This window comes from Rutidosis leptorrhynchoides, chromosome 2, assembly GCF_046630445.1.
Source record: "Rutidosis leptorrhynchoides isolate AG116_Rl617_1_P2 chromosome 2, CSIRO_AGI_Rlap_v1, whole genome shotgun sequence".
NCBI lineage: Eukaryota > Viridiplantae > Streptophyta > Magnoliopsida > Asterales > Asteraceae > Rutidosis > Rutidosis leptorrhynchoides.
Window position 1 is genome coordinate 697,822,735 of NC_092334.1, and position 72,089 is coordinate 697,894,823.

At 31.4% G+C, this 72,089-nt stretch overlaps 4 protein-coding genes across 7 annotated transcripts; 1 reads left to right on the forward strand and 3 right to left on the reverse strand.

Annotated features, from left to right (window-relative positions):
* Nucleotides 1-7,301: 7,301 nt before the first annotated feature.
* Nucleotides 7,302-15,427, reverse strand: LOC139894106 (serine/threonine-protein kinase BLUS1-like). 4 transcript variants are annotated; one of them, XM_071877311.1, is made up of 20 exons: nt 15,238-15,427; nt 14,734-15,049; nt 13,966-14,220; nt 13,714-13,838; nt 13,272-13,316; nt 13,098-13,179; nt 12,939-13,007; nt 12,684-12,854; nt 12,477-12,542; nt 11,811-11,879; nt 11,562-11,660; nt 11,437-11,480; nt 10,514-10,648; nt 9,891-10,000; nt 9,696-9,790; nt 9,576-9,617; nt 8,701-8,769; nt 8,233-8,294; nt 8,100-8,151; nt 7,302-7,672 (listed from the first exon to the last, which is right to left on the reverse strand). In XM_071877311.1, the coding sequence occupies exons 2-20, from the start codon at nt 14,890-14,892 to the stop codon at nt 7,667-7,669; spliced, it is 1,755 nt and encodes a 584-aa protein (XP_071733412.1). In that variant the 5' UTR covers nt 14,893-15,049; nt 15,238-15,427; the 3' UTR covers nt 7,302-7,666. The 4 variants fall into 4 exon arrangements, with proteins under 4 accessions (XP_071733412.1, XP_071733410.1, XP_071733409.1 ...); XM_071877309.1 differs by having other exon boundaries at nt 7,304-7,672; nt 9,891-10,006; nt 14,734-15,035; XM_071877308.1 differs by having other exon boundaries at nt 7,304-7,672; nt 9,891-10,006.
* A 4,688-nt stretch (nt 15,428-20,115) lies between these two features.
* LOC139894107 (pentatricopeptide repeat-containing protein At4g16390, chloroplastic-like) lies at nt 20,116-22,322 on the forward strand. The gene has a single exon (XM_071877312.1). The coding sequence runs from the start codon at nt 20,137-20,139 to the stop codon at nt 22,144-22,146; it is 2,010 nt and encodes a 669-aa protein (XP_071733413.1). The 5' UTR covers nt 20,116-20,136; the 3' UTR covers nt 22,147-22,322.
* An 819-nt stretch (nt 22,323-23,141) lies between these two features.
* On the reverse strand, nt 23,142-26,499 carry LOC139894108 (uncharacterized). Its single transcript, XM_071877313.1, has 6 exons — nt 26,270-26,499; nt 25,546-25,785; nt 25,199-25,310; nt 24,575-24,749; nt 23,711-23,951; nt 23,142-23,603 (listed from the first exon to the last, which is right to left on the reverse strand). Exons 1-6 carry the CDS (start codon nt 26,451-26,453, stop codon nt 23,314-23,316), a joined length of 1,242 nt encoding a protein of 413 aa, XP_071733414.1. The 5' UTR covers nt 26,454-26,499; the 3' UTR covers nt 23,142-23,313.
* A 2,177-nt stretch (nt 26,500-28,676) lies between these two features.
* LOC139894109 (uncharacterized) lies at nt 28,677-31,016 on the reverse strand. Its single transcript, XM_071877314.1, has 2 exons — nt 30,960-31,016; nt 28,677-29,178 (listed from the first exon to the last, which is right to left on the reverse strand). The coding sequence occupies exon 2, from the start codon at nt 29,127-29,129 to the stop codon at nt 28,824-28,826; it is 306 nt and encodes a 101-aa protein (XP_071733415.1). The 5' UTR covers nt 29,130-29,178; nt 30,960-31,016; the 3' UTR covers nt 28,677-28,823.
* Nucleotides 31,017-72,089: the final 41,073 nt, after the last annotated feature.

The following is a 72,089-nucleotide window of genomic DNA, read 5'->3' on the forward strand; positions in this document are numbered from 1 at the left end:
ACAGTGCTCTCGAGAGCCTCGAACTTAGCATTAACTTCTCGATCACGCTTACGGTTCGCATCCTCAACCCTATGCTTGAAAGTGATAAAGTTACCCATGTCGGCACGGATCTCGTCCATAACTTCATTATGTGGCAAGGTGCGCAAACAATCACTAAGGGCGTTAATACGTGTCACCTCATTATAAGCCCGGTTCATATGAGTAATGGTAGAAAAATAGTAATGAACGGGATCATCGATCTCTGGTTGATTAGCACAGCGTCTAGCAGGAGACGGTGGAGCAGGAGCAGCAACAGAGTTATCGCTCGAAGTCGACATCTGCAAACAGCAAAACCACAAACCACATACCAAAAAGATATAAAAGCTAATAATATAACTTATACGAAATGAAATGCATATTAATGCTATAGCAAAAAGGTCGGGCTGTAGACTAGACTCTAATGCACCCTAAAAACCACGGGTTGACCACATTAAGACAGCCTAGTTCCCTACAACCAGAGCTCTGATACCACATGTGACGACCCCGTCAAAATACTTAACGGATCCATCAGTTGGTCCCACAGCTTGATCGGACTTAAATGCATTAAATAAACAAAGTTGCATTCTTTTATTTCAAAAGTTTTCCCAAAAAGGAAACAAACCAAAATATGTAGTTTAAAACAACCCAACATATTAATAATCCAAAAGTTGACACAAAACCTTGCCAACAAACCCACAATTTAAATTATCCAAAATAGAATGCCAACTTAAGTTTCATAATTGTTTCAATAAAAATCTGCCCAAATGCATGCAGACTCTTCTAAAGACAGCGGAAGCATCATATAACTCAAGTACCTGTGAAAACATGCAAGTAAACTGTCAACACAAAGGTTGAGTGAATTATAGGTTTAAATAAATAAGTAAACTTTAGACCACAAGATTTAAAAATGTTAGAAAACATTAAACATTATTCCATTATCAATGAGCCACCTGGTAACCACTTAACCCTTTATTTACCCTTGCCAAACACAATAAAAATATACACTTGGACAATGTATCTACAACAAATTACGAAGTACTAAACATTCCGATTATAAATTGCTAGCGCGACTAGCTCGAAATGGGGTTGTCAAACCCGATAGATCTATCCGTAGGATTCGCGTTCACCGGTAGAAACCAATGATTACAGTTACCAGACTAGGGAATATTTTTGTCCAACTCACAATGAATAATTAAATTTAACTGTTACTTGTGTCTAACCGTAAATAAAAATATGCATGTAATCACATCCCAAAAAGTATACTTTGAAAAGTATGTAAAAACGGGACTATAACTCACCTTAAATAGCAACTGAAAAAATCTCACAAACAAGCGAACAGCAAGTAAAGTAAAGTGATCAAGAAAGATCACAACGCCGACCTATAAATAAAGCAGGTCGAAATAAATAACTAACTTAGGTCAAGTCTTAGTATGATAGCTATTGTACATGTTGCAAGTAGACATAGAACATTACTCAGCAAGCATCGGTTTGATTGGAACAGCATAAGGACACACGCTTTCTATTTTTGGAAAGTTTCTATTTTTGGAAAGTTTCTATTTTTGGAAAGTTTCTATTTTTGGAAAGTTTCTATTTTTGGAAAGTTTCCAAATTTAGAAAGTTCTATTTTTAGAAAGTTTTGAAGTTAGGAAAGTTTCCTTATTTAGAAAGTCAACAGAAGTCAACTGAAAGTCAAAGTCAACCGAAAGTCAACTCAAAAGTCAACCTTGGCCAAACATAGTCAACATTAATTTTAAAAGTGTAAGTTATAATAATAACATAGGTTATAATGTTATTTAAAGTCAAAAGTGTATAATAATGTCTTAACATAAGTTTAATTAAATAAAATGAATTATTAAAGTTAATATAAGTTGAAATGTTATAATTAGTACGACATAAGTATTTAAATAAATTAATTAAATACTAATCATAATATAAGTATTATTAATAATAATAATTTTTAAATTATATCATAAGTATTTTTAATTAATAATGAATTATTAATTATATCATAAGTTTCTAATTAAAATTATTAAATCATAAGTATTTAATAATTAAATCATAATTAAATAATAATTAAGTCTTATAATAATTAAATAATTATTTAATCCTTATTATAAGTCTTTTAATAATTTCTCAAAAACAAATTTAATACTTATCATAAGTATTTTCCTTTAATAATAAAAGTATTATTAATCATAAGTTTAATTAAAATGTTAATTAAATCATAATTAATAATTAAATGATATAATAAATATTTATATCATAAGTTTTAAATAATAATAATTACTTCTTTTATCATAAGTAATTAATTAATAATGAAATCCATTAATTTTAATATAAGTTTAATCATTAACCATAAGTTTTAAGTTTAAAAGTTCATCGGGTCGTATCTTGAGCCCCGGGTGTCGGTTTCGGGCGAGCCACATATGCATTTCCGCCTACTCAAACCACCCAACACAATTATGAACTCAAGAACACTCCAAGAACAGTCCCTAGGTCGTGGATATCAGCCATGACCACACTTGGGAAAATCAATTTACTCAAAATAGTAATTTAGGCACAACGGGTGAACCGTGGCTCGGATTTAGGTGACCCGAACATGAAAATTCGTCCCACCATCAGTCCTAACCAAATGACACACCCTAAAGACACCAAGGATGGTCACAAAGTCGGACCCAACCTTGTTCATGCCAAGAACACCTTTCAATCTTTAACAAAAACCAAATTAAGCATATCTAGGGCTCCGAGAATCGAAACGACATGAATTCGGAGTCTAAAATTAATGTCTTGATGAGAGGAACTCATTTATATACTTTATTTTAACATTTATATCAGTTACAAAGTCAGAAAACACGAATCAAACTGCTGTCCAAATTTTACAAACCGAAAACATATGCAAACGAGTAATTCTACGCATCCAAACAACATTACAACAACTAATATACATCATACTAATAATATAAACTCAAAATACAGAAATATGAATAAAAATTAAAATTTCTAGGGTTAGGGTTTATACCCAAATCGAGAATCAAAGTATATAATCGCGTAGAGAACGAAGAGAGGAACACGTTTATGCTAGTTATCTCTTGATCCAAGCTTGAAAATTAATGAAGATGATGATAATGGTGGTGGTAGGCGACGGCTAGGAGGCAAGGGAGAAGAGAGAGCACAAAAGAAATATTAGGTTTTGATATTTTGAGATAAAAATGTGTAAATGAGGAATAATGCAAAAAGAGAAAGGGATTTACCCCCTCCCCCTTGGCTTCGGCCGATTTTGTGAAGGGGTGGGCCCCATGGTGGGCCAAACTTGTGAATTGATAAATCCTTGTGGCCCGAAAGCCCGAACGAAACCCGAAACGCGAAAACACGCTTACGCGATTAAAAATCCGGAAAAATAACAAACGCGCGACGAAAAATAAATATAAATACACCTATTAATAATATGATCATAAAATATCATATTTAAAATATTTAGGATTTAAAAATCCCGAAAGCTCGACCGTTGGTTTAAAAACCGAAAAGATTCGCCGGATGGAAATCCGCGAGACGTAGAAACGTATAAATTAAAATATGAATACATATATTCATATAACACATAATAATTATTATATATATATTATTACAAAAATAATAATATAGGTCATAGAAATGACGTGGCACACTAACAGTTAACGGTCGTTAAATAATTAACGGAAAAAGATAACGGAAAAAGTAGGGTCGTGACAGCAGCTGCCTATAGTCAAATCACATTCTAACTATTATAATTGAGAATGATTATAGTGATATACGTATATTGTATATTTATAGATTATATGTTTATATATTCAAGCGTCATATATTTAAGCATTTCGGGTGAATTCGTGTTCATCCATGGATTACAAATTGTCATCCATATCCGATCTAATAAACATTCATATCCATATTCAATATTAATCCATTTACATCATCCATATTAGCTTTAAGTGAATCAGATCGAATGAATATTCATCGAATTAAATGTTAATTTATTAACGACCGTGTTCACGTAAAATTTTCCAACTACAAGGACCGTTCTAGTAAAAAGTTGGAGATTGGAATAATAATCTAGGACAAACGATACAACTATCCGCGTAATTTTGTCTTATGGAATTAACTAGTTGTTGAACCCTCGCTATGCGCTGGGGGTTCAGTTTTTAATGTATTTTATTGCGTTAAGTTTGTAAAATTATTTCGTGACTAAAGAATGATGTCGTTGAAACACAACTCGAGTCGAACTAAAATGTATAACCCGTGAAAGATTTAAATATTATTTTAAATTAACAATATATGTCCATCTCCGCGTTTAGCTATGTAATTATCTACTTTTAAAAAATTTAACGCAAAATAAACGTGTATGAAAAGTACCCCAAATATTTAGCGTTTTTTTAAAAAGCGTCCGTTTTGCGTATAGTTAGTGACGTTGTGTTCCTAACATTATTTCGAGTTTAACGATAGTGTCGGAAAAATTTAACTCGTTGCGAGGGAGAAGATATGACCCGTTGAATATTTGGGTGAAGTTTATTTAATTTTTTTTTATGAAAATGGTTATTTGACACTTTACTCCCCTGTTTGGGGGGCGATTTGAATATTTGAAAAAAGTGGGAGGGGTGTCTTTGTTGATGTAGTGAAATTTAATTATAATTATAAAAAAAAAGTGAAAGGACGAAAATGCCCCTAGTTATAAGATGGAGAACATGCGGATAAGAGGAGGTAGGGAGTAGACTAATTACAGGAACCATAGATATACAGGTGGAGAACATGCGAAGAGTTTAGGAGAAGGAATGGTCCGTAAAAGGATTAGTAGGCAAAAAGACTGGGATAGTTGGGGAACGAATGGGAGAAAAGGTAAAAAAAAAAAAGGGGCAGCCAATCAGATGCTTTTATCAACTCTTGTTATTAGCTTTTTGGGTAATGACCATTGCAAATATAATGACCATATTGCAAGACTAACAAATGGAATTAATGGAAGGTGTAAAGCTTCTTCGTTAAGTTTTGCAAGTTGATATGCAAGAGTGAAGCTATTAAGTCAAAAAGGTAAAGCATTGCACTAATTGCTTGTTCTCTCCAACTTTATTCGGTGATAACCAAACAGGACTTATTGGGGTTAAAATGATGAAGCTAGGCGCATTAATAGGGGCAGAAAGTTATAGATTTCTATATATGTGGGTACTTACTACTTAGACATGTTCTTCGTCTCCTTCCTTCTACCTTTAATAGTTTGCAAACTTTTTAGTACACATTATTACTTAGCAATATGTCTCGATAATTTAGTACTTATTAATTTCAATTAATTATAGTATTATTGGTGACACGGTATAATAGTAAACTTTAATTCATTTCTATAACTTGTTTCACTCACTTTTTGGATAGTCTGAAAGTTTTAAAATCCAACTCGTTTACTCTTTTACCTTTTTGGATTTTTGTCATTGGACAATAATCCGAAAACTCTCGCATAGTAAGTCAAAAAATTGAGTAAATCACACCCCCCCCCCCCCCCCCCCCCCCCCCAAAAAAAATTGTTCTAAAATCCCGTGAGTAATAATTTTTTTTAGGGCCTATAGTTTTTTCTTAAAATCTTCTTGTTTATAAAAATACGATGAAGAGATCTCTTCTTGAGAGTAACTAGAAAAAGTACAATTCGAACAATGATAGAATTCACTACGACGCTCAACATGACTGTAGTCCAAACCAAGAACCAAGTAAACCTTTGAGTTATTAACTGTACTTTTTTGTGTTCCATGTTTTACAATAAAAACATAAGCCTGCCTATGTGGCACTCATATTATGGTGAGTAGTCACAGAGACAGGGGTATACACGACAACCGAATCTTCAAAAATTCTCATATATTAGTGTGGTTGAGAAGAGTAGTTAAAATGGAGATTGAGACGTCAAGACAGAAGATGGTAACCCGTTGAGAATGTAAGTTGTTGAGCTGAACGCGTCAATATAGAGGGATACAGAAGCATGAGCAATAAAAATCGTGGCTAACCTCATTTCGGTAAATGTCAATGCTTGCGTCAGGGCCGGTCCAGAGAATTTGGATGCCCAGTGCGAACATCTCAAATATATGCCCCCTTGGCTCCCCTCAAAGGTCGTGAGAATCGTTATTGTGAGGATTGCTCACGTATCCACTTAAAAAAATATGTAACTATACTGCCTCTGTCCCATATCTATTGTTCTAAGACAAAAAATACTCGATTTAAAAAAAGGTGGCTGTCACATGACAGTCTTACCCCTTGCCTCTTAATTAAATTCCATTTTAAGCCCTAAGTCCAGCAAAATATGTTTTAATAACTAAAAAGGTTCTCGAATATTAAGATTCTTTCCATCCATATTAGAAAAAAAAGTTTCCCTATATTTAAGCCATATCAGTCTCATATTGAACGATGATATAGTTAATTCGCATTATCAAACACTCCCTGACGTCTCAAAAAAACTGTCTTAATTTAAATTTTGAGGTTTTTTTATCAACTCCACTTTAAATATTTTTATTTGTATGATATAATATTTGATTAAAATTATATAGATGAATTGATTATAAATGTATTTTTTTTATTGGTATAACGTTATGAATAATACAAACAAAACAACTCAAAGTCAAAGAAGAAAAATTTTGAAAGTTAAATGAGGATTTTTTTGAGACGGAGAAAGTAGTACATTAATTGACATGTTTAATTTAACAAAAATACATAAACATAAAACATCCTTTTCAAGTTTAAAAAAAAAGGGAAAATCACCAAGTTTCAACTCAATATAGTCCCAATTGATTTAATGAAACAAACTAGAACCAAGAGTATTGCATAAAACTTTAGTCAGCTACTAATCCTTCTTTGACTCAAAAGTCAAAAGCGTCCATCTAAATAGCCACAATACTAGTATACTACTACATGACACCACTTCTGAAAATGTAGTTTAACTACTGAATACTGATTTATGTACGCATATTTACTACGGAGTAATACTACATACCAAATGCAATGCCCTACAAGTAATACTGTCATTCATGTTTCTGATTTAACTCAGTTTGAAAGTATACCCAGCCTATACCTTCAACAAGAACCCGCAAACCGTGATGCTTTTCCAACTTTGTTGTAAATTTAACCATAAAGAACGTCCACTTTTAACTTAATACAAACTAATACAGGACCACAGTGTCAGTAGCAATATACTAAATGCATATTGTGACACCATAATAATATATCTAATAAGAGAAACTCAATAGCCACATATGCGAAATTGATCCAACAATTATATGATAAAATGGTAAATTATAATGTAATATCAACATTGTGGTCTGTCTAACCTACAAGGTTCAAAGTACAAACATTGTGCTATAAACATGATAAATTGAAAGCTAAACATCACTTTAATTAATTATAAAAGGAGATGAGAGCATTTGCTTCCATTTAAATAGGATGCAAATGCATAAAAAAAGGTAAATACCAAACCACATGAAGAAAAAAAAAAAAAAAAACTACTCCGTATGACACAAGACTCAAAAACAGCTAATAACCAAAACTATGTATATGTGTATGAACAAATTTGAACCTTTTCACAATGTCATTAATCTCGGATGAAAAACGTTCCATTCGATTAGGTGGCGGATGATGTAATGCAACTCGTGTTTCATGCCTGAAAAGTTCACACTAATTAGCACACTGAGAGAGACTTATACATTAAGTAGAGATGGCTACTGGCAAAATGCTAGATTAGGTAACACGGCAAATGGACTCCGACTTGAGACAGAACAACTTCTGTCCCTATTTGATCTCTGGTTTTTCGTAGTTGACACATTAAAAAAGACAATAGAAACTAAATAATTAATTTATTACATATTAGTGATCATTATAGGCAGGTTGTAATAATGAGAATACGCTTTGAACAACTTCCAAACCACTTGTCTCATTTGATTCATGTTACCTATTTCCTGTTTAGCTAAACTTAATGATATTACTCATGTAATTACGACAGCCCAAATCGACCCACTCATATGTAAATGGGTAAAAGTGACACCTCTATAGGTAAAGAATAGAACTTTAATGGGACACATAATTCTGACCTGGCCATTTCCAGCTTTGTATTTCTTGAGCTCCTCTTGTGCAAATATAAGCCTACACACATAACATAGGACGTTATAACAGAACCATGTTAATTAGCACCTACAGAAAGATGTATATGAAACGGTGGTTGACCTCCGCTGTAAATCGGTTATCTCATTAAGTAATTCCTTTTCTCTATCATCGATTGCCTCTAACTGCAAAAATAAGTAATTAATTAACATCCATTTATTTTATGCTCAATTAGCACCTTCAATAAAAGCAAAGCATGTGAACATCAGAATATAAGGAATTTGGGTAATAAGTTATACTGTCCAAGGTCAAACAGATCCAAGTTTAAACGTTGGATGCATCTGAAGTTGGAAGTTTAGTCAAACGAGTCCGGACTCACTCCAGGAGTATTCAGATCCTTACAACCTCCGAAATTGTTTCGTTAAAGAAACATATGCATTGGTATGTTATGGATGTAATCATGTAAGTATTGCAATCAGATGCAGTATGATAGTTTACGGAAAAAAGTGTAGGTGAGGAACCTAACCATTCTGAACATTATATATCGGTCTAGCCAATAAATTTATCATATTGACTGGACCGGATACATACCTTTGATGATTTTTCAAGGCTAGTGCTGTTGTTGGCTGAAGTATGAGGAATAGGATGTTCCATCATTACCTACACATATGAAACAATCATCAGGTACACATCAATCCAGTACTTCAACTTCTATCTAATTGCATGCAGGTCTTTCAGATTAACATGAAAAGGATATATCATATTGCAATATTCTTGAATCTTAAAGTAATGTTAAAGAAAAATATTCATTCCAAAAATGGGCTACAAACTATACGGATCCTCAAATATATGAGAGAGCAATATAATTTGAGTCTACCAATGCTATTTTCTTCTGCTTTTGAGCTTCAACGGTGTTTTCCTTCATAGTTTAAGACTTAATAGGTGGTAAAAATGGATGGGTTGGTTAATGGTGAAAGATGCCTTTAAGATCAGTTGAGAACGGTCAGGTAACCACATTGGGCTGATCGGCTGACCCAAAAGACTTGTTCTCCATAATTTCAAGTATTCTTAAATATAATTAGTGTAGCAAATATGATTACAAATTTTCTACAATTCACTGAGATATAATGGGATAATATTCCTGCTTTCTGATAGGCTATAAAAAAACATGTTGATACCAATCACCCCTTTGGATTTTAAAAACTTAAAAGTTACAAATCGGAAAATGAAAACCAGGTAGCAGCCTTTCTAATGGTTTAGCTGAATATGTTCATCTCAATATAGCAAGCATTTAGGGTGTGGTCTCCGTGATTTATTTGGATTTGTTGACAACAAATAACGAATAAAATGATATGCTAAAGGCAAATAAACACAAATTTGTCCATTTAAAAAAACTTTTATACAGCAGACGTTCAACATACAGCTACCAAAATACCATAACAGTATTAAGTAGTGTATACTCATACCCGCATGCTCGGACTCTTTAGCAGTACTGGAGATGAAGTTCCCTGAAAGAAACTAGTGGCTGGTATTAACAATCTAAACGTATATGGAAAAAATTAAAATAAAAAAATAGAAACGTTTACCTTGTCAGGTTCAGCAGTTTCAGATGAAACTTTAAAACGCCCTTTCTGTTGAAATTTATTGGACCTTGCTTTCTCATCTTGTTCATCACTAGTTACTGTTACACGAATACTGTTAACAGAAGAAACTACGCTTTCCTTTAATACAGTATAAAAATAATAATAATGAAGCGGTTAAAGATCAAACTATAAATTTACATGTTGTTTTGGAAGCAGCTTTAGGTATGGAATCGGATGTAACCGCATTTATCGTCTGAACTGACTGAGATCCATTAGAGTTAGGGACTACAGGAATCTGGCCTTGCAACCTGCAACTGAAATAAATTTGTAAGAGAATAAGACGGATGTTGTAGTGAACTACACATTCATCAGTGTTATCAAAATAAACCATAATGTTTGTGTACTGATGGGTCGCTTTAGGTTACCATTTTTTCTTTAACAAGTCAACTGGGTTACGCCATCAAATTTAACAGAAAGAAAATGGGTCAGTCAAGCAAGCAGAAAGTCATTCAAATGCACGAAAAATCTCCTAATTACATTATGAAATCAAGTGATTTCTTAAAAATATAGTCTTTATGATTCTTAAAACCTCAATGGACCGATAAATAAGTGTGTGTGCAGCACAACCCAACCTAACCAGTTTTAACCTGATGTTACAATCTACCCACTTTGTACATTACCAGCCCTCCCGTTTAGCCATCCTAATACAAGAAACCTTACTTATTCCACATGTGTAGAGAATACATATATATATATACATATTATAAGTATTGTAAGAACATAAACAACTACATATATCATCTAAGCGAGAGATGTCATACTCATTCACTGCAATGCTTCTAGGTGAAGATTCCCCACTGTGGGGATTAGATGCAACGCCACTAATGGATTCTTCGTCATATGAAATAGAATTCTGCGGACTAACGGTTCCATTGGTGGAACTCTCATATCCGCCTCTGAACGTTTATATATAACAAATTGAAACCCACACATCATAAGGAATCAAAATCATAAGATAGTATATAACTAAATTACTAAAAGATGCGGGTCAATATAATAGATATCGCTTATACCTGGAAAACGGGTCAGGTTGAGTCGGTTTGGGTAACGGGTCAAAACAGTTTTGGGTTGAAATGGGTCATGGGACAAACGGGTAAAAAATTTGGACGAGTCCAAACGGGTCAGGTTGGGTCGGTTTGAGTAACAGTTTGAAACGGGTAAAGGGTCAAATGGGTCAAATGGGTCCAAACGGGTCATATACTTTTACATATGATTGTTTACATTTATTATATTGTTTGTTATTTTTATTTTTTATTAATCTTTATTAGATATATAAGAAAATATTTAATAATACAAAATAATTGATATAACCATTAATGCTTTTATAATTGATTGACAGATGAAACTTGTTATGCTCGACCCATTTGACCCATTCACAAAACTCATTAGACATGTCTATATTTATTGAACTTTAGGATTTGATACCCATTTGACCCGATCTTTCATATTTTGTATAAGACCCAATAGGACGGAGAAAAACTCATTGGACCTATATTTAAGTTTTGGTTTACATTTCCAGGCCTAATTTTTTTCAAGGCCCAATTGACCCAAAAGCTTGACCCAATTGACCCAAATTTGAGAGTATGGGTCTCAATTTCCAGGTATAATATCGCTATAAGAGCAGTATGAAGAAACCTATAATTGTATTTTAAGAAATGGTGTAGATAAACATAAGTTGACATACACAAATGATGAAGCGGTAGAGTTGACAATTGAAGCAGATCCCACCTAAAACACGTTGAACTATTAATTTTAGAGCGAAAACATAATGCAAGAAAATATGCACAAATTAAAAAAATAATGGCATACATCTCTAGATCTAGAAGGCTCGCCCATATATGGATGTGCAAGTCCTTTTTCAACAGTACCAGTCCCAGTCCCATTACTGTCAGATATTGAGTCTTCATCCTGGACGTGTTTACAAAAAAAATTAGATTATTAACATAATAGATCATTACAATGATAATTAGTTTGATTTATTTACAAAATGCGAAAGAGCTTATAACGGCTATAAATTGTAAGAACCTATTAGTAAAGGAAAAATATCAATGATCATACCAATATAGCCCGAGCTTTCAGATCTACAAGGTCGAAGTTCCAGCCGCTAATTCCTCTATTATATTCATGCTGAAAACAAGTTGCAAAATCACAATTAGAGACCAGAAATTAACAAAGATGCGCAGCACACACAAAGAAACAGTCCAAACATCATGTGGGATAATATGAGAGTGAATAGGTCATAACAATAAGAAGAGCTTTACGAACTACAGTCACATTATACAAAATGGAAAAACAGGTGGGCCAGGTAGGTTTAGTAAGGTTAGAAATAGGTACCTGTAGTACTCATCATCACCGACATAAATTTTTGTTCATTTTTTATTGTTTCCAAAAAGGTTCAGCACAAAGAATATGGTTACAAAATTTATGTAATTACAGTAACAGTCTAAATTTCTTATTGAAGTGATTTAAAACTAATACAGCGCATTTTCATTAAGAATACACATGGTGCAACTTTTGATCCATTTTAACACATTCGAATTGTTCCAATTTTTGCTCTCTTTGGTTTTACTTTATTAAATTGTCGAAGATAAAAGCGCACCAATTGAACAATTAATTTATAAATAGTCTAAGATCAGCCACATCTAGCAGAAACAAAAATAAATACCTACATTCAGTAATTTTCTTTATATGATTTGATACGTTTCCTATAAAATTAAACCGTACCTGTGACATTTCCTCCTTCTGTCCATCTGGTATTTTCTTTTGCACAACCATCTCTTCTTCTTTTTTCTATCATTCAAATACATAACTTAAATGACATGCTGATTACAGTAACATAATATATGTGATTTTTTTTTCCGTTCAAAAAAATTAAATGAATAACATATATGTTTTTGACAAAGGCAGAGTAATCACAAATAAAAATAATACCTTCAATGCCTGGAGCCGTTCACCAAGAGCTGGCAGTCCTTCCAAAAGCTTACGTGCTATAAACTCATTAGATTTTGCTTGTTTGAAAAAAGAATGCTTAAGCAGCCTTTTTGCAGAAGGACGTTTTAAAGGATCTTTAACCAAGCAACTTGCAATCATCTGCTTAAAAGACTTTCAACCGAGAACATACCACACAAAAATTAGGCAATGTGATCAAACAGTGAATTACGAAGGAAATAAAACAGATCATATTACCTTAGAAAACTTCTTGTCCCTTTCGTAATCAAGCCCAGGAGGTGCATTTTGCAATGTCATGAGCAAAACCTGTAATTTTAGAAGTATTTTAAGTTGTGAAGACCTGAGTTTTATATATAACCACATAAAAGAAGGTATGAACAAATAAGATAGATGCACCTTCATTGGAGGATATTTTGAGAAAGGAGCATGCCCGTGGGCAAGCTCCAGCGCTGTTATGCCGAAAGACCAGATATCAGCCCTGTAGATATTACCAGACTATTATTAATATTCCACTTCTAATTTTTACCGGACAATATAAATATTGAAGAAAACTAAATAAAGAATACTGACTTGAAGTCATAGCCATGCAATTGTTCCATAACCTCAGGTGCCATCCTGGGAGAATGTAAATAACAGAAAGTATAAATTCACATGAATTCACTACATACCACAACAAAGACCAAGGATGCACAAATTGCTATTCGGGGAGTACTCGGTCGGGTTTTCATAGGGAGTACTCCGGGAGTACTCGTATGTTGACCATGTTTGACTTTGACTGATTTTGACTGATTTTGAAAGTAATCCCAAGGTTTTCCAAATTTTCTCTGATTTTTCAAGTAATTCTGAGTTTGGGCCAAGTTTGACCGAGTAATTCCTAGTTCTTCAACACTGACAAAGACCCTAGCTTCCATACTTATTTGAAAACGTAAGCATGTCGGTCCCTAAAATAACAAGACAATTTGACACACACAAAAAAAGTCTGCAGTAGTTATGCAAGTATAGATAATGATACCAGCATGGTGTCCCAACAAATGTATTGCGCATGCGTTGTCTATCGCCGGAATCGAATAGACAAGCAGAAACACCGAGATCTCCCAGCTTGATGCCACCACGCTCGCAAATGAGAATGTTACCAGCCTATTAAAACAGCAAAAAGAATAGCACCCAAAAACTCAATTTAGACGTCTCCACACATAAAAAGCTTACTTAACATAGTGATGTACAAATTCAGAGATTATAAGATTTAAATGAGGATAGAATTCACCTTGACATCTCGATGGATGAGGCCATGATCGTGAAGATACTCCAATGCCTTTAATACCTCACGCAGTATAGTTGCAATAACAACTTCCTCAAAACCGTCAGGATGAGAAGATTTCAGTATATGGAGGCAAGAACCACCAGGCATAAAAGGCATGACAACCCATAGGCTATGGTCGTTTACAAACGAACAGTGCGATTTAAGAACATTTGGATGATCAACTAGGATCATCGTCTGAGCTTCACGTGATATATTGTTCTGATAGCATATTACCAAGTGAGCAATAAAACAGAATTAGTTAAATGTTCATTAGTCAAACATAGATAGGAGCTCTAAATCCATTAATCTCCTAATCTCTCGATTGATGTGCAGTTTGATTTGACTTATTACAATGTCAAAAAATATCAGTTTAGATCATCAAACTGAGTTTACATATACTGTGCAAACTAATACAGTAATAAATAACAAATAAACGAATCAATACCGTTCTATCAAGCATAACCACAGTTAAACTCATTACAGTAACAATACTAACGAATTATCAAAAGCAAATCGAATCAAAACAGTGCAGATAACTATCATATCATGCAAAAGGAATACGATAAACAATCGACAAACCACCATCCTATCAGGTATAGCCACAGTTCTGAACTAAATTTATGAACAAATCATCAAAAAAATAATAGAAAATCAGTCTACATCATAATTCATATTAGTATATATACATATATCATGCTATAACATTAACAGTAACAGGAAAACAGGAATTACCAGATCACTGTTAGCGCGCTCAAGATCGAGAACTTTAATTGCAACAATCTGGTTATTAGGAATACACATAGCTCTAAAAACGGAAGCACTAACACCTTGTCCTACCTCCTCATACAGCACATAGTTTTCAGCACCAACTGGATACTTTTTCTTCTCCATTTGTTAATGTTATTATTTCAATTTCAAATAATTCTAACTTTAATACTTACTTATTATTACTATTTTGTGTGAACACAATTGAAGTCTATTGAATATCGAACAATACGCAGATTCGGCTTTCAGGTGATCTTCGAATCCGTAATCTACAATAATTCCTCTTTAGCGAGAAAAAAAAGCCGCATATATATCATTAATGTAACAACTATTAATTAATTAATTAATTAATATTATTATATTACGGAGTACTTAATATAATTATAATAAAAATAAAAAAAAATTATAATAATAACGTAAATTAAATGAGAATCGAGGTATAAATTTACGTAATAGAAAGGAAAAGCTCACAGGAATTGAGTTTAGATCCGTTTGATTATATTAAAAGCTGCCAAATCAACGATCAGAGTTTGCGATGTATGTATATATTTTTCTATATGAATGTGTACGGTGACGGAGCTGGTGACGGTGAGGGTGAGATTTGGAGAGAAAAAGAGGAGCTAATGTAACGGCGCACGAACAGGTGACGAGAGCATGCTATATTTTGAATTGGAATTGGAAAGCAGAAACAATGTGTTAGTGATATGTGCTGATAGCTCGACACGTGTTATTTGATTAGTGACGATTACCACTATTTATTTATGTTTGACTGGGATTTGGATTTGCTTCAGGGACGAATGTAGGCCCTATTGGTTTTCGTCCATGATATTTTAACAAATTGATTTTGTTAAATTAAATATAGAAAAATGGTGGGCAGTTACGCTGAAAATACCAAAGCTATTTGTTTTTCTGATTTTACCGTGACATCCGGCCTTGTTTTCGCCCTATAACTTTTAACACTTGTAAACTACTTTATTTAATTAATTTGGTGGATCATCTCCTAGTGATGAAGTATGTCATCATTGTTAGTGTTCGTTCGAAAAAGGAAATGAGAAGAATACGTTGATGTGGCGTTGATGTTGTGGTATGTGCAGTAGTGATTCTGAAATTTCTACAGGGTCCTATAAAATTTAAGTGGTAATTTGTAAAAAAAATTCTAAAAAATGAGCGTTGAAATGCTTAAGTTGATTGTAGATTTAATTAACTATCATCAAAAAGTTGATGTTAATAGGGGAGCTGTCATTAGAAAAATTCTAGCAATAAGTATCCACATATTTATTTAGTATGTTCTTTTTTTTTTTTTTTTTTTTGAAAGAAATACACAATGTCTCGTTCATCTAGCGGTAGCGTTAAGGTAATTTTTTTAATTTTGAGGTTATAGGTTTAGATTTAGGAATGGACATTAATGTTTATTTGTTGAAAAAGTTTATGTTGAAATATGTAAGATGTTTTAAAAAAATCTTAATGTCATTGGAGAACTCAAAGGTCACACCAATTACATAGTGGAAATCAATATTCATACAATGTGTGAGACGAAAGGTTATAGTGACGATATTTTAATTATATACTCCGTAATATTTTTTATTTTTTATGTATTTATTGTAAGAGGTCTCATGTTCAATTCTTGGAGTGGCCAGGGAAGGGTTGGAAATAGCCTGAGAGTATTTCTGATGGACTGCGTACACTAGAGTATGGGGTCGGATTACTCGCTCTTCCCGGGTAACCCGAACAGGGAAAACCTTACAACTTTACTTTATTGTAAGAATACGTTTGGAAAAATGAGATAATTAACACACAAGATGTTATATTTTTGGTACCTTATAAGTCATAACTATATGTCGGCTGCACTTGTTCCTTTACAGGTAAAATGGAGTGCCACCAGAATGGAAAGAGAATGAATGCTGTGAATGCGTGTTTGTTGTGCAAATGATAACAAGGTCATGAGTACAATTATAACCTCACCAGCTAGCTTTGCACAATGTGTGTGCCTTTTTCCAGGATTTATATGCATATAACGTGCCATTTGTATAACCAAATACTCCATATCATATATCATGAATGCGTATATTGACAATTGTATGTCACCCACTCCACGTGCCAACCTTTTTTTCTTCTTGACTTAGATACATAAGTATCCTTTTAGACTAGGCTCTAAAGTTGTAGATAATGACGATTGAATTTAACGAAGTTGTGTAATATACCACATCTGTTTGGTAATCGATGGGGAAGTTATAAAGAGGGGTTTAGTTATTGTTCGTGGGCCAGACGAGACTTTGGTTGGATATTCCACACTGGGAATGGCTAGTCAGGTTACAACTCACAGACTTGGCCTGGTAGTTGGTGAGGTTGGGATAATCGATTTTGAATTTTGAATTTAATTAGTATTTATATTATTTGTTCGTTTTAGATAATTAGTATTTTACAGTAGTTTTTTTTTTTTAATTAGCAAGGAAATCTTAACAAACACGTTGGCTCTCATTTAGATGGTAAATTTCGGGTAATCAAGCCCTCCGAGTGGAAGACCTGGTACCAGGTGAATTGTGCATTACACGCACTCTTTAGTCACACTCCTTTTCTGAACGATATGGCATGGTCAGGAATCAAACCCGAGTGGTGTGTTTCATTGCACAACTCGATAGCCACTCAAGCATTCATGCGTGCTTAATTAGTTTGTTAGTATAATAGGGAGTTTTTGATTTGCAAGGAAATAATTTCTATATATACTAAAAGGCACCCACCCCTTTTTTTTTATCGTTTGGGGCGTCTTCAACATATCAAACGACAAAACCACCACCCCACCTCAAAACTTACACTTTCACCCTCTCTTTCAGAGTCCAGTTCGTAACTATTTTAGGGGTATAAAACGTAAGTTCATGAGTATAAAATGTGAAATCAGTATTTAATTAAACAAACATAACCAAACATCACTTAAATTTTAAACGGGTCATATCTTTCTGCTCGCCGCGAGTTAAATTTTTTCGTCATCATCGTTCAACTCAAAATAAATTTACAAACGAAACGCAACTAAGAACATTTGAAATGACATCCACACCAATTAATTGGTAAATCGAAATGAAAAGGGTTGATGTTGCATGGCATGTCCAGAGTTAAGAAAGGAACACAGAAGCGGCTTGTAAATCGGTTGATTAACTCACTTTATTTCGGAGGGAACATATTCCTCCATCGAAGGGCAACAAACTTAAAAATAATGGTATATAGAATGGTAGTATGACATCCCTGAAGTTTGGCTTGGGTAGTATGAGGGTGAGATTCAACTTGGGAAAAACTGTCAACTCATGTTCGATTTTTCACTCTAAGCAGGGAATTTTAAACTTTTGATGATAGTGTCAACATCAATGCGATTTGAGAAGGTCTCTGTGAGTTTTCACAACCTTCTATGGCACTGCCAACATTGTCGCGAATTGAGTTTTCTCCTAACAAACAAATAATAACATTCGATGTCAATATCGCTGTTAGAAGAAATGGTAGTATGATTTTAATAACCTTGTCTGAAAATAAAATCATTTTAAAGAATTTTTGTTTTATGTTAGTTGTGTGTGATTTATGGTTACCAATATACGAGCCCAAAACTTTTCACTTAGGGTGCGTTTTTTTGCCTCTTAATGGAATGGTTCAGTGCTGAATGCTGAACCATTCAGCATTCAGTGCGTTTGTTTCTGACCTCTGAATGATATATGGTGCTGAATGATTAAGAATTCAGTGCTGAACCATTCAGAGATGAAACACTCTCTTAATCATTAAGAGCCAAAATTTTCTGTTATTTTCTCCTCAAATCTTATCCTTAACACTTGACTAACAAGTATACTGAATATTTTATTCATGTTAATTTAATTTTACTCAGTTTATATCGTTCATTCTAAATGATTATCAAACAGCTTATTTTCAGTCAGAACGAACTTTATTCAGAGGCTTTGAATCATTCAGATTCTGAACCATTCAGCGCTAAATCATTGAGTTTTATTAAACGCACACTTAGTCAACGATCGATTAGAACAAATCGTTGCTGGAATCGGACGGTCAGAATTTAACTTCAAACTAGTGTACGAACCCTCGCTTCGCGCCGGGGGTTCGGTTTTCAATGTATTTTGTTGCATTTAGTTTGTAAAATTATTTCGTGGCTAACGATGATGTCGTTGAAGCGCAACTCGAGTCGAACTAAAAGGTATAACCCGTGAAAGATTTAAATGTTATTTTAAGTTAACAATATAAGTGCATCTCCGCGTTTCGCTATGGAATTGCCGACTTTTAAAAATTTAACGAAAAATCAACGTATATGAAACGTACCCCAAATATTTAGCGTTTTTTAAAATGCGTCCGTTTTGCGTATAGCTAGTGACATTGTGTTCCTAAAATTATTTCTAGTTTAACGATGGCGTCAGAAAAATTTGACTCGTTCGAGCGAGAAGATATGGCCCGTTGAATATTTGGGTGGAGTTTATTTAAGATTTTTTATGAAAATGGTAATTTGACACTTTTATCCCCTTGTATGAGGGGCCGATTTGATTTTTCAAAGAAAGTGTGGGGTTTTTTTTGTGCAAATAAAATTTAGTTAAGTTAAAAAAAATATGAAAAGTCAAAAATGCCCTTGAGCACTATTCATTACCCCTCTCTCTTTTAGATATAGCTAGTGTTCGAACCCTCGCTTCGCGCCGGGTGTTCGATATTCAATGTATTTTATTGCGTTTAGTTTAGTTTGTAAAATTATTTCGTGGCTAACTATGATGTCGTTGAAGCGCAACTCGAGTCGAACTAAAAGGTATAACCCGTGAAAGATTTAAATGTTATTTTAAATTAACAATATGTGTGCATCTCTGCGTTTCGCTATGGAATTGTCGATTTTTAAAAATTTAACGCAAAATAAACGTGTATGAAAAGTACCCCAAATATTTATCGTTTTTTAAAAAGCGTCCGTTTTGCGTATAGCTAGTGACATTGTGTTCCTAAAATTATTTCGGGTTTAACGATGGTGTCGGAAAAATTTGACTCGATGCGAGCGAGAAGATATGACCCGTTGAATATTTGGGTGGAGTTTATTTAAGATTTTTTTATGAAAATAATAATTTGACACTAGGGGGCGTTTTGTTATTTTTTTTAGATAAAGTGTAGGGGGCTTTGTTGTGCAATTGAAAATTAGTTAAGTGTTTAAAAAATAAAAAAAAATTGGGAAAGTCGAAAATACTTTTACTATTCATTTGGACGCTCTCTTTTAGATATAGTTATAGTTATAATATAATATAATTATAATTATAATTATAATTATAATATAATATAATTATAATTATAATAATATAATATAATGTACTCACGATAAGAGGAGAATAACCCGAACAAATTATCTTGAGAAGAAAAATGGCTTGCTACCCATACGGCTTCTGCTCTTCAGTTTCATTTACTCGAACTCCAAAAACCTTTAACTCCCCAATTGTTTTTCAATCTCAACAGCTTAGAATCACTCAAATATCCGTACAAGAATCAGTTTCTGAAGTAACCCACGACAATAACAAGAAAAATTACATCTGGGTCAACCCTAAAAGTCCTAAAGCTTCAAACTTTAGGAAAAAATCATATGATTCAAGGTACACCATTCTCACCCAAGTAGCAGAATCTTTAAATTCATGTTCTCCTGTTGAAAAAGATGTTTGTCACGTTCTAGATACTAGTTTAAGTGGTAAATTAGTAGAACAAGATGGTGTTATTATTCTTAATAACTTGTCCAATACCCGAACTGCACGTATGGTGCTCAAATACTTTCAAGATAGATGTAAATTGAGTAGGGAGGTTGTTCTTTACAATGTGACTTTGAAAGTATTTAGAAAGTCAAAAGATTTAAGTGGTGCAGAGAAACTGTTCGATGAAATGCTTCAGAGAGGTGTTAAGCCTGATAATGTCACGTTTTCGACTATTATTGGATGTTCTCGGTTGAAATCGTTGCCTGGTAAGGCTGTAGAGTGGTTTGAAAAGATGTCAGGTTTCGGGATCCAACCGGATGATGTCACGTATTCAGTCATGATTGATTGCTACGGGAGAGTAGGAAACGTTGACATGGCGTTGAGATTATATGATCGTTCAAGGACCGAGAAATGGAGACTTGACGCCGTAACGTTCACTACGATTATCAAGATTTATGGGACTAGTGGGAATTTCGATGGGTGTTTGACCGTGTTTGAAGAAATGAAGGCGCTTGGTGTTAAGCCTAATTTAGTTTGTTATAATACATTGTTGGATGCTATGGGTAGAGCTAAAAGACCATGGCAGGTTAAGTCTATTTATCAGCAGATATTAAGTAACGGGTTAACGCCTGGTTGGGCAACTTATGCTGCTCTTATTCGTGCGTATGGTAAAGCTCGATACTGTGATGATGCGATGAACGTGTATAAAGAAATGAAGGCGAAAGGGATGAATTTGAGTAATGTTCTTTACAACATCCTTTTGTCTATGTGTGCTGATGTAGGTTTTGTCGATGAAGCTGTCGGGATATACGAGGACATGAAAACATGTTCCGATTGTCAACCTGATAGTTGGACTTATTCCGCGTTGATTACGATATTCTCGTGTTGCGGAAAAGTATCCGAAGCCGAGGCTACCGTACAGGAAATGACCGAAGCGGGTTTTGAACCGAATATATATGTTTTAACCTCTTTGATTCAATGTTATGGGAAATCGAATCGTACGGATGACGTTTTGAAGACGTTTGATCGAATTATAGAACTCGGTATAACTCCCGATGAGCGAACGTGTGGGTGTCTTCTTAATGTGATGACGCAAACTCCTAATGAAGAACTCGGTAAGCTTGCTACATGCATCGAAAAGGCTAATTCGAGACTTGGTCGTGTAGTGAAGCTTTTAATAGAGTCCGATATTGAAAATGGAAGTTTCAAGAATGATGCTAGTGAAGTACTAGTTAACGCGGGGTCCGATGTACGAAAAGCGTACTGCAATTGCTTAATTGATCTATGTATTAATCTTGATCAGCTTGAAAAGGCTTGTGATTTGTTAGAATTAGGGATTAATCTTGGGATATATAGTGACTTACAGACGAAATCTGCGAGTAACTGGTATTTACATTTGAAGAGTCTTTCGTTAGGGGCGGGTTTAACAGCGTTGCATATTTGGATTAATGATTTGACCAAGTGTTTGGAAGAGGGAGATGAGCTTCCACCGTTGCTTGGAATCAATACGGGTCATGGGAAACATAAGTATTCGGATAAAGGGTTGGCGGGTGGGGTTGAATCGCATCTTAAGGAACTGAATGCGCCTTTTTATGAGGCTCCTGAAAAGGCGGGATGGTTTTTAACGACAAAAGTTGCCGCCAAGTCTTGGTTGGAAGCTCGGTGTGCAGATGTCACGGTCGCTGCGTGAATGGTTTAGTGGAGGGAGTTAAAAATTTTGTTACTGCTGAGTTTTTGCATCTATTTGATGTTCACTAAAATTCGGGTTAGCGGTCGGTTATAAGTCATTCCAGATATCGGCTAAATTTTATAAAGCACATTGTTCTAATATCATAAAAAGTATTTTGTATGCTGCAGATGAACCATTCAGCCATATAAACATTCACTGAAAGGTCACTTAAAAGGGGTTCTACTTTGCCTTGTGGTTGACTTTTGTATTAAACTAGTTAGGTTTGGCCTTTGGGCAAAAAAAACCCCAAAAATGACGATGACATCAGCAACCGAAAAAAAAAAAAAGAAAAAACAAAACTCCCACAGTAGTTTGGTATATGCGAGTAATATATTACTACCTTCGATTTTCAAACAATAGAAAAATAGAAACCAGAGGTCAACGGTCAACCTGTAATTTAATCTTTAACCGAAACTCTGCTTTCGAGTCTTGATTTGCGTTTGGCCTGATTGTATTTTTATTCGTCTTTTTTCATCGACTGATGAAAAGACATTGTTTTATGTTATCGTTATTTTAGCAACAACAAAAAAAGATACGGTAATATCTAAGCATTGATGAGGTGCTAAGAGCACTCAGTATCGGAGTAAAATTCCCACCGTCTTCCAATTTCATGACCGACGCCGGCAACTTGGAGACCAGCACGCCGTCAGTTTCCGTCGATATCGGCGTCGATTCTTCACCATCGGGGAACTGCGTGGGTGATACTTGATTTTATATATTTTTTTTGTTATTCTATTTTCTTATCGGTCCACTTCATTTTTTCTCTCACCAAAATTTTGAACCAAGGACGCCCCGAACGACGCCCCACTTTAATCAATTTCAATGTCCATTTTCGACCTTGAAATGGACACCGGAAATAAACATGGACACTGACACCTCGTGCTCTAACACCCTTAGTCATGATGCTTTATATGTTATTAGAAGTGCAGTTGCATTGCATCTGCTTAAAACTAGTGAACAATATAAACAGTTCCCATTACATTTCAAAGATACTGTATTGTATTTATTCACACGCAATATTAGAAAAAACGTACTTCAACACGATCCATACAGCAACAGTCGAAAAGGCAATCAAATACATACATATTACCAACAACCTCCAACAGTGTTATTCTTTACTAATTTGGCTTAAAATTCCCTATCAGGAAATAGGTGAGGGGCGACCATTGACCAGATGAACAAACCTGCAGTGGCCCACGAAGTTATGATACGGACCCACACTGACGGCCACCCAACATCAACCAACCTGCCACTCTCCCCAACCGAAGTTGACCACCCTGTAAGAAGCATTGCAGAGTACATGCTGGCAAGGGAGAAGATAATGTGGAAGAAAGAATACGAATACGAAACAGGCTTATTGTTTTCCTTCTCTTCATGCTCGTCTCTTTTGTCCAATGGTAGCAATGGTTTTTCACCACCTGAAATACACAAACACAAGTTTAACTTAACTTCTTGTAATAATCATAATAATTAATACAGTAACTAATTATGGATACATGGATTGATCATGGGTTATGATCTTAACCTGCACGAGGTGAGTCTGGAGGGGAAAGCAAAGTTGTAGAAGATCCCGCTCGAACAGCAGAGTAAACAACTGAAAGGACAGTTGTGAGTAACCCGACAGTAAGTGTGCCAGTGTTAACGGCTTTCGAATGTTTGTGGAGCCCATTGCAAGCGTAATCACGTGGTTCACTTGCAAGTCCACTATAGCAAAGATACATGCAGTACAAAGAAATAACAGATGCTGGCAAAATGCTCCCGCTTACCTAATGCAAATCAATAGATTTTAAAAGTGAAAATTACTAAATTCAAATGGAAGAGTACAAATTAGCCATGTGGGGTGTCTACAAATAGGTGGTGGCAAATGGGCTAAAATTATGGGTCAAAATAGGTTCAGTCAAAACGAGTAATTTATAGATAGGCCATAACCCAAATCAACCTACATCAACCTTTACTCTGACTTTTTAAGAAGATAGGTTCAGGCTGACCCGATAAACCTCTTGTCTGACTTTTTAAACTATTAAACAAAACAAATAGTATAAGTTGACTTGGAAGATAGTAGTGTCGGCTTTAAAGATGCTCTTAGGGGACTTTCGAAATGTTTTAGCCATTTTATTTTATTCAAATTAAGAATATTGACCACTTATAGTTAGAGCATAATCCAAATCAACCTACAACATAACTCAAATCACCTTTTATGTAAGGTAATGTGTCCATATTGACACGTCTAGAATCTAGCCATAATGTTCAAAAGTAATAAAGAATTTATCATAGCACTATAACTTTCTAACCTAGCGTTTTTTAAAAGTTGTACTCGTAGTAATTAGTGACTAGTACGTGAACGGAAACTCGATTTTGACAAGAGATAAAAAGGGATTTAGAAACTTACTGTAGGATGCAGTGTGATAATAGCAAACACGAACACAAGAATGAGAGTCATTACAATAAAGAATGTATTGAGGCCACAGTCCTGTCCAGATGGATTAAACAAATAGAACAAAAGTCCAGAGAACGAGAACGTTGCCACATAACACACAAGTGACACGACCAGCAAGGCTGCATACCTGCATCATATTTAGAATATATTATACAAATAAAACAGATCGACTCGAGTGAACAACATAACTTGTTTAATTTTCTTCATAAGATTTATATTATATATATTGATATAGACATATACATTATTTCAAAAAAATTATCAAGAAATGTTATGATTGCAAAAAATAAACAAAATTTTAGATACAAAATGATGGGGCATCATTACAATATAGTGAGAGAAAGAAGAGTGAGAAGAAGTAAACCAAATGATGATGACAAATCATTTAAAGAAGAAATTATTTAGAGCCATTCGGCCCATTTCCTTTTAAACTGCTTACTTTTCTTACAGTTTGACCCGTTAGAGGTAAGACATAACATGAATAAACCCGTTTATAAGTAATTGGATCAAAATTGCCACCCCCACATGATAGGTTTGGAAATGTGTATCCTTAATAAGGAAATGGATAGAACTTACCAAAACTGCTCATCATAGGCAACCCATTTATCATTCCAACTATGGACAAAGTCCAACAAGAGCACAACTTGGACAAGGAGAAATAACCCAGAGCCAATTTTCGAAGTCGACTCTGCATTCACAAATGGCATATGGTTGAGTTATTCAAATGTAATGCGTCATACATATTGAGTGCAAACAAGGATTATGCCGTACTAAGAGCACGTCGAATTTCATATCACCAAGATATACATAAAGAAAACAGCATTAAGATTATACTGTAAATATTCAGATGAAATTGCCATATGGATAGCAGAAAAGAGAAAAACGAATGTCACAAAAAAAATCTAGATAAGAGAAAGGCTTACCATAAAAGCTGATGATCCCATTTGGGACGAAAAACATAAGGATAACCAGAAGACACCAGCAAATGACTTTCATCATCCATCCACCATGGTGCAAACTATCACGTGGGTCTTTTTGGTTTTTCACCCCAACCATTAAAAGAGAAAGAATCGAGAAAAACAAGAAGTTCCCTAAACTAACTCGCAACACAGCATCAGTCTCAAACCACTCCCTATCAGGTGTTTCATAAAAGTGATTAATCCCTGCATCAATAGCGAAAAACAAATATATCAGCTTGCCATATATAGCATACGATTATCTTTTGACGAATATTTTCATAAGAGAATGCAACAATGATTCAACACATGTGTAACTTCTTACGGTTTATGCATACTAGTAAGAGACCTAGAGGTGGCAACTTCAACCCCTTTATAAGTAAACGGGCCATATAAAAGTACTAATAATAGAAAAGAAAAAGAAAAAAAAAACCCTGAAAGTAATCCATACGTTTAACGCACACAACCTCCTACTAGCCCAAAGTGTATTTTTAATGAATACTAACCGTTATCCAACCTGTCCATTTTCCCACCTCCAATACTTGTGTACAAGTTCCATAACCATTATTAGTTGTAATAGATGGTATACATTTCTTTTGGCATAATGCAAGTACAAATAGTACCTTGGCCAAAGTCCAAACATTAACAAAGAAGAGATCTTTTGATATCGATTAAGGGAAAAGGCTCTTACATGGGATTTTTTCCATGAGTGGTGCAGCAACTTCTCTAAGAATCCAAGCAACAATCAGAGAAAGAGCAAAGAGACCACAGTATGCAATACGAGCAGAGCGACGACTAATCCCCGACACCACCGTTTGGCATGCACTGCATGCGCATGATGCGCAGCAAGAAGCCAGGCAACCAGCTGCCCACATCTTTCTCTATCTGCTTTACCAGTTACTAATATGCACTACAACCTGAAATTCAGCACCAAATACCATAACAATTGGTCCGCATAACTAACCTAAACAACAATCAAATGTTGATTCATAATTGAAAGGACCTCAACGATGCACAAATATATCTCATACATGAGTCAAAGCAACAAAAAAAAACTATCTTATTATCAGAAATTGGTATCCACCGAAACAAAAACTCAACATCAAGCATGAATAATGCTAATCATCACAAAAAATATACACCAAACGATACACATCCACTAAGCAATAAAAAGGCTCTTTTGTATAAAATTTAAACTCAATTTTCAATTGAATTTACTGTTTGGAAATACAAACCTATAGACATATAAACTACTAATTAATTGTAGCTTTATTGTTTGACCACAATTATGTGGCCCTAAACTTTTAAGCAGCAACCGTTAACATATTATTATAACTATAAAGCATATGTACACAAAAAATCGTACATATAACGAGAATTTTATCTACTGATACCATGATTACGATATGCCCTAAATAACAAAAAGTCAAAACCCTAAAAAACTAACAATTTTAATCAGAACGTGCAAAATAGAATAGATACATATATATGATTTGGTGTTGAAGATTAAAGTGATACCAATTGCGATCGAATGAAGAACAGCGATGAATGTAAACTTGTGATGATGATCGGAAGAGAATACGATATAGCTTTGACAAGGGCTTTTGGGGGTGTTTGGGATGGCTTAATTTGTTAGAAAGATCATATATGAAAGGACAAAAAGTAAAAGGGGTGAAACTGCAGTTTTGAAACATTTGAAGGGTCTTTTTATAATTAAGATTTTCCGCGTAATACGCATTATCAGTTTTTTTTTTTTTTTTTCTTATAATAATTCACAAATCAAATTATCAAGTGTATCGAAAAGGTTTACTTTTTTAGTTGTTTGGTCTCTTGCGCTACTCAATTCTAAGTTTCTAACAAATTATAATTTGAATGGAATTTATCGTAAAGTTTATAGTTACGGAGTACGAAGTATTATTTAAGTTATGGGTCAATATTTTGTTTACTTAGGTGCTTATTTTAATTTTGAAATTGAATGAATATTGATAGAAGAATATTCATTTGAGTCCATAAATTAATTTGAGATTCAAGGGATCAATGAGAGTGCGACATGTGTCGCGAAAATCACATGTGATTGGAAAAAAAAATAAAAAAAATTTCAAAAAAAATATTTTTTACTTTTTTTTCGAAAATTTTGTTTAATTTTTTTTTTTTATTTTACAATCACATGTGATTTACTTGCAGAATCACATATGATTAAATTGTACAATCACATGTGATTGAATTTACCATGCATAATCACATGTGATTGAGTTTACAATCACATGTGATTGACATGCATAATCACATATGATTTTAAAAAAAAAAAAAAATTCGAAAAAAAAATTTCAAAAAAAAATATTTCGATTTTTTTTTTTCCAATCACATGTGATTTTCGCGTCACATGTCGCGTTCTTATTGGTCCCTTTGTTTTCAAGCAAATTTATGGATACAATTAATTACAACTCTATTGATAGAATATAATTTAACACTTTTCTAAAACATAACTTTTAAAAATGTCATTTTACAAATATAAATTAGCTGATAAATTCACATATCAATTATATTTTGTAAACTTTCAAAAATATTTATGTTAATTTATTATAGCAAAATGATATTCTAATCATATATTTGGCTCAATTTTATTGTTCTGATATACATATACATGATCTAATCGGATTGCCCTCTAATAAACAAGGCCTAACTGCATCACCCATAACCGTTTTGAACATTTTCATTAGCCATCACAAGATGCACCTACACGAAGAGGACAAACATGCCGATCTTCCGGAAACCTGTCTCGCTGGTTTGAAAACAACTTTTAGCGTACACTTTTTTTCATATATATAAGTGATAAGTGGTGATACATAACACTTGGATCAGATTCTAGGTTTATCGTGCAAAAATAATCGATGAATTAACATCTCAAACCTCATAACAATAAACAATGGCAGTACAGAACATATATAACAATACACAAATCTCAAAATAACATTACATGGCTTATGAAAACTAATTCCCTCAGAGCAGTTATGAATTACTATAATCAATCAACACTGTACCCTCAACTATATTACGTTCACAATATAACCAATAAATAAATAAAAAGAAAGCAAGGCTAGATGTAACAGAGAATACACTGTAATTTCACACATTTTTCTACTACAAATTACTAAATTGGTTTAACCAAATTTCTTGTATTTTGGTAAAACTATAAAGTTCTCCAGTCACTAACTTGGTTAGGGAACTGTAGAGTTGTTCAATCACTAAAGAATCTTCATTTTTCCTTTTGAGACTGATTGTTTTACATGTTGGGCATGACACAACGCCTTTTGGGTCCCAGACAAACCAGAACAGGTGTCATCTTCACCCAGAGTTACTGCAAAGTAAAGATAAACGGTGCACAAAAAAGCGAGAAGTGCAAGTGCCGTTAGCAGAAAACGGTGGCGCTTAACTACTGTAGAGAAGTTGCCCAATTCATCGCTTTTTGAGTATTGCTTTTTGAATGACGATGATGAAAATGCCGTCTGTGGCCTTCTGTGGGGTGAATTTATAATGCCGTCTATAACCATGGCGTAAAGCAACTGGGAATTTGATAGCAACGACACCTAGAATTGATCCCTAGTTTAAACAAGTTGACAAGTATGAAGGTTATTAAGTTGAAGTTTAAATGATTATGGTAGAGATGGGTTTTAACCCATTTAGTTATAGGTACGAGTGTATGACTGGGAATTTTTAGCTTTAAATGGTTAAACATAAATTTAGCTAGAAAGCAAACAGGGCAAAGGGGCTGCAACAAGACCTAAATCGGGTTTTTAATCAGATTATTATAGTACCATAACCTCTTGTAATCTTATTCGACTCACTAACATTGTATACACAACAATATTTTTGGTCAAACATATTTGTTAGAAAGCAAACGGGTATAATTTGTCAAAATTTGCTAAACTGTAATACAGCAACAATACCCAATACCGTCAAGTAAGCCTTTGCCAAATTGTCATATTAATGCACAAAATGTGAAAATAATATAATAAAAAATAAAAACAGATAATTGTAACACGATAGCTACTTGTAATCATGATCGAACTACCGAAAGACTGAGATATACAAAATAAATTTTAAGCATATGTTTTAGGCCAACCCGAAGTTTAGAACCGTTACCAAAATTTTAAATTTGTGTAAACTGCCAATACTGCCACATATAAAGTAGGAACTAAATTTGGTTTGATTTCAACCCAATAACTTCAATTAAGGTCATCTTGATACTTCAACCAAATAAAAATCTTTAATAAGTTGCAATCAAGTATAAGGCACCTAGAATGCAACTAGACGATAGTCATCTTTAAAAATATAAAACATAACTTAAAACATAGAATGTATATGAAAATCGAGAAAGTAAACGCATTACATGGCTAGAAAGTAGATCAACAAAGGTGTGCAGCACGAAATAATGATAATGAAGCTACTACAGTAGTCCAGTTAGGTATACTCCAAGCTAAGCTAACGTTTTAGTATCATTTTCGTTACATGTTTCGCTTTTAAAATTACCGAAGTATCCCTGATTTTAATGAAAATGATCATTTAATTCTGATTCTTGAAGCTACTTGAGTCACATATCTAGATACAACAAAGTACTTGACTCCTGCTCAACTCTTACTATACACATATAGACACACTTTGATCCTACAAATTATATAACTTTGACCACAAGCAAACAACAATATGCTATAATCAACAAGGCACAAGGGTAATTTCATCAAACATGGTTAAATTGTGACATGTAGGTGCACCATCATATGTATACATACCAATGATCCAAATAGCTAACTTCATAAATTGTGACATGTATGTAAATGTTAATTTACATACATTAATAATAGTATATAAAAGTTTTTTTTTTAACAGGAAAACAAAAATATAATTAAAAGCCAAATCGGCAAACCAAAACAACAATGTGCAGCCCAACAGGCCCACCAGACAACAAATACACGACCAAAAAAGGCAAAACCTAGCCTAAACAAACTAGGCTAACTTTAAGACACCATTCTCCCATTTAATATACTCCTATCAAAGGACCAAGATCTCATTTTAGTTTTTTTTTTTTTTTTTTTTTTTTTTATAATCCAAAACAAAGAGTAGTTTGCAAATAAAACTAGCTCCATAAGCATTTATAAGCACAAATCAAACCAATAATTACAAATCAAAATCATTGCAGCAGTGAAAATCATGTACTCTTTATTGAACATCAAATTGATTTCAACCAGATCCATGAAAAAATAGATCTACAAAAATACTCGAATACCACAATGCAAATCACACAAGATGTGAGTATGATTTTTTTTATTATCAAAAATTGAAAATAAAATAGAATAAAGGGAGAAAAAAAGAAAAGAACGTACCAGAATTGAGAGAAAAATGGCTCCTAAGACAACAGATGGCGATAATTTATTTAAGAAGTTAAAAATAAATAAATAGGAATAGAAATAGTAAATGAGGAAGCGCGTAATTGCAGGCAGAATAAATGAGCAGAGAAACACCGAAAGAGAGCCCCCCTGTCAAGTGGGTTTGGACCAGGGTTTGTTTTTTTTTTTTTTGAAAAGCAAGTTAATATTATAAATCAACACAGGAGTATTACAATAGTTTGGGCCCTATTTCAGCCCACTTGAGTACAGATACACACGAAGTTAAGCAGTTTGTGAGTAAGCAAACATGCAGACTATACAAAACAGAAATACACGATTAAGATAAATTGAGGTACACGCTCGGATTGCATAGCCAAGAGTGCCAATCAATCTTCTTCTTTTTAATTCTCTTTGAAATCCATTCGAAAGACTTGTTTTGAATTTCATTTAGAGAAGCCGGAACGGTACACGATTTATCGCGAAAGACTTTGTTGTTCCGATTTTTCCAAATGAAATACGCACACACCCATTCGACCGCTTGCCATATTTTTTTCCCGAGTGATGACATGGAGACCGAAGCATTGCCTTTGAGGATTTCGTTGGAACTAAAGTTTGAGAAATTACCGAAACCCCACCATTCGAATACACGTTTCCAAACCGCCATTGAATGTTTACAAAAGATTAGTGAATGATCAACCGTCTCTAAATCGTCGTCGCATAACGGGCACCGAACGCTGTGTAAGTCAATGCCCCTTTTGTCGAGCTCGATTCTAACCGGTAGTCGTTTTTTGTTAACCCGCCACACGAAGATCTCTAATTTTTTTGGAATCAAATTGTTCCGTAAAGTCTCTTGCGGATTGGAGTTCCTAGCAGATCCTTGCTCCTCGATGATAGCTGCAAGATGTTTAACCGTGAATAGTCCCGAAGATGACAGTGACCACGACCAACAATCTGTTTTACCCTTGTCGAATTTGCATGTTGAGATAATCTGTTCAAGGTCTTCTAATTCTGATCTCGTACGACCCGATGGCTCCCTGACCCAGTCGAACTTTGCTAAGCAGCTTGTTACATCAACCTCTACGCGATCCTTTATTCGAGCATCCTTGCACCTTTCTAACCTGTACAATCTAGGAAAACGCTGACTTAACTTGACCCCTTCGAACCAGACATCATCCCAAAATAGCGTTGAAGACCCATCATTCACAATCTTGATAAAAGAAGCTCTAAAAGGAATGTCCATCGACTCCAAAGTATTTCCTACCACAATAATGTTATGCCACGTACCAGAAGATTGGGATCGGAAGGAATTTCCCCCCAAACCCGAACCCCCGTCCGGGCCATGAATACTACGGATAATTTTGGACCAAAGGGAATTGGTTTCGGTTATAAACCTCCACCACCATTTTCCCAACAAAGCAAGATTTTTACCATTAAGAGAACCCAAGTTTAACCCCCCATTCCCATAAGGAGAAATAACATCGTCCCATTTTACCCAAGCCAATTTAGACCCCGAATCGGACCCGCCCCAAAAAAACGCACGCCTCACTTTCTCAAGTAAATTTAACACACATTGGGGAGCACGAAAAAGCGAGAAGAAATACAAGGGAAGACTATTTAGAACCGATTTGATAAGTGTAACCCGTCCTCCAAAAGACAACGTCCGCATTCTCCAATCCGACAATCTAGCTTTTATCTTATCAATCACCACTTCCCATTCTTTTCCTTTGTTCATCCTTGCACCAATGGGGATCCCGAGATAAGTGAAGGGGAATTTCCCGACTTGACAATCAATACGTTTAGCAACATGGTTCAAATCATTAAGCCCGACACCAACACCATAAAGGAAGCTTTTATGAAAATTGACTTTCAAGCCGGATGCCAATTCAAAGCATTTAAGTAATTTTTGTAGATTGTACACATTCTGATTACTCCATTCCCCAATAAAGATAGTGTCATCGGCGTATTGTAGATGTGAGATCAACACTTTATCCTTACCTATCTCGACCCCCTTGAAACCACCCTTTTCAATTGCGGACTTTGTCATGATATTCAATCCCTCGGCCGCAAGAATAAAAAGAAAAGGGGACAGTGGATCGCCTTGACGTATCCCCCTTCCTAGCGAGAACTCCTTTGTAGGAGAACCGTTTACGAGGATTGAGATAGATGCCGATTTCATGCAAGCTAAAATCCATTCCCTCCATTTGTTACGAAATCCCATGCTTTTCATAACTTCCATCAGAAAATCCCAATTTATGCAATCGAACGCTTTCTCGAAGTCCACCTTGAAGACAAAACTTTTCTGTTTCGTAGACTTTAAATAATCAATGGATTCGTTAACGATTAGCGCACCGTCTAAAATGAATCTGCCTTTTAGGAAGGCACTCTGCTCGGGCCCCACTAGGCGAGGGACAACTTTTCGAAGCCTATTCGAGAGCATTTTGGCAATTATTTTATAATAACTGCCGATTAAACTGATCGGACGGAAGTCTCTTAGTCCCGTTGGTGAGATCTTTTTTGGAATTAGCGTTACAAAAGATGCATTACACCCCTTCGAAAATTCAGCGTTTCCCCAGAACCATTCAATAGCTTCTATAAGCTCAACTTTAATTATATCCCAAAACTTTTTGAAAAAACGCATGTTAAAACCGTCCGGCCCCGGCGCCTTGGTGCTACCGCATTCTAAAATAGCCTCCTGGATTTCTTTCGCACTAAAAGGTAGTTCGAGGGATTCTGCTTCTACATCCGAAAGGGTAGGGTAATTGAGCTCATCGAGGCACGGTCTGTCCAGGTTTGTACTCGCAAACACACGCTTGAAGTGTTCCAAAATCTCTGTTTTGATGTCCCCCGGATTGACATTCCAAGTACCGTTTATATGCAGCCCTCTTATGTTACTCTGATTATTCTTCCTTTTTATTGTCGAATGAAAGTACTTGGAATTTTCGTCGCCTTCTAGTATCCATCTCACTCGTGCTTTTTGTTGTAACATACTTACCTTAATTGCTTCTTTTTCCAGCCATAACTTACGGGTGTCTGACCACAACTTTTTTTCGCTCTCACTTAACAGCCCACCTTCGGCCTTTATTTCCAGGTTGTTTGCTGTGCATTTTAGTACTTCAATCTCACCATCTATATTTCCAGGTTGGACCAGGGTTTGTTTGAGGTGCCAGCCACTCAACAAGATCTTTCGTCGCGGCTTTGACTTCCCAATTAAATAAAATAATAAAAATAAATAAATTTATATTTATGGAGTGGTTGGAATTTGGATTAAGCCTTTTATTTTCCTAATTTTCTAAACGTTCAAGTATAGGGGTGTGTTTTGAGAAGTAGGAGTCGGAGCTGAAAACTTATAGCTAGATTTAAAACTGCAGTTTATTTTTTTAACGAGAAGTTTTTTTTTTTTTTTTTTTTTTTTTTTTTTTTTTTTTTTTGTAAGTGTTTGATAAGGTAGTTGAAGCTAGAACTTATAATTGTGAATTGACTTAGAGCACATGGAGTCTACAACGTCGGTGCTAGTCAATCTCACCGACACTGACAGTATGGACACCACCCCACCATCGATTAAAGTCGATCTCGCCGTTAGTACTCAAAAGTCGTGAGGTCGATGCTGAAACTTGATTTTATGTATATATATTTTTAAATTATTCTATTTTCTTATTGTTCCACGTCATATTCGACATCAAAATGGACATCGAACGACACCCAACTTTAATCAATTTTAAGGTCCATTTTCGACTTTGAAATGGACACCGAAAAATAGACACGGACACATCGTGCTCTGAAAAAGATTCAATTATAAAATGTAAAATAAATAATAAAGGGTATTTTAGGTAATTCTCTTATCATGCGACGTAGTAGGATAAAATTGGATTTTTAACTAGTGAGACCAATGAATAGTGTTGGGTGACACCGTTAAAATAAATCATCTAGTAGAATTTTTTTTGAATTTTTAACCAGTAACACCAGTAATTACAATTCTTAAATGCGCCACTGATCATAAGCTCTACTTTTTGTAGAAGCTAGTTTTAAGAGCTTAAAATTCTACAGTTTATTTTTTCTACAATCTCTAATTTTCATTATCTAACGAATACAACTTATGACTTGTAATTTAATAAAATTATAAATTCAAACTTTCATAAGCTTCTAAAAATTAGTCATCAAACGCACCTTAAATAATGATTAATAATTATTAAGTGTAGATTTCTCCCTTCGTCCCAAATCTATTGTTCTCAGACAAAAAACATATAGTTTAAGAAAAAGTACCTGACACATGTACTTTTCTGTTAACTTTTCAGTTTTACCCTTTACTTTTTACCTATCTTTTTGTCTTACATGTATAAATTAGGGACACAAAAAAAAATTTATCACATTATTTTTTTTCATTTATGAAAATAAACAATTAATTTGAAATATCTAAAAAAAGGAATACTTGACATTAGATTTGAAACGAAGGGAATATCCCTTCCCTTCCCTTCCCACTTCTTATTATTAAAAGAGGAGCTAAAATAAGTAATAAATTTTTGTAATCAAACTTCATGACCATTAGATCTAAAACAAATTATCATTAGAGCCGTTGATCTACTTTGTGAAATTAATATTACGTAATTTTTTTCCAACAAGAATGACAAGGACATTACTACCCCTAAACTCTTTTTACCTTTTGACCTGGTTAACGAAAATTACATATTATTTCTTTTTTTTACGTAATTTAAATCACGTTAACAGTTTATAATCAACGACATTTTAGTGATGAATTTCTATTTCTAATGAATACATTTTTTATTGCATTTATTTAGGAATATTGATTACTAATCATTTTGGATTATAGAAAAAATCCTAATTTATATTTGGAAAACATTAATCAAATCAACATATATCTCCAATCTTCATTTTCAACTGACTCCTTCAATCTCGCAGAAAATCTCTAACATAATTACTTATCATAAATTGCAACACATTCAATCAATTCATTGAAAATCGAACCCTCCATAACTATATGCTTTGGATTAAGGATTTGATTAGGAATCATTTCAAGTTGAACAAATACCCCGTCTCTAACTACAAAGATGAAAAAATCGTAAAGAATGAAATCTTTGGTGACGAGGATGAAGAAGAGAATGAAGACTACGAAGGATCTCATTGACGAAATATTTGGTCGATACTTGAACATTTTGAGGTATTTGAAACGTATAATTACATAATATAATAATTTTACAATAATGTTTCAGCATTATAGGCGACATGATTTTGAGTTATGTTACCTGTGTGTGGTAAATGGATTGGGATTCTACCCATTTTTTTATTGATGTACCAATTATGAGTTCGAAATTTTCTTATATTATCAGTCAAATTACATGACTCTTATGTTTATCTTCCTTGAAGACGAATTTCAAGGTTTATCCACTATGTATCGTGTTTATGATATGCAAGGTTATGACTATTTGTTAAGCACTTGAAAGTATTTCTTTTTCATGAACAATTATGATTTTCCTTCTCTTTCTGAATGTATTCATTGTAGCTAAATTGCTCACTCAATCCAGTTTGGGCCCTTCAGTTAGCAGCAAAGTAAGTTCCAACGCTTAAGCTTTTATGTCGTTATTTTTTCCTTAATATGATATCATCTTAATAGGATTATTGTAGTTAGTTTTCTAGATAATAACTATATATGTGTGGGTGTTTATTCTTGGTTAATAATCGGCTTGAAATTCTACATGATTCCTGTTTGCGATGATGAAAAAATGACGGACAGTAATAGAGTATTTTGGGCAGAATTGATGATAATTGCAGATTCGTGAATACATGGTATGAAGTTATGTTGTTAGGTTGAACAAGTCCTAAACTCGAAATGAATTATATTGTTTGGATCTATTGTAGGGATTGATATGCGTATTGCAGCATTTAAAGCTCAATTCGTTATGGCCTTTTCAATATCAATTGTAGGTTCATATCGATATAATTTTGATGATAATTTATAATAGATATATATCAATTTATTAAGGATTTTATAATTCCCAAAACTTTGTGGGTATCCGAATCAGTTAGATCATCTCAAGCTTTGTATTATCTTTTGATCTTTGAAACTAATGAGGTCATTTGTTTAATGACCTGTCCTAATCCATCAGGACGAATACATTACATTTGGTTACATCGCGAGGTACTTAACCTCTATATGATACATTTTACAAACATTGCATTCGTTTTTAAAAGACAAACTTTCATTTCATCGAAAGTTGACGGCATGCATACCATTCCATAATATATCCAACTATAATTGACTTAATAATAATCTTGATGAACTCAACGACTCGAATGCAACGTCTTTTGAAATATGTCATGAATGACTCCAAGTAATATCTCTAAAATGAGCAAATGCACAGCGAAAGATTTCTTTCATACCTGAGAATAAATATGCTTTCAAGTGTCAACCAAAAGGTTGGTGAATTCATTAGTTTATCATAAATAATCATTTTTCAATAATATAATAGACCACAAGATACTCATAATTAGAAAACAATCTGTGCAGGTCTATTCCTGCTGTAAAATCATTCATATGAAGAATACCGGAACCTTTCAAACAACTCACCAACGGTAGCTAATGCGTAGTGCAATGACAAAATCATCTCACCGTGGTAGTTAATACAATATAATTCTTACAACAGGGGCTAATGCGTACGCAATGCAAAATCATCCCTCCGAGGGTAGCTGAAACGGGGGCTAATGCGTACGCAATGCAAAATCATCCCTTCGTTACCAACTACAAAGTCGACTATAATACAATACAATACAATACATCGGTAGCTAACGCGTAGTGCAATGACGAAATCATCTCACCGATGGTAGTTAAAACGGTAGCTAACGCGTAGTGCAATGACGAAATCATCTCACCTTTACTAACTACTAAATCGAACCATATCGGTAGCTAACGCGTAGTGCAATGACGAAATCATCTTACCGATGGTCGATAATACAATCTTTATAAAAATCGAACCTCTGAATCCAAATAATTCTATCATAGAATGTAGTTTTGAATATTTGTGTCTATTTCGTCAAACGTTTTGAAATGCCCCGTCCTAATCCATCTGGACGAAGTCTTCAATAGTTGGTCCCATTGCGAGGTTCTGACCTCTATATGCCATGAATAACTCCATGTAATATGAGCAAATGCACAGCGAAAGATTTCTTTCATACCTGAGAATAAACATGCTTTAAAGTGTCAACCAAAAGGTTGGTGAGTTCATAAGTTTATCATAAACAATAAAAATTCATCATTTTGATAGACCACAAGATTTAAATGCTGCATGGTACAAATGGACCCGAATCCTATACCCACCTGTAATGTACATGCGATATCTTTTAAATACAGTACACCTTTCTTGTGTACGAAACTATTTTTCATAAATCTTAGTAACCGTACACATATCTCGTGCACAAAATAACATACACATAACCTGTGTATAAAATCATTCTCTCGATACATAACATTCATATCAATTGGTGGCAATTATCATGTCCACATAATTCAATGGTGGCAATTATCATGTCCACATAATTCAATGGTGGCAATTATCATGTCCACATAATTCAACAATAATCCGCAGAACTTCTGTCTGCATAATAATTCATTCGAGGAATGTTTTGCTTGTGTCTATCTCGTCAAACATTTATAAAAGCATTTCATGTATTCGCAGTTCAAAACATATTTCAAGAGCATTTAATAAAGCAGTTGTAAAAACAGCGCATGTATTCTCAGTCCCAAAAAATGTAAAGAGTAAAAGGGAATCAAATGAACTCACACATATAAATATTGTAAAACAGTTAATAAAGCATTTGCATGTATTCTCAGCCCAAAAATGTAAAGAGTAAAAGGGAGCAAATGAAACTCACCATACTGTATTTTGTAGTAAAAATACATATGACGACATTGAACAAAAGTAGGGTTGGTCTCGGATTCACGAACCTATATCATTTGTATATATATTAACACACATAATTGTAGTCAACCGAATTTATATATTATATCTTAAATTATATATCTTATATATTTAATTTGTATATTTATTTAAAATAATTAATATTTAGATAGTTTTATATATATATATATGTGATTAGTATTATGTTGAAAATTATTAATTTATTATATGTAAATATTTATATAATTAGTGTTAATACGTTTATTCTATAATTTTATGTAATACTAATATATTATGTATCAAATATATTTTATGTATCTACTATTTCTTAGATAAATAATGTTAATAATAATAATAATAATAATAATAACGATAATAATAATAATAATAAGTAAATGAATAAATAAATAACTACCTCACAGGAGTAGTCCTTAAAAATGCCCAACTCCGGTAAAAATGCCCAACTCCGGGTTTGAACCCGCGACGTCCCGCTAACCCGATAACAACCTAAACCATTGCTTCATTTGTTTCGTTCTTGAATTACTTAGCACGCTTAATCATTTAACCCATATTAATTGTCTATCATCTTCCTAGTAATAATCTAATCACCATATATCACGACATCATTATCATCATTTAACATCGCCATAGCGTATCATAATCATATTATCGTTAAACATATGCATCATCATTCGATCAAGATAACCCAATCCTATCCCTCGTCATAACCTCATCATCATCGTCGCTTAATTAATATATGTGTTTTGATCGAATAAGAAAACAGAAGAATTGATGGGTTTGCAAATGTGAACCATGTATGATTCGGCCCAACAGACCTGGCAGTCCATTAGTGATCTGTACGCCCATAAAATCGATATTCTAATTCTATTATGGAAGTTCACCGGCTGCTATTTTTTATGGATATCTTAACAAAATTCGGTACACACAAAAGAACAAACACCACAAGTGGCTATTGTCTCCTCATGCATCAAATGCTTCTCGAAAAATAAAAAAAAAATTAATCGTATGTCACCCATTTGATCGACTGGCCCTTCAATTTAACAATTGCCCCACTAGGCTAAAGTGAATACAATATGTCATTATCCTATCATCATCATGCGTTCGTCTGGATTATATCTAATATATGAGAATCAGACACCCAATATATAAAATATGTTTATATATATCGGAAATGTATAATGCCACTTGGTTGGCCACAATAAAGATATGAAACAAACATATGTTGCCAACAAAAGAATCCTATGTGCATCGACTAACTCCATTACGTGGCCCCAAAAATACTAATTTGGTTTCCTATTCTTTCCATTAAACAATAAGTGGAGTTATCCACATGAAGATGTCGGCCAGCTTATATATATAAAAATAAAACGCGTGCCATTCAAGAACATAAATACGAGAGTGGTTGAGTGTTGAGGTATGTCTCATTGAAACAGAAAAAAAATATATTGGAAGGAAGAGAAACAAAATAGAAGAGTAATGGGTGATTGTTTGTGGTGTTGAAGATGGTGGTTAATAGTGGTACTGGTGCCGTGTGGATTATGGTGGTGGTTCTAGAAAACAAAAGCAAGCAAGATAAGTTAATTGTTTGGTGATTGTAACAGCAGAAGATCGAGCCAAAATTAGTTGTATGTCTATGGGTGCTGTTGAGCAAGAGAAGAGAAGTTGTTGGTTTCTCTTCGATTAAAATGGCTGTAAAGAAAACGGTTATATGGGTGTCGGTTATGGTGATGGAATTTAAGTGATGGAGAGTGGTTTGGTGAGGATTTGAAACGGAAACAAGCAGTGGCAACAATAAGGGTAGCAGCTGCAATCACTGATTTTTTTGGTTGGTGGTTTTGTGTTGACAAGAAGACAATGAAGAAGAGAAAATAACTCAAGAACAGAGGTCATAGGAGTTTTCTTTACTTTTCTGTTTTCAATTTGATAAGATAAAAGCTGTAAAGGGTTCTTGGGGTTGATAAGTGATATTGTAAGGTCAATTGATATAACTTACAGCTGGAATCGATTTGGTTTTGTAACATAATTGAATCGACAAACAATGTTCACTCAAGCAGGAATAAATGGTTTTGATTTGTACTGATTTTTGTTTGTTCATGACTAAATGGATTATTGTACTAATTTCAGACATCAAAACAAATTGAGATACTGTTTGATAGATATGTGTAACAGAATTGAATCCAAAAGAAGATCGTGCAAGTAGTTTATACAATTATTATTAATAATTAATAATTATAATTATATTAATAATAATCTAAATACAATTAATAATAATAATACTAATCATAAAAATGATGATAACAATTAAATTATGTTATTTTCTAATAATCACAATTACAATAATGATAATAATAATGTCATATATATATATATATATATATATATATATATATATATATATATATATATATATATATATATATATATATATATATATATATATATATATATTAATAACAACTTAATTATTTCTTCCTTATTTTACATATTTAATTTTAATGTTTAAATTATATTTTACTACTTCAAATTATTATATATATTATATATATATATATATATATATATATATATATATATATATATATATATATATATATTTATTTATTTATTTATTTAAAAACAATTGTTCGTGAATCGTCGGGAATAGTCAAAGGTCAGATGATTTCATAAAATAGTTCAAGCATTTTGAAATTCAGTTAAATAGACTTTGCTTATTGTGTCGGAATCATAATAAGATCAAGTTTAAATTTAGTCGAAAATTTCCGGGTCGTCACACGTTTATAGAAGCAGTTCATGTATTCTCAGTTCAAAAATATATCTCAAAAGCATTTAGGAAACAGTTATAAAAACAGCGCATGTATTCTCAGTCCCAAAAATGTAAAGAGTAAAAGAGAATCAAATGAAACTCACCTATTGTATTTTATAGTAAAAATACATATGACGAAACTGAACAATGCAGGGTTGGCCTCCGATTCACTAACCTATATCATTTGTATTTATATTAAAACAAATAATCATAATCAAACAAGTGTATATCTATTATTTTATGTATTAAGATTAATGTTCTTATATATATAATTTTATTAATACTTACTTTACATTATGATACTTATTTCATATTTAATTTATGTTACTAGTTAAAACGAAATCTTATGTAGTATTAGTATACTTTATTTAGTAAATATATCTGTATTTTTATATATATATATATCTATATATATATATATCATTTGTTTTGTAAAATTATCAATTGTAGTAATACTAGTTTAAGGATAATAATAATACTGATAATAGTAATTTTAGTAAAAATGGTAATTCTATTAATAATGATAAAGTAAAAATAATAGTTTTAGCAAAAATAGCATAAAAATAATAGTTTTAGCAAAAATAGCATTTTCAATAGTAATGGTAAGTTTAATAATAATTATCGTTTTAAATAGAAATTTTTAGTGTTCATAATTAATAATACTAAAATTAATGTTAAAGGGTACTCCTAATATACTAATATTAATGATAATGATACTTAAATTAATAATAATAATAATCATAATAACTACTAAATAATACCAATAATAATCCTAATCATGTTAAAAATAATAATGCATACATTAACAATAATAATTATAATTACAATCATAATAATAATAAAACTAATAATAATAATAATAATAATAATAATAATAATAATAATAATAATAAATTGATAATGGAACTACCTTTAAAGTCTCAAAAAAATAACAAACCGCCCAAGCCGGGACTCGAACCCGAGACCACTCGCTTGAACATTCAACACCCTAACCAACCCATCTGCTTTGTTTTTCTGATTCTATCTCAGTTTAAATATATATAACTGTATAGTTAACTTGTTTTTCTTCATCTTCATAACCACATCGACCCAGTATCAAACGAACATGAAAATCAATTATCTAATTGTTTTTAGGACTTTCCACCAAAGTATAATCGAACCATAACAGTTCTTGAATTAATTGAAAACAAAAATAACAAATTTAAAACAGTTTCCTGCTGTTCGCGATGTAAAAAAAAAACTCAATAATTGATTTTGAAATCTAGCATGTTTTGGGTTGTAATTACAACACGAATTATACTCTAAATCTTCATTAGAAACTTTCTGAATACTTAGTTGATCCTAAAACATCATGTTGAAGTCGAATTTTGCGATGAACACATATTTTGACATTTTCAAATTAAACTTAACTTCAAAAATTAGAAGCCGATAGGAAGAGTGGAGTTTTGAAACTTTTCAGATAGTTGGAATGAAAGATTTCTAACGATACTGCATCAACACATTTTGAAATACATTTCGAATTTAAGCAACTTGGAAATTAAAGCAAGAACAGAGGTAGCGTGTAATTATATTGAAATTTAATTTGATTTTTGCTGTTCTAAACCGTATTGCACCTACTGATTATTATAAAGAGACTAATAGATATGATTACAGCTCAATTCACTAAATTTCCATTTGTTTTGTAGTTGGATTTGTCGACATAAATCTTTGATCCCGTACAGAATTATAATAAGAAAAATTAAAAGGGAATTTGATAGCTAGTAGATTTTGGATATATATGTAACTGAATTTGGATCCTTCTGAATTTGAAATCTTATAGTACTGATTCTAAAGATAGAATCCAAAATCTCCTACAGATTGATAATGATATAGAACATATTACATATTTATTTATTTTTATTTATATATAAACCGTATTTATATTTATATATATAAACCGTATTTGTTTATTCGTTTATATGTATACATGTACTCTGTATATGTCAGTATAATATATCTGTATATCTGTATCTCTAATTATATATATTCTACATATTAAAGAAACATAATATTTATTAATAATACAACATTAATATTTAACATTAATATTAATAACAATAAAGAAACTAATACTAATAACAATAATAATAATAATAATAATAATAATAATAATAATAATAATAATAATAAAAATAGATATAATAATAATATTAATGATATTATTATTACAATAAAAATAATAAGTATAATGATAATCATAACCTTAAATGGTAATTTTATTAATTAGATTAACAATAATACTTTTAGTAATCATAATAATAACTAATATTATAATTGTACTAATAACAATGATATTAATAATGACAACAAATAATACTAATAGTATTAATAATAATATATCAGTATATCAAACCTGATATTAATATTAATGATTATATTAATGGTGAAAGTAATAATATTTATATAACAACTATATTTTAACTTGTTATTAAATTTAATTTATTAATATTACATATCATTTATTATGTAATACTTATATATTAAGTAATAGCATATTTGAGTAATTAATATTTACATATTTTATATATAGTATAATATACATATAATGTACATATTTCATATATGTTTATATAGATTTATTTTAATAACAACCTTATTATCTTGTATATTATTTTACATATTTTGATTTTAATGTTTCAATTATGTTTAATTATTATGTATATTTACTTTCATATTTATTTATTTATTTAAATACATATTTAATTACATTCAATTATTCGTGAATCGTCGGAAGCGGTCGAAGGTCAAATGTATATATATGAACACAGTTCCAAGTTTTTAAGATTCAGTTTAACAGACTTTGCTTATTGTGTTGAAATCATATAAAGATTAAGTTTAAATTCTATCAGAAATTTCCGGGTCGTCACAGTACCTACCCGTTAAAGAAATTTCGTCCCGAAATTTGAGTGGAGTTGTCATAATTAACAATAAATATGTTTTTATGACGCATACGAGATATAAATTAGAATTTTTATCATCAGTGAGTAATATGGACCAGATAATTTATTTATGTGAAAAGTACGAGTGAAGCTATCACAAAAGAGTGAAATGAGTAAATAGTGTTTCGTCAAATCTTTTGACGTAGATATGGTTGATTTTCAGAATTCAAGGGATTTAGTGAAAATTTTCTCAATAAGATTCGATTCTTCGATAATTAAAGAAATTAATATTTTCTTTTCTTAAATGCAATAATATGTCTCGATTGTTCGGTCTAACTTTTCAAATTACCAGAAGTCACGAGAAAAGATAGAACTATCAGGAAGATACCTTCTTGATATGTTTAGAGATTATATAGAATGTAAGAGTCGTGTAATATGGCACATCATGACGGTATAGTCTGTGAATCATCACGTTCCATTAGAAACTCAGCATGACTTACTGTAATATAATCACGTTGATCAAGTGTCATTATATTATACTAACTCATGCATCAATTTCCAACACTATTTCAAAATCATTCATAATTCAAACTCGAATTTTTAAAGAAATTTAGAAACTAAAGTAGTTTCCTTTATGATGTAATATAGATAGCACGAAAAGATAAATAATTTCGGACGATAATATTTATGAAAATATCTTCAGAAATATGGAGAATATTTATAATGAAAGGTACGATGATATCTTATCATTTCTAATATCGATGGATGATGATGAATATTGTCCGCAAGGGTTTAGAGTCAGGAGCAATGTATTCGTTAATGACTTCAGCAGATACAGAATCATTGGATTCTTTGAAGGCGGGTTTAGTCCTTGTGATTTGTCCATAGCCTCCTTCATGGTTTGCTCAATTCATTTTTCAGTATCAAAACTTTTGAGCTTTTTCAATATGTCGCAGTTTTTTGCTGTTTCATCAGCTTTTTCAGAACTCAGAGATCTGAATTCGTAAGTTAGAGTGCTTTTCAGATATTCAGAGATTCCGATTTGAAAATCATCAGTCCAGAAGATATACGTTATATATAGGTATATAACTGTTGACGTAGGAACGCTGCGAAATTCGAGAATTAATGATTAATGCTTCCCGATATTTGGTATGGTAACGTATATATCAAAGTTATAATAAGATTGATTCGAACGAAAAGTCAAAGTTGATTTGATGGAGCTGTGACAAAATTGGCTACTTTAGAAAGGGATTGCAAAGTTATTTTCGGTAATAACAACGCCAAAGGAGCTAGCACAGATACGTGTTAAACGTTTATTCAGTTTCCGAGAGTTTTTCGGGTGCATAACTATATGCATAAATCTTTCCTTCCGTAGATGAAGTGCGGTTGGTTCATCCTCTCGATTGAGGTGTTTTCAAGAATCATGAAAGGTCTGAACGCAGATTGTAATCGTTAAGATACAAATGAAGTTTAAGATGAAATCAAGTGGCAAACTTGAAGAATTGTTTAGTTTCATATGTCATAATTAATATTTTAATTCATTTTAATTGTCCAATATTGATAGTCCACAGTTGATAGTTCACAGTTAACAGTTTAATAATTCATATATAGTTTAATATATAATATTCGAATTAATTAATACGTATCGTGACCCGTGTACATGTCTCAGACTCGATCACAACTCAAAGTATATATATTATTATAGAATCAACCTCAACCCTGTATAGCTAACTCGAACATTACTGCATATAGAGTGTCTATGGTAATTCCAAATAATATATATAGATGCGTCGATATGATATGTCAAAACCTTGTATACGTGTCCCGATATTTAAAGTGTGTAAAATAAATAACAGAAATCAAATGACGATAAATAAATTGCGATAAATAAAATGTAATCAGTTAGCTAGGAACAGTTAGCTAGGAACAGTTAGCGTGGATTCTTAACAAAATTCTCATAGTTAATTTGTTTGTTTCTAACAATTTTTATTTTGTTCAATGTTTTCTTCATTATGCCACTTGTTGGATTCTGATAAGTCAAAATTCAAATATGAAATTGAATAAAAATGGTTATTCTGCGGTGAACGGATACGTATATCGGTGGTTGTAAATAGGATAGTAAATGACTGTTGAATTAGATTTGAAAGAATGTACAGTGTACTTATTAATGTGAAATCTAAATATTCCTCGGGTATTACCTACCCGTTAAAATATTTTCACCATTAACAGTTTGTACAAAAGAATTTTTAATTACAATCTTTATGAAAATATATATCACATATATTTTCTTCAGATGTAATCATGAATTTAATGAGTTAATAAGATATTAATCTTATTTGATTTACCGTTAGAACGAGAATATATAATCTTTAAGACTTTAGAGATTACATAATCATCATGTAGAACGAAGATAATCGATGTAGATTGATATGTAGAACAAGATAAAGTAGATGGAACGATAGGTAGAACGAATATTACGCTCGCGGTACAGATGGTGATGTCGAGGCTGGTGATGTGGATGTTGCTGTCGGTGGTACAAGTGCTGTTGGTGCTGAGGTTGGTGATGATGTTGGTGTAATAAGTATAGCTTGTAAATCACGCACCATTCTTGTCAGGGTTTCTATCCTACCCTCTATCATTTCTATCCACCCACTCATCTAATTCGATAAATCATGATTATCAATTCGAAGTTCCCTAACTTCTTCTAATATTCCCCTTCGATTGGTATTCGAAAGTAGAGGTTGAATATTTTCTGAGATCGCAGTAATGCGTCCTTCGAGGTGGAAAATTTTGTCAAGAAGGGTGAAAACAGTGTTGCGTATAGGTTCACCGGTGAGTACATCGTTTTCCCCGATGTTAGGAGGTAAATTTGGTTCACGATAGGGTTCGCCTTCTTCATTCCTCCATCGAGTGAGTAAGTCTCGGACCCACCCCCATTTCCTCTAGAAAGAAAAATAGCTAAACGGTGGAGACACTTCAGGTTCATTTACTTTGGAGTCTACTTCAATATACATTTCGAAATTGCTTCTGGAACTAATGGAATCCAAACTAGGTGTAGGATCCATCTCTTACGATCAGTTAAAGGATTTTGATATGAAATGATTTTCGGATATCGAATGAGATTCTGATTATATAGAATATCTATATATGGTACAGGAGATCCCGTTGATTACGGAGGAAATTAAGGAAACGTGTCAGACAAGGTCTAATGTGATTGGATATGAATTTGTCTGTACACTATCTATGCAATAATTGCAATAAAACGTGTCGAGACTTTAAGGATGATAATCAAATAATTTTTCGACACTAAATGATAAGCAAAACTTTTGACATGCAGACACTGTCGAAGTCCAGACCCACTAATGCATCTAAACAACTATCAGTTAGACACACTAATGCAAGACCTGGTTCGCTAAGACCACCGCTCTGATACCAACTTTAATTCAGTTGGGGACACCATGTGACAACCCGGAAATTTTCAACCAAATTTAAACTTTATCTTTATATTATTCCGACACGATAAGCAAAGTTTGTTAAGTTAAATCACAAGAATTTTAAATTGTGTTCATACATTCATTATAACCTCGACCAAATTCCGACGATTCACGAACCGTTATATATAAATAAATATGTATATATATGTATATATATATTATAACTTGAGAATATTAATAAAGTATTAAACGTATAATACTTTACATGAACGTATTTGTTTCAATATGTTTATCGATGGAATTAGAAGATAATATCAAATGATTGATTTATCAGATACATTATGATATGATTACGGGTCTATGTTATGAGGTCCACTGTGATTTAAGAAATCTATTCTTTTTGACAACATTCGGAAAATGGTAAAGTGATTTATAAGTAAGAACGTGAAGTGTAAATAACTTAGATGTTGGATATCGACAAGTTAAGTAACTCGACATTTTTCATTAAGATGATTTCATACGTTTATTTAACCTTTGAACTTTATCCCATGCTTCACCAACAAACTGTAATTTAAAAACTTGAAACCTATTATGAATATATATGATTCTACTTTTCTAAAACATTTTATGATATAACGATTTTCATTATTTTAACCTTTAAACAAAATGATTCTTAAAAATATATTTGGTTTTGGAAAATAAAATTATTATATTTATTTGATTTAGTTTCAAACGTACAAAAACGTTTTCAGTTTAAAAAGAACTTTATTATTAAAACGTATATAACTTTTATAAATATCTAGAACCACTTTTGACAACTCATTACTTAACCAGTATGATAAAGATAACGATATTTATATTTTATTTTATTAAATATATATAACAATTTAAATTAATATTATATATATTTATACGCGTATTATACGTACATAGTTTTATACTTTTACTATACTTAAACTTTACCTTTACTTTATTTTTACTTTACTTTAACTTTAATAATTCACTTTAATAATTCATACTTTAATAATTCACTTTAATAATTCATACTTTAATAATTCACTTTAATAATTCATACTTTAATAATTCACTTTAATAATTCATACTTTAATAATTCACTTTAATAATTCATACTTTAATAATTCACTTTAATAATTCAAAAATCTATTATAAATAGAATTCAATAGGTTTCATTTTTTCATAGAAACTTGAAAATATTTTCCTCTAAACTCTCTCAATCGATTTACATATATATATTTACTCCGTATTATTTCAAGATATTATTAGTATACCTAAAATATTACGTCAGAGTGCTGTCCGAGTGATTTTGAAATTGTTTTTCGAGTGGGATTGGATTAAGGAAATTATGGGTTATAGCTATGGAGGTGATTGGGTATGGTTCATGGGTATGCTCGTGAGGTCAATATAGTGTTTATCATCTCCGTTGCGTCTACGTACCTTTCCTGCAATATTGAATCTCAATATTGATACGTGAGTACTCATAATTTAACTTTTACATACTAATAGTGTATCCTTGACTATTGCTCGAGTATATAGGATTATGCATATTTGTACTTTTGATATTGCCTTTAGTTAGGTTATGTTGAATCCTGAATTAGTTATTTATGCGACTGAGATAAGGTATAAGATATGCATGTCATTGGAAAGCTAACGAAAAATTAAGAACTTTTCATTTAGATATCGAATGATTTCGATGAACGGGTTTGAAGTTATAGTCCATCGAATTTTTGTATTATTATTAAAAATGATTATTATTATCGTCGTTATTATCGTCGTTCTAGTTTTATATTATTATTATTATTATTATCTTTATCAATAAAAGGATTTATCATTAAAAAAATTGTTATTTTTTATTATTATTACTATCGTTATTATCGTTAAAGTTATAATTAGTATTATTATTATTATCCAATTATTATTATTATTATTATTATTATTATTGGTATTATTATTATTATTATTATCATTATTAATATATATATCATTATTTAAAAATGGTTATTGTTATTGTTAATATTATTATTACTATATTATCATTAAGATAATTATTAGTATTATCGTTAATAATGTTATAGTAACTATCATTATTAATATTAGTGTAATTAAAACAAATATTTGTAACACCTAATTATTTTGATTACTATTATTATCATTATTACGAACACGATATAAAAGACGATTAAAAGCAATTAAACGAAACGATTAGGAAATAATGGGTAAGAGTATCATGATGAAATTAAAATATTATAAGATATTGATTTAGATAAAATTATCATTCTTATTATTTTTATCATTACTATTATTATTAAAATTATCGTTAGTATTAAAACTATCATTTTAACAAAAATTATCATTTTAATAGAAATGTCATTGTTACTATAAAATATCATTATTATTATTATTTTAAATAGAATTATTATTTTAAAGATAATATTAAAAATTATCGTAAATATTAAAGTTATCATAATTAGAATTATCGTTTATCATAATGTCATCTTAGTAATTATAAATATTGATATTTTTATAATAATAATTATTATTACAAAATAATACAACTTTTACTTACTATCATTATAGATATTATTTTATCAAATAAATATTTGATACAAACATATTTTACTACGTGTAATAACTTACTTTAATAATACCTATCATATTATCTTTATAATATTAAATGAACCCTATAAATTTTATTACTTAATATATATAAAAGTATATTTTATTATATAAATATAATATAAAATTTTATTTATTAATAAATAAATTATATTATTTACTCTAATAAATCTTTTAAAAATATTTAAAAATATAAAACGACGATATTTAAACTATATATTAATCATGTATAGATTTTTGGAAATTATTTTGAGTCAAATTTACTTTTGTTGACTTTTGCATATTAGTCTCGAGCATTAGGATTGTGGTACACTATGACTTGACCTAATTTGTTAGACAAATATTGACCAACACATAAATATATATAATTAATTTAGGTTCGTGAATTCGAGGCCAACCTTGCACTTGTTCAATGACGTTATATGTATTTTTACTACGAAATACAGTATGGTGAGTTTCATTTGCCTTTTTACTCTTTATATTTTTGGGACTGAGAATACATGCGCTTTTATAAATGTTTGACGAAATAGACACAAGTAATTGAAACTACATTCTATGGTTGAATTATCGAAATCGAATATGCCCCTTTTTATTAAAGTCTGGTAATCTAAGAATTAGGGAACAGACACCCTAATTGACGCGAATCCTAAAGATAGATCTATTGGGCCTAACAAACCCCATCCAAAGTACCGGATGCTTTAGTACTTCGAAATTATATCATGTCCGAAGGAGGATCCCGGAATGATAGGGGATATTCTTATATGTATCTAGTTAATGTCGGTTACCAGGTGTTCACCATATGAATGATTATTTTTTGTCTCTATGCATGGGACGTATATTTATGAGAACTGGAAATGAAATTCTTGTGGTCTATTAAAATGATGGAAATAAATGATTATGATAAACTAATGAACTCACCAACCTTTTGGTTGACACTTTAAAGCATGTTTATTCTCAGGTGTTAAAGAAATCTTCCGCTGTGCATTTGCTCATTTTAAAGATATTACTTGGAGTCTTTCATAGCATATTTCGAAGAACATTGCATTCGAGTCATTGAGTTCATTAAAGATTATTATTAAATTAATTTATAGTTGGATAGTGAATATTATGAAATGGTATGCATGCCTGTCAATTTTCGATGTAAAGAAAGATTGTCTTTTAAAAACGAATGCAATGTTTGTAAAATGTATCATATAGAGGTCAAATACCTCGCAATGTAATCAACTATTGTGAATCGTTTATAATGTATATGAACGGGTTCTTTCAGTTGGTATCAGAGCGGTGGTCTTAGCGAACCAGGTCTGCATTAGTGTGTCTAACTGATAAGTCGTTAGGATGCATTAGTGAGTCTGGACTTCGACCGTGTCTGCATGTCAAAAGTTTTGCTTATAATTTCTAGTCGGAAATCATCTGCTTATCATCCATAGGAAATTACCTGCTTATCATTATTAGTCTAGACATGTCTTGCTACATTAATTGCATGAGTAGTGTATAGACAAAATTCATATCTTAGCGTATCTGCTAAATCATATCTTATCGTATCTGTTACTTTAAACTTTGCCTGACATATCCTGCAAATTCCTCCGTAATCTATGAAATCTTTTGATATCTATATATAGATATCCTATGTAAATAGAATACCACCCGATAGCCGAAAAATCATTTTATATCGAAAATCCTTTATCCAATCGTACGAAATGGAATTTGTCATCAGTTCAAGTCACTCGGATTCTGAAATGGAATCTCACTCAAGCTCCGAAAGCAGTGTGACCGGAATGGATCAACTAATCAGTCATCACCTATTCTGGATGAATTGGGGATGGGTTCGTAGCCCCTTCAATCATTGGAAACAAGAAGAAGGCGATCCTTTCCATCCACCACATTGCCCTCTTGGCGAAGAACCTGAAGCACTTACCGGCGAACCTGTTCGAGACACCATTTTCTCTCTCATTTCCAGGGTATCTCATCACGATTATATACTACATCAAATTCTAGATTTTATTTATCCGCTCGTTCCGACCGACAATCATCCTGGAATAATAGAAGAAGTCAATGAACTTCGCGCTCGGGTAGTAGCTTTGGAGAATATGGTGCAGAGATTACAAACACCAGCAGCAGCACCAGCAGCATAACCAGTACCACCATCATCAACGCCAACAGTACCATTACCACCTCCAACCACAACCATGTTGTAAACCTCAACTTCACAATCTATCCCACTAGTATCAACGTCATACGCACCATAGATACCAAGGAGTACCAACAATAATAACTGACGAAGTATTAATTCATAACTTCATTGGAGAAACATTCCGCGGCGATTATATAATCTCTAAAGTCTTAGAGATTATCTAATCTAGCCCTAACCATAAATCAGTTAAGCGAACCAAAATGATAGAAGGAAGAGTAGAAACCCTGAAAAAAATGGTGTGTGATTAACAAGTTAAACTTGTTTTACCAACAGCATCAACAGTACCGTCAACGTCACCAGCATCGTCAGTACAGTCAACATCAGAATCAACAACACCTATAATATCACAAACTCCGTCAGTTCAAGAATCACTGTGGACATCATTACGAATCAATAACGTGTATATTGTATCAACAAGTTATGAAGAATTAACTCATTCCCTCTGAAGAAATTATATATATATATATTATATATATATATATATATTTTGAAATAAAAAATAAATCTTTCCGTGCTAAGCTATTGTGTGTGAATCTTAACTACTCGATTAATTCATATTACAAATATGCAATAATGTACGTCCCTCGCTCGTGACTTAACCATCGTTAACTACAATCTCTGTCTCAATTCAACAAATTCCAATTCCTAATAAATCAAGTATATATTTGATTTTACACTTCATCATTGATGTAACCGAAACTTTTCAGATAACATCATTCGTACTTTGCGAAGTTCACAAGAATTTAACGAAAACCAACATCACATCTCAACAAATAACGAAGTATTGATTCATAATTTCAATATTATTGAAGAAATACTTATGTAACCTCTAAAGCCTTCAAGGAATTATTCAATTCTAGTTCCAACCATAAATCGAATGAGTTTAATTTAGTATTAACTCATTAAAATCTATGTTACATCTGAGGAGAATATATACATATATATTTTCATAAAGACTGTAATAAAATTCTTATGTACAAAATATTAATTGTGAAATTTTTTTAACGGGTAGGTAATACCCGAGAGATATATATAAATTCACAATTAATATGTTACATTCTTCGAATCAGATTAAGCAAAATATCAATTATACTTCCTACTTTCACAATAATATACATTCTTTCATAGAAATCAAAACAATCATACTCATTCAAACCCAATTACATATTCTGATTTTAAAATCTCAGAATACAATTCGAGATATAACCGGTACCATCACCTTTAGATTCCTACATCTTTCAAAGCTATACTTTGACTTCAAAAGTGTGTTAGAACATCAAATGTATGCAAACAATTACAATATGTGTTCAAACCCTTCGAAAATCTCTGAAGACACTTCAAATAATGAGCAATCGAGATGATGATCCAACCACATATTACCCACAGTTATGTACTTAAAAAGCTCTCGAAACCAAAGTCATAATTCAACACATATCTGTGTCAGATCTTTTGGAATTTATTAGCAAAAATAACCTTGCAATTCCTTTGCAAAGTAGCAAATTATATCACAGCTCCAGCAAGACAACTTCGATTTTTCATTCGGAGTAGCCTTATCATAATTTTGATATATGTGATTACCCTTTTGTTACCGGAGAACCTTTCATATTCCACCACATTAGCAATAAACTTACCAACAACTTCACTGATCTTGAGCATTCCGAAGAATCTTTATATTTATCGAAACCTCATCATTTACTCATCTGCCTCTTGTAACGAGAATTACCATACGAATCATTGGGAATTAGCAATCAGTATTTTGAAATCTCACAGCATGTTGACGCCAACAGTTATACATAACGTCTATTTCCAAGGCTTACATACTTCGAATGTGAAGTTTCTGAAAAACACTCTGAACCGCGAACTAGTTCTCGAAATGCTGATGAAGCAACAAAAACTGTAAACGACCTTAGCAGTAAAAAGTTTGATGATAAAGATTAGTGTATTAACAAAGCTCAGAAATAGAGAAGTTTTGGAACTGGAAAACGGATTGAGCAAAGTATGAAGGACGCTGTGGACAAATCACAAAGACTGAACCTGTCTTCAAAGAATCCAAATGATTCAGTGTCTGCTGAAGTCATTAACGAATACCTTGCTCCTGACACTAAACCCTTACAGACAATATTCTTCATCATCCTCTGATATTAGAAATTCTAAGATATCATCGTATCTTTCATTATAAATATCCTCCATATTTCTGAAGATATTTCCATAACTATTCTTATCTGGAATCATTTATCTCTTTGCGCTATCTGTATTACATCAAAAAGGAAACTGTTTAGTTCCTATACTCTGTAAACCTTTCAGTTTAAAATATGAATGTTTTTGAAGTAGTGTTGGAAACTGAAGCATGAGCTAGTATAATATAATGACACTTGATCAATGTGATTATATTACAGTAATTCATGCTGAGTTTCTAAATAGAACGTGATGATTCACAGATCATAACATCATCATGTGCCATGTTATACGACTCTTGTTTTCTATTTAACCTCTAAAATATCAAGAAAATATTTCTTGATGATTCGGCCTTTTCCAAGGTATTCTAGTAATTTGACAAGTCAAGATCGTGCCATCACAATTTCCTTCCTGGAACATTAACAATGTTCATTCCGAAATTCATATCTGTGAATTCTGGACCATTACAAGCGGTGCTTAATTGCAAGAAGAAGAAATGAAAGGACAAAACTCTGAAATAGAAATTGGGGTATAAATTGCAGCAAATAAAAGAGAGCATTAACTGTGGATGACAATGATTATAGAAGATAGAAACAGAGACTTTGAAATATAAGGGAAGATATAAAGCCCAACGACAAACCAAAAATTATAAACCATATATATCGATGCATATAGCAATATAAAGACACGGGAGAACTAGAAACACTATAAACCCAAGAGTATAGTAGAAGTAAATAGATTCTTTCGGTGGTAGATAAAAAAGAAGAATGACCGATATGAAAGTTATAAGTATATCGAGAATCAGAACTGGATAGAGCATATTGATGAACACTTTAAAATATGAGTTGAGGGGGAAAGAATAGAAGGTGATGAAACATGACTAGGAACTTAGAAATCAACAGATTTAACTCACACAATGACGGAATAAGTGAATCAAACCCTCTAGTAAATAGGTTAAGCTTTTTGGGATTAATTTAGTCATACCATAACTAAATCAAGTGTGATTAGATCAACACCTAGAGCTATTATTCACCACCTGGGTGATTTGGGTTGAGAGAGAATCGGAGGAGCTCACCAGATCTGAGTGTGTGTAACAAATGAGAGGCTTAACCTAAAATGATGAACATAAGACTTTATATACCCCTGCTGTTGACTCACCCGTACGATTCATCCATCACACATACGAGTTGGCTTCATCAGCCGTACGGGTGATCACTCACTCGTGTCTTCTCATTTAGGTTGTAATTGTGACTTAGCTCAGTATCAACCGTGCGTATGAGCCTATCATCCGTACGAGTGAGGCTTCACTCGGACGTCTGACTAAGTCTAACATAGTCAAACATCTAAATCTCGTTCCTGCAGTTGCTGTAACCACATACAAACACAGATAGGATAATAACGAACGATCATGGTGGCCTATAAACTGTTGTACCTGCAATAGACGTGGGTAGATGTCTAGGGACTTGCATAAAATGCATCAACAGAAGGTGTGAGTTGTAAGAAAATGAAGGAGGTGAATTTATAAGAAAATCTCCGACAGAACAATTAAAATGGACTATCGCATTTAAAGCGGATCCAAATTCCTTTTGTTACCGGAGAATCAAATCTTATTACAAAGATTTTCTTCAAATCCCTTGAAATCTGGAAATCAATCATATCTACGTCAAATGATAAGATGAATCTACATTTACTCATTTCACTCTTCTATGTTAGCTTCATTCGTACTCTTCATATAAATGGATTGTTTATCAAAATTATTCATTGATGATAAAACTCTAATTTTCAGCCTGTATGCATCATGAAAACATACTTATTATCATTCACGACCTTTCCACTCAAATTTCGGGACGAAATTTCTTTAACGGGTAGGTACTGTGACAACCCGGAAATTTTCAACCAAATTTAAACTTTATCTTTATATTATTCCGACACGATAAGCAAAGTTTGTTAAGTTAAATCTCAAGAATTTTAAATTGTGTTCATACATTCATTATAACCTCGACCAAATTCCGACGATTCACGAACCGTTATATATAAATAAATATGTATATATATGTATATATATATTATAACTTGAGAATATTAATAAAGTATTAAACGTATAATACTTTACATGAACGTATTTGTTTCAATATGTTTATCGATGGAATTAGAAGATAATATCAAATGATTGATTTATCAGATACATTATGATATGATTACGGGTCTATGTTATGAGGTCCACTGTGATTTAAGAAATCTATTCTTTTTGACAACATTCGGAAAATGGTAAAGTGATTTATAAGTAAGAACGTGAAGTGTAAATAACTTAGATGTTGGATATCGACAAGTTAAGTAACTCGACATTTTTTATTAAGATGATTTCATACGTTTATTTAACCTTTGAATTTTATCCCATGCTTCACCAACAAACTGTAATTTAAAAACTTGAAACCTATTATGAATATATATGATTCTACTTTTCTAAAACATTTTATGATATAACGATTTTCATTATTTTAACCTTTAAACAAAATGATTCTTAAAAATATATTTGGTTTTGGAAAATAAAATTATTATATTTATTTGATTTAGTTTCAAACGTACAAAAACGTTTTCAGTTTAAAAAGAACTTTATTATTAAAACGTATATAACTTTTATAAATATCTAGAACCACTTTTGACAACTCATTACTTAACCAGTATGATAAAGATAACGATATTTATATTTTATTTTATTAAATATATATAACGATTTAAATTAATATTATATATATTTATACGCGTATTATACGTACATAGTTTTATACTTTTACTATACTTAAACTTTACCTTTACTTTATTTTTACTTTACTTTAACTTTAATAATTTACTTTAATAATTCATACTTTAATAATTCATACTTTAATAATTCACTTTAATAATTCATACTTTAATAATTCACTTTAATAATTCATACTTTAATAATTCACTTTAATAATTCATACTTTAATAATTCACTTTAATAATTCAAAAATCTATTATAAATAGAATTCAATAGGTTTCATTTTTTCATAGAAACTTGAAAATAATTTCCTCTAAACTCTCTCAATCGATTTACATATATATATTTAGTCCGTATTATTTCAAGATATTATTAGTATACCTAAAATATTACGTCAGAGTGCTGTCCGAGTGATTTTGAAATTGTTTTTCGAGTGGGATTGGATTAAGAAAATTATAGGTTATAGCTATGGAGGTGATTGGGTATGGTTCATGGGTATGCTCGTGAGGTCAATATAGTGTTTATCATCTCCGTTGCGTCTACGTACCTTTCCTGCAATATTGAATCTCAATATTGATACGTGAGTACTCATAATTTAACTTTTACATACTAATAGTGTATCCTTGACTAGTGCTCGAGTATATAGGATTATGCATATTTGTACTTTTGATATTGCCTTTAGTTAGGTTATGTTGAATCCTAAATTAGTTATTTATGCGACTGAGATAAGGTATAAGATATGCATGTCGTTGGAAAGCTAACGAAAAATTAAGAACTTTTCATTTAGATATCGAATGATTTCGATGAACGGGTTTGAAGTTATAGTCCATCGAATTTTTGTATTATTATTAAAAATGATTATTATTATCGTCGTTATTATCGTCGTTCTAGTTTTATCTTATTATTATTATTATTATCTTTATCAATAAAAGGATTTATCATTAAAAAAATTGTTATTTTTTATTATTATTACTATCGTTATTATCGTTAAAGTTATAATTAGTATTATTATTATTATCCAATTATTATTATTATTATTATTATTATTGGTATTATTATTATTATTATCATTATTAATATATATATCATTATTTAAAAATGGTTATTGTTATTGTTAATATTATTATTACTATATTATCATTAAGATAATTATTAGTATTATCGTTAATAATGTTATAGTAACTATCATTATTAATATTAGTGTAATTAAAACAAATATTTGTAACACCTAATTATTTTGATTACTATTATTATCATTATTACGAACACGATATAAAAGACGATTAAAAGCAATTAAACGAAACGATTAGGAAATAATGGGTAAGAGTATCATGATGAAATTAAAATATTATAAGATATTGATTTAGATAAAATTATCATTCTTATTATTTTTATCATTACTATTATTATTAAAATTATCGTTAGTATTAAAACTATCATTTTAACAAAAATTATCATTTTAATAGAAATGTCATTGTTACTATAAAATATCATTATTATTATTATTTTAAATAGAATTATTATTTTAAAGATAATATTAAAAATTATCGTAAATATTAAAGTTATCATAATTAGAATTATCGTTTATCATAATGTCATCTTAGTAATTATAAATATTGATATTTTTATAATAATAATTATTATTACAAAATAATACAACTTTTACTTACTATCATTATAGATATTATTTTATCAAATAAATATTTGATACAAACATATTTTACTACGTGTAATAACTTACTTTAATAATACCTATCATATTATCTTTATAATATTAAATGAACCCTATAAATTTTATTACTTAATATATATAAAAGTATATTTTATTATATAAATATAATATAAAATTTTATTTATTAATAAATAAATTATATTATTTACTCTAATAAATCTTTTAAAAATATTTAAAAATATAAAACGACGATATTTAAACTATATATTAATCATGTATAGATTTTTGGAAATTATTTTGAGTCAAATTTACTTTTGTTGACTTTTGCATATTAGTCTCGAGCATTAGGATTGTGGTACACTATGACTTGACCTAATTTGTTAGACAAATATTGACCAACACATAAATATATATAATTAATTTAGGTTCGTGAATCCGAGGCCAACCTTGCACTTGTTCAATGACGTTATATGTATTTTTACTACGAAATACAGTATGGTGAGTTTCATTTGCCTTTTTACCCTTTATATTTTTGGGACTGAGAATACATGCGCTTTTATAAATGTTTGACGAAATAGACACAAGTAATTGAAACTACATTCTATGGTTGAATTATCGAAATCGAATATGCCCCTTTTTATTAAAGTCTGGTAATCTAAGAATTAGGGAACAGACACCCTAATTGACGCGAATCCTAAAGATAGATCTATTGGGCCTAACAAACCCCATCCAAAGTACCGGATGCTTTAGTACTTCGAAATTATATCATGTCCGAAGGAGGATCCCGGAATGATAGGGGATATTCTTATATGTATCTAGTTAATGTCGGTTACCAGGTGTTCACCATATGAATGATTATTTTTTGTCTCTATGCATGGGACGTATATTTATGAGAACTGGAAATGAAATTCTTGTGGTCTATTAAAATGATGGAAATAAATGATTATGATAAACTAATGAACTCACCAACCTTTTGGTTGACACTTTAAAGCATGTTTATTCTCAGGTGTTAAAGAAATCTTCCGCTGTGCATTTGCTCATTTTAAAGATATTACTTGGAGTCTTTCATAGCATATTTCGAAGAACATTGCATTCGAGTCATTGAGTTCATCAAAGATTATTATTAAATTAATTTATAGTTGGATAGTGAATATTATGAAATGGTATGCATGCCTGTCAATTTTCGATGTAAAGAAAGATTGTCTTTTAAAAATGAATGCAATGTTTGTAAAATGTATCATATAGAGGTCAAATACCTCGCAATGTAATCAACTATTGTGAATCGTTTATAATGTATATGAACGGGTTCTTTCACACCACACGTCCCACCCAGTGCCTTCCCAGCTAACTGCCTGGTGACCACTGAGTGTACCTCAGACACTGATTTTACGGTCCTGCCTCTCGGCAAAACCAACCATATTCGGACCGAGAGGAGTAAGAGCCAATGCTTCGTCACAGGTAACACTATGAGAACCCCCTCTACGATTAAGCCGACGACACAGCTTAAAACAGCTCCGATACCAAATTTAATAACCCGTCCTAATCCATCAGGACGAATACATTACATTTGGTTACATCGCGAGGTACTTAACCTCTATATGATACATTTTACAAACATTGCATTCGTTTTTAAAAGACAAACTTTCATTTCATCGAAAGTTGACGGCATGCATACCATTCCATAATATATCCAACTATAATTGACTTAATAATAATCTTGATGAACTCAACGACTCGAATGCAACGTCTTTTGAAATATGTCATGAATGACTCCAAGTAATATCTCTAAAATGAGCAAATGCACAGCGAAAGATTTCTTTCATACCTGAGAATAAATATGCTTTCAAGTGTCAACCAAAAGGTTGGTGAATTCATTAGTTTATCATAAATAATCATTTTTCAATAATATAATAGACCACAAGATACTCATAATTAGAAAACAATCTGTGCAGGTCTATTCCTGCTGTAAAATCATTCATATGAAGAATACCGGAACCTTTCAAACAACTCACCAACGGTAGCTAATGCGTAGTGCAATGACAAAATCATCTCACCGTGGTAGTTAATACAATATAATTCTTACAACAGGGGCTAATGCGTACGCAATGCAAAATCATCCCTCCGAGGGTAGCTGAAACGGGGGCTAATGCGTACGCAATGCAAAATCATCCCTTCGTTACCAACTACAAAGTCGACTATAATACAATACAATACAATACATCGGTAGCTAACGCGTAGTGCAATGACGAAATCATCTCACCGATGGTAGTTAAAACGGTAGCTAACGCGTAGTGCAATGACGAAATCATCTCACCTTTACTAACTACTAAATTGAACCATATCGGTAGCTAACGCGTAGTGCAATGACGAAATCATCTTACCGATGGTCGATAATACAATCTTTATAGAAATCGAACCTCTGAATCTAAATAATGCTATCATAGAATGTAGTTTTGAATATTTGTGTGTATTTCGTTAAACGTTTATAGAAGCAGTTCATGTATTCTCAGTTCAAAAATATATCTCAAAAGCATTTAGGAAACAGTTATAAAAACAGCGCATGTATTCTCAGTCCCAAAAATGTAAAGAGTAAAAGGGAATCAAATGAAACTCACCTATTGTATTTTATAGTAAAAATACATATGACGAAACTGAACAATGCAGGCTTGGCCTCCGATTCACTAACCTATATCATTTTGTAAAATATATATGTATATATATATATATATATATATATATATATATATATATATATATATATATATATATATATATATATATATATATATATATCGTTTGTTTTGTAAAATTATCAATTGTAGTAATGCTAGTTTAAGGATAATAATAATACTGATAATAGTAATTTTAGTAAAAATGGTAATTCTATTAATAATGATAAATTAAAAATAATAGTTTTAGCAAAAATAGCATTTTCAATAGTAATTGTAAGTTTAATAATAATTATCGTTTTAAATAGAAATTTTTAGTGTTCATAATTAATAATACTAAAATTAATGTTAAAGGGTACTCCTAATATACTAATATTAATGATAATGATACTTAAATTAATAATAATAATAATCATAATAACTACTAAATAATACCAATAATAATCCTAATCATGTTAAAAATAATAATGCATACATTAACAATAATAATTATAATTACAATCATAATAATATTAAAACTAATAATAATGATAATAATAATAAATTGATAATGGAACTACCTTTAAAGTCTCAAAAAAATAACAAACCGCCCAAGCCGGAACTCGAACCCGAGACCACTCGCTTGAACATTTAACACCCTAACCAACCCATCTGCTTTGTTTTTCTGATTCTATCTCAGTTTAAATATATATAACTCTATAGTTAACTTGTTTTTCTTCATCTTCATAACCACATCGACCCAATATCAAACGAACATGAAAATCATTATCTAACTGTTTTTAGGACTTTCCACCAAAATATAATCGAACCATAACAGTTCTTGAATTAATTGAAAACAAAAATAACAAATTTAAAACAGTTTCCTGTTGTTCGCGATGTAAAAAAAAAAACTCAATAATTGATTTTGAAATCTAGCCTGTTATGGGTTGTAATTACAACACGAATTATACTCTAAATCTTCATTAGAAACTTTCTGAATACTTAGTTGATCCTAAAACATCATGTTGAAGTCGAATATTGCGATGAACACATATTTTGACTTTTTCAAATTAAATTTAACTTCAAAAATTAGAAGCCGATAGGAAGAGTGGAGTTTTGAAACTTTTCAGATAGTTGGAATGAAAGATTTCTAACGATACTGCATCAATACATTTTGAAATACATTTCGAATTTAAGCAACTTGGAAAATAAAGCAAGAACAGAGGTAGCGTGTAATTATATTGAAATTTAATTTGATTTTTGATGTTCTAAACCGTATTGCACCTACTGATTATTATAAAGAGACTAATAGATATGATTACAGCTCAATTCACTAAATTTCCATTTGTTTTGTAGTTGGATTTGTCGACATAAATCTTTGATCCCGTACAGAATTATAATAAGAAAAATTAAAAGGGAATTTGATAGCTAGTAGATTTTGGATATATATGTAACTGAATTTGGATCCTTCTGAATTTGAAATCTTATAGTACTAATTCTAAAGATAGAATCCAAAATCTCCTACAGATTGATAATGATATAGAACATATTACGTATTTATTTATTTTTATTTATATATAAACCGTATTTATATTTATATATATAAACCGTATTTGTTTATTTGTTTATCTGTATACATGTACTCTGTATATATCAGTATAATATATATGTATCTCTAATTATATATATTCTACATATTAAAGAAACATAATATTTATTAATAGTATAACATTAATATTTAACATTAATAGTAATAACAATAAAGAAACTAATACTAATAACAATAATAATAATAATAATAATAATAATAATAATAATAATAATAAAAATAATAATAATAATAGAAATAATAATAATATTAATGATATTATTATTACAATAAAAATAATAAGAATAATGATAATCATAACCTTAAATGGTAATTTTAGTAATTAGATTAACAATAATACTTTTAGTAATCATAATAATAACTAATATTATAATTGTACTAATAACAATGATATTAATAATGACAACAAATAATACTAATAGTATTAATAATAATATATCAGTATATCAAACCTGATATTAATACTAATGATTATATTAATGATGAAAGTAATAATATTCATATAACAACTATATTTTAACTTGTTATTAAATTTAATTTATTAATATTACATATCATTTATTATGTAATACTTATATATTAAGTAATATCATATTTGAGTAATTAATATTTACATATTTTGTATATAGTATAATTTACATATAATGTACAGATTTCATATATGTTTATATAGATTTATTTTAATAACAACCTTATTATCTTGTATATTATTTTACACATTTTGATTTTAATGTTTCAATTATGTTTAATTATTATGTATATTTACTTTCATATTTATTTATTTATTTAAATACATATTTAATTACATCCAATTATTCGTGAATCGTCGGAAGCGGTCGAAGGTCAAATGTATATATATGAACACAGTTCCAAGTTTTTAAGATTCAGTTTAATAGACTTTGCTTATTGTGTCGAAATCATATAAAGATTAAGTTTAAATTTGGTCGGAAATTTCCGGGTCGTCACAATTTGTTCTTTTGGTTTTTTTTTTTGCTTATTTAGGAACAATTGGTTGTGGATTCATATCTGGATCCAATTACGTCAGAAACAGTTTATCCATATATATGGAAAAACATTAATTGTAAGTATTTAGTTGTCCATAAAGAAGCACATAATTTTTGTTTTTTACATATAATAAAAACATATGCTATTGCACCTCTTACATCACGATTCTATATTAATCATGTGGCAGGTTTTGTGTAGGTTGTTTCATATCATAGTTTTGGTGTCAACACGGTGTGAGATTAGTAGGTTGGGTTGTGACGCCCCGTACAAAATCAACGTGTACGGATCATCAACAACAGGATCTTTACACGGTTACAACACTATATGCTGTTTTAAAACAAGCTTTGCATTCATGAAAAGGTAACGTTTTTACCAACGTCAAATGTTTTACAAAAGATGACGTCTTTACCAACGTCGAATGTTTTACAAAAGATGACGTCTTTACTAACGTCAAATGTTTTACAAGAATAACGTGCTCCTACGAATAGAAAGCATTAACATAAGTACGTGACACAAAGGTCATTACAAAATCATTGTTCAAATGTAAAATAAGTTGTGAATGCAATGTAAAAGTTCCATGATTGAGACATCTCTAAACAATGCAGCGGAAGTCTAACACAGCGAGTCTGTAACAGCAAGTCTATAACACAAAGACTATAGCAGCAAGTCTAATAGCGGAAGCAACAACGTCTAAGCACCTGAGAAATACATGCTTTAAAAAGTCAACACGAATGTTAGTGAGCTATAGTTTGATTGTAAACAACAATGTAATGTAGACCACGAGATTTCGTATTCAAAACAGTATGAAAAGTATATGCTTGTCCGTGGGCACCCGGTAACTAACTTAACAAGTAATATATCACCCCCTAAAAGTACACTTAGCAAGTGCGTATGTTTAAGAAGTATTAAACACCCGTTAAATGCTAGCACGACTAGCCCGAGTGGGGATGTCAAACCCTATGGATCCATATCTAAGATTTGCGTCTACCGGTTCATAAACCAATAGTTAATCGTTACCGAGCTAAGGGAAATATTTGTGCCGTTATGTCACCCACACATATATAAAGTTTAAGTACTCGTGTCTAGTATGTAAAACATAAAAAGCGCATATATTCTCAGTCCCAAAAATAGTTAAAGTAAAAAGGGAGCTATAACTCACAGTGAATGTGCGGTAAAAGTCGATATGAAAAGTATGCAAGTAGTAAGTCGGTCCGAAAGGTCCTCAACCTAAGTCAAAGGTTACTAAGTCAGTAAATTGTCCCCAAAATTTTAAAAGTAAATAAGTTAAGTCTTAAGTATCATCATCATTCGTAAAAGATAAAGTAAGTTTTCAACAAGAATATAGATCGAAACAAAAGGCTGATTTCGGACAGCTGCTACGACCTATATACAAACTGAAAAGACGTGTGGTCAGTGGCCAAGGCTCCGTATGTGAGTCCTCGTACCGCTGTCCAATTTTCAGATCCTAACTCGATGTCGTTTGACCGTGGCGACAGTTCAAGCGCGAGTAGGTCAGAATTTTCAGCACGTCGTTACGAAGGCATAGTGATTTTCGGAAGGCTGTAAATCCCAAACCGTATATCGGATTTAGGCGAGTCTTGAACGAAAAGTCATCTACTCAAATCGAACTATCTGAAAATCAACTTTTTAGAAGCCCCAGGGGTCCTATCAGACCCCGAAAAATAGAAACAAGTGCTCCGGTGGGTTTCTTGGTGCTTGATGCTTATCACGGTTCTCATCCTTGATGCGTATAAGCCTCAAGTGTACAACTCTTTGATGTTTTAGCATCATTATGACCAATTTTTAACCATAAACACACAACTAAAAGTAAAAGCTAACTTTCTACAAGTTTTGAACATCAAAGTTGTCTCTTTATTGTATAAACACAATAAAGCTTCAACCTTTGTCCTTTTGATACAAGTTTGTAACAACCCGGAAATTTTCGACCAAATTTAAACTTGATCTTTATATATTCCGACACGATAAGCAAAGTTTGTAATGTTGAAATCTCAGAAAAAAAAAAAACTTTGAACTATGTTCATATAACCAATTACCCTTCGACTGTTCTCGACGATTCACGAACCATTTAATGGATATGATTGTATACATATGTGTATATATATTATAACTTGAAAACGTAAACAAAATATTAGATATAATATTTTACATGAACGTATTTGTTTCGATATGTTTATCGGTGAAATTAGAAGATAATACCAGATGATTGATTCATCAGACACATTGTATGATTACGAGTCTCTGTTAAGAGGTCCACTTTGATTTAGGAAACCTTTTCTTTTTAACGGTATTCGGAATAATTTGTAAAGTGAATTGCAAGTAAGAACAAAAGTATCAATTAACAGAAACTAGACAAGAGTTAGTGGAGATTCCTATGTGAATTTTTTTTTTCAATTTATGCTTTACAACATTTTCTTCATGATTTTAATATGATAACTATTTTAACTTTCATCTTAAAGTTGGAACGTGGAATGTAAATAACTTAAACGTTGGATATCGACATTTTACATTAAGATGATTTCATATGTTTATCTAACATTTGAACTTTACACCACGTTTCATCAACAAACGTTAATTCAAAGACTTGAAACCTATTAAGAGTATATTTAATCTTACTTTTCTAAAACGTTTTACGATATAATAACTTCTACTATTATAACCTTTTTAGTAAAATGGTTTTTAAAGGTATTTAGTTTTGGAAAACAAAGTTTTCATATTTATTTAATTATTATTTCAAACGTACAAAGACATTTTTGGTTTAAAAAGAACTTTATTATTAAAACGTTTTATAAGATAATTTTTTCACAAGTTTTAAAGAACCTAATTAAAGCTTTGTATTATATATATATATATATATATATATATATATATATATATATATATATATATATATATATATATATATATATATATATATATATATATATATATATTGTTTCAAAAACGTAAACATGATACGACATAATAGTTTTCTATTACTTAAACGATTTTAAAATGAACTTTGAAATATAATTAGTTTTGAAAAACTAAACGTTATATTATTAAATAGATATTTCAATTATATATAAGATGTACAAATAAGAATATATATATATATATATATATATATATATATATATATATATATATATATATATATATATATATATATATATATATATATATATATATATATTACAATGCGTTAATGTACAATTTAAATATAAAACATTTTGATATTATTAAACGTATTTTAATCAACAACGAGATATTGATTTATTGAAACAAATGACCACAACACTCAAATGAATAAGTTACACTTTGAGTGGGATAGTTTTACATTGATTTAAGTCTAATCATTGATAAAGGTACACGTCGCGTAACGTATAGTGCAAGTTTTCTCAGTGTACGAGAGGACGTTTGAAAAACCGGAACCGGGACGCAAGTCGAGCGTCAATGATCGAGACAACAGAACAAAAATTATAATTCAACTATGAATATAAATATAATATAATATATAATTAATTAGATATATATATATATATATATATATATATATATATATATATATATATATATATATATATATATATATATATAAAATATAAATAAACGAGTGTGTCGGCAGCTTGTTTGGTGTAATATGAACTTGAAAAAGTCCTCATGCAAGTGCATGACTTCTCCTCACAAACCACATGCAAGTGCATGAGGGGGTTAGGTGAGCTCAATCTCCTTTAAATATCGAACGTTTTCTGAATTCTAATTCATTTTCATCCATCTCTATATATTACTCCGTATTACATACTTATTTATTTATTTATTTATTTATTTATTATTTACTAATATTCTTATTATTAATTTTATGATCTTAATATTAGTAGTATTATTATTAGTATTAGACATAAAATATTACGACGAGGTTTTGCTCGCGTGTTTTCAAAATGAGTTTTTGAGAGAGATAGAGCTAAGGAAATTATTGAATCTCAATATTGATACGTGAGCACTCATAACTTAACTTTTATATATTAGGAGTGTATCCTTGACTAGTTCTCGAGTATATAGGATTATGCATGCTTGTATGTTTAATTTTTGTCGTTAGATAGTAATGATAAATCACGAATTTGATACACATGCGGTTGAGATAAGGTATATGATATGCATGTCGTTGGAAAGCTGGTGAAAAATTAATAACTTTTCATTTAGATATCGATTGGTTTCGATGAACGGATTAGAAGTTATAGTCAACTGAATTTTTGTATTATTGTTAAAATAATTATTATTACTATCGTCGTTATTATCGTCATTATTATTATTATATTATTATTATTATTATTATTATTATTATTATTATCATTATCATTATTAATATAAGTATTATTATTAAAAATTGTTTTTGTCATTATAATTATTATTGTTAGTATCATTAAAAATTATTATTAATATTATCAATATTTTTATTATAATTATTAGTATTATCATTAATAGTATTATATCATTATCATTAAGACTAATATTAGTATCATCTAATTATTATGATTACTATCATTATTATGAATGCGATACAAAAGAAGACTAAAAACTATTAAACAAACCGATTAGGAAATAATGAGTATGAGTATCATGATGAAATTGAAATATAGCAAGATATTAATTTAAGTGAAAAATATCGTTTTCATCGTTATTATTATTATTAAAAAAATCATTAATATTAAAACTATCATTTTTATTAAAATTATCATTTTCAAAAGAAATATCATTTTTATTATAAAATATCATTATTATTATCATTTTAGTATTATTATCATTTTATCATAGTTAATATTATTTTTAGTAAATATAAATATTTTTATTTTTACTAGTAGAATAATAATAATTATTATTACAAAATAATACAACTTTTACTTATTATTGTTATTATCGATATTATTTTATCAAATAAGTATGTGATACAAAGATATTTTACTACATGTAATATAATTACATTAATAATACCTATCATTATATTTTATGATATTAAATGAACTTTATAAATTTTATTACTTAAGATATATAAAAGTAGATTCTTATTATATAAATTTTAATATAAAATTTTACTTATTAATAAACGAATTATATTATTTACTCTAATAAAATCTGTTAAATATATTAAATATATAAAATGACTATATTTAAGTTATATAATAATCATGTATAGATTTTGAAAGTCATTTAGGATCAAGTTGACTTTTATTGACTTTTGCATATTAGTCTCGAGCATTATGATTGTGATACACTACGGTTTAACTTAAATTATTTGACAGATATTGACCACTTATATATATATATATATATATATATATATATATATATATATATATATATATATATATATATATATATATAAATTAATATAGGTTCGTGAATCCGAGGCCAAACTTGCACTTGTTCAATGCCATAATATGTATTTTTACTACGAAATACAGTATTGTGAGTTTCATTTGCTCCATTTTTAAATGCTTTTGCAATATATATTTTTGGAATTGAGAATACATGCACTTTTATAAATGATTGACGAAATAGACACAAGTAATTGAAACTACATTCTATGGTTGAATTGTTATACCGGATATCGCCCTTGTTGAACTTGGTAGCCTAAGAATTGGTGTTTATTATAATTACCACCAATTGACGCGAATCCTAAAGATAGATCTATAGGCCTTGACACGCCCCAGTCAGAGAATTTGAACTGCTTTAGTACTTCGATGTTTATATGTTTGGGGATATTCTAGATGCATTTTGTTAATGTCGGTTACCAGGTGTTCAATCCATATGAATGAATTTTAAACACTTGCGAGTGTATGATTATTGAATAAATGAAATCTTGTGGTGTATTAAAATTATGAAAATGATTGATTACGATAAACTAATGAACTCACCAACCTTTTGGTTGACACTTGAAAGCATGTTTATTCTCAGGCTTGAAAGAATTCTTCCGCTGTAGATTTGCTCATTTTAGAGATATTACTTGGAGTCATTCTTGGCATATTTCAAAAGATGTTGCATTCAAGTCGTTGAGTTCAATAGAGATTATTATTAAGTAAATGACGGATTAGGTCATTTATAGGTTGGATATTATGAAATGGTATGCATGCCTGTCAACTTTCGATGTAATGAAAGGTTGTCTTTTAAAAACGAATGCAATGTTTGTAAAATGTATCATATAGAGGTCAAATACCTCGCGATGTAATCATATGTTATTGTATTCGTCCTTATGGATTAGGACGGTTCGTCTCATGTGGTATCAGAGCGGTGGTCTTAGCGAACCAGATCTTGCATTAGTGTGTCTAACTGATAGTTGATAAGATGCATTAGTGAGTCTGGACTTCGACCTTAGCTGCATGTCAAAAAGTTTTGCTTATCATTTCTTGTCGGAAATTACATGCTTATCATTCTTAGTCTAGACACATCTTACTGTATTAATTGCATGAATAGTGTATAGACAAAATTAATATCTTAGGGTATCTGCTAAATCATATCTTAGCGTATCTGTTACTATAAACATTGCCTGACATATTCCATAAATTTCTCCGTAATCTATGAAATCTTTTGTTCTATATAAATATAGATATTTTCTAGGTAATTAGAATATCATCCGATAGCCGGAAATCATTTCATATCGAAAAATCCTTTATTCAGTCGTACAAAATGGAACTCTCCACTAGTTCAAGTCCCTCGAATTACGATATGGAGTTTCACTCAAGCTCCGAAAGCAGTGTGACCTGAATGGATCAACCAATTTGCCATCATCTATTCTGGATGAATTGGGGATGGGTTCATAATCTACTTAATCATTGGAGACAAGAAGAAGGTGATCCTTTCCATCCACCACATTTCCCTCTTGGTGAAGAACCTGAAGTACTTACCGGCGAACCTGTTCGTAATACCATTTTCTCTCTCCTTTCCAGAGTATCTCGTCACGATTATATACTATCTCACATTCTAGATCTTATACATCCGCTCGTTCTAACCACTGATCATCCCGGTGTAATAGAAGAAGTCAACGAGCTTCGCGCTCGGGTAGTGGCTTTGGAAAATATGGTGCAAAGATTACAAGCACCATCATCAACACCAACAGTATCATTATCACCACCACCAACAACAACATTCGCATCCCACATCTCAACATCACAATCGGTACCTCAAGCAACAACGTCACACACACATTAGATACCAAGGAGTACCTGAAAGGACCCGTTCATATACATTATAAACGATTCACAATAGTTGATTACATTGCGAGGTATTTGACCTCTATATTATACATTTTACAAACATTGCATTCGTTTTTAAAAGACAATCTTTCTTTACATCGAAAATTGACAGGCATGCAT

What these genes read in the sequence shown, in the direction of transcription:
- LOC139894106 (XM_071877309.1), bottom strand. Translation starts at nt 14,892, where the DNA reads ATGGAGAAGAAAAAGTATCCAGTTGGTGCTGAAAACTATGTGCTGTAT. An exon ending in TTTGTTGGGACACCATGCTG is followed by an intron (nt 13,317 to 13,713) that starts GTATCATTATCT and finishes ACATTCTCCCAG; the next exon opens with GATGGCACCTGAGGTTATGG. An exon ending in TGAAAGCTCGGGCTATATTG is followed by an intron (nt 11,661 to 11,810) that starts GTATGATCATTG and finishes AAACACGTCCAG; the next exon opens with GATGAAGACTCAATATCTGA.
- LOC139894107 (XM_071877312.1), top strand. Translation starts at nt 20,137, where the DNA reads ATGGCTTGCTACCCATACGGCTTCTGCTCTTCAGTTTCATTTACTCGA.
- LOC139894108 (XM_071877313.1), bottom strand. Translation starts at nt 26,453, where the DNA reads ATGTGGGCAGCTGGTTGCCTGGCTTCTTGCTGCGCATCATGCGCATGC. An exon ending in ACTCATGGAAAAAATCCCAT is followed by an intron (nt 25,786 to 26,269) that starts GTAAGAGCCTTT and finishes CTATTGATGCAG; the next exon opens with GGATTAATCACTTTTATGAA. An exon ending in TTATCACACTGCATCCTACA is followed by an intron (nt 23,952 to 24,574) that starts GTAAGTTTCTAA and finishes GATTTGCATTAG; the next exon opens with GTAAGCGGGAGCATTTTGCC.
- LOC139894109 (XM_071877314.1), bottom strand. Translation starts at nt 29,129, where the DNA reads ATGGTTATAGACGGCATTATAAATTCACCCCACAGAAGGCCACAGACG.